Here is a 72,089-nt window from a genome sequence, read left to right on the forward strand (position 1 = left end):
CTAACGTCTCTCCACAGTGCAAAGCCGCGTCTAAGTCGGCAATCCTCAACTCCGTGGCGAAAAATAAACTATGTTTTGTTTGTTATGTTTTGTTGTGCTTTGTTGTGCTTTTTAAGTGCACTGACAACAAAGTTCCATCCCATTCTATTTAATTTTCAGGAGCAAAAAAAAAAAATACATGAAGCGAGAAGCCCAACTTTCTGCCAGAAGAAAACATTTACACAAAGAACCCTTTCCTGTGAAAGAACATGCAAGCCAGATTTTGAATCTACATATTATGCTCAGCGGGATCGTTTCTATTTCTATTATTTACCAATCTGCCCTCTCGTTGCCCGTGTCAACACTGCTGACATACGTCAGGGCTTGAGAACAGAAAAACGCCCACGCTTTTCAATCAAAAACAAGTAGAAAAGGTAGAGAAAATGGAAAAGACTCATTAGGTTTATAACGGCAGCGCGTTCCAGCTAAAACTCATGAATAACTTAAAACATGGTAACAGTGCACTCTTCTTCCTCTTTTTGGGGTCATCAATTACGCCAGTGTGACTTCATTAGCCTGATAATGGAACCTGTACTGCATGTCAACCAATGAGTGTTAGTGTGAAACTAAGGCCCTGTCTACATTAAGCCGGATAACTCCTTAAACAAATAATTATTTAGCCTAAGCCCCGTTTCAGCCACACTAAACCATCGTTTAAGGTCTCCCTCCTTGGATAATTTTTTACACGGGTAAGTGTGCCGTGTATTTCTTCAATCTCCGGCTCTTATCTTTGTATGGACTCATCAATCGTTTACAAACTGAGTTCGGAGAGGAAGTGACGTCGGAAACAACGCGCCACAGCCAGCTTCATAACAACCTGTTTCCACTCGGAGGTAAAAACTAGAAAGATGGAGGCGAGTCATCCAGACGTGCCCGTGTCTCTCCTTCCTCTACATGTACTGACGCTTGTGGAAATCACACATGAATACCTTAAGAGAAAGCGATTGCAGCTATTTCTCAGACGACAAGAGAACTTTCGAATGTCCAGGTCAGCTGTGATTCTACATACCAAAAAACTTTGTCCATTTGTCGAAGGAGAGACAACGAGAATGCGGGCTCCCATGGATGTGATAAAAAAGGTAGCGTGTGCTTTGTGCTACCTGGCCGTCGAGGGAAGACTGCTGTCAGATTCAAAGACTGATGACTATCTATTAAACAAGACAAGAAGGAAGGAATTAAACAGAAACAGAATTCAATTTAGCTCAATTGAGGAGAAACGCGTAGACATTGTACCCTTGTACAGTGTCGTCCCACGCTCTGACGAAAGATTGTACGCCTCCTCTTTTATTTGGACTTTCCCTGATTACATGGCAACAGCTGTTTCTAAGTGAGGGGGGTTGTAAACAGCCATCACTTTTGGTTACAAAACAGTTCAAAGAAAAGTTCGTAAAAAACAGTTCAAAGAAAAGGTGCCTGGAGGAAGGTCAGGCCCTGCCTCCTCTCCACTTTGTAGATCTCGGGTACAGACAAAATCTTCCTGTGGATTACAATACATCAAAGAAACCGACACCCTCATGTCGCTCCCCATCCTACACAGTGGAGTTTTGCAAGCCTTTTGCTTGGTAGGATCAAAGACAGCTTTTGTCCTCTCGCAGGGCGAGCTGAACTCAATGTAACACAAAGTTTTGTGATAACTTAGATAAAATTATTCTGACAACTACGGAAAACATTGAATGTTTTTGGACTGGCAAAGCAGACTGTATCAGTTATTGTCCGTCATGTATGTCATGGACTCAACGTCTAGGTCAAGAGTATATAAAGTCACCAACAATGAAAGGCAAAAGAGTGAGGAGTGTCCTAACCAGATATCTAGATCCCTAGATTGATTGATGTAAAATGTTCTTTATCACATTGTTCACTTTCACGTGTCCATTAAAGATTTGATTAATTTATGATGGCTCAGGTGTGATTCACTACAATAGCACACTGGATTCCAGTTAATTGAAATACCACAACACTGGATATTGTTCAGATAAGATACATTTAATTTAAGAACTTGCACACAAAGCAACACTGGAGGTGACTATGACGTGCGCATTTTCCGCCCATGCGTACTATGTCGCGTTGCGCCGGCGGCCGAAGGGGGGGGGGGGGGGGGGGGCATTCTTAAACAACCGCTGTGTGGACAAGGATAAGGTTAGGTGGGATTTACCCTGGATAACCTTAGTGTAGAAGGGGCCTAAGCTGAAGTAACTTGCAGTGAAGCCAATTTCACTGTACTGTTGTGCAACGCTCTACTATCGCTGAAGTATGCCTTTAAGATCTTTGAATTGATTTGGCCAAAAGGACAACGGTCAGTCAAAATAAAAAAGTTAAATTACCAATGATTGTCACACACACACTAGGTGTGGCGAAATTATTCTCTGCATTTGACCCATCACCCTTGATCACCCCCTGGGAGGTGAGGGGAGCAGTGAGCAGCAGCGGTGGCCATGCCCAGGAATAATTTTTGGTGATTCAAACCCCCAATTCCAACCCTTGATGCTGAGTGTCAAGCAGGGTGGTAATGGGTCCCATTTTTATAGTCTTTGGTATGAGTTGGCCGGGGTTTGAACTCACAACCTACCGATCTCAGGGCGGACACTAGGCCACTGAACAGGTAAAATCTGCGGGGTAGTAGTGGGGATTAGACAAAATTGCAACATTACGCTTAATTCTTAGGGATTGGTTAAATTCGCATAAAGTGGTGCGATTGCAACTTCAAAATCCTGAGTGGTCTTATTAGGTCTAATTTGCAAATTAGAGCTGGATTGCAATATGACATCAAAAGTAAATGCTTTATAGATGTGTGTCTCACGGGGTATTCTGATATGGTATTGCAGCACACATATGGTTAATCATGTTCATGAAAGCATTTGTTTTTCCTATTATGATGTCCCAGTGTGCACGATCAGCCTCGCTCATGTTATTAATCAGTCCCCCAGGATATTTTTTTGTGCTTTTTGGGGGCGGGATTGTCGCAGCCTGAATTTGCGGCAGCTTTTTCAGAAAGTTGCTGCAAAAGTTGAGGTTTATTGTCTCAATAACATTGAATCAACTCGTGATTTTACGAGTTTGTTATCAAAGTTTTAAATGTCCCTTGTAGCATTCACCTGAAAAAGCACAGGATTTAAAGAAAAAATTGGAACTCAATTACGGTGTTGTTTTACTCCTTATATACCACAGACTTAAAAGTAGACAGTCGATGACCGTAGAAGCATATGCTCAGAGCTCATTTTTAAATTAATGTACTGTTTTAAATAATTATAATTAATAATAGTCATAATTAATTATAATTACAGAAAGAAACACCCCCAAAAGGTAGAGATGGGTATTGTCATCCCATTCGTTTGAGTTTTTTCGTGCCCTGATGTGAGATCTGAGCCGAGGATGTCGTTGTGGCTTGTGCAGCCCTTTGAGACACTTGTGATTTAGGGCTATATAAGTAAACTTTGACTGATTGATTGATATGAATTTTCCGGTTCTGATTCCACTTTCGATTCTGCCCAACGACTCAGTTCTTTATCGGTTCATTTATCGATTCTCATTTGGATAAAAAGTGTTAGGATTTGTCATTCTGTGTTGTTGTGCAGGAAACGCCATGTGCTTTATTTGACACGGATGACCACCATATGTTGTGATGTTTGTTAGCATCAAGAAAATATCCTTAATAGTATTAATAAACAAGATGAATACATCTCTTGTAGGCTCAACAGTGTATACCAGGGGTCCCCAAACTACGGCCCGCGGGCCGGATACGGCCCCCCAGCGTCCAAAATCCGGCCCGCGGGAAACCGCAAGTTAAAAAAAAAAAAGTTTTTTTTTTTATTTTTAAATTTTGTATTATTATTTTTTTTTACATTTTAGAACCTTTATTTAACCAGATAAGAAAACCCATTGAGATCAAGATCTCTTTCACAAGGGTGACCTGGCCAAGATGTCAACAGCACATGTCACAGAGCAGTTTCAAAAATAATACATTAAGACATACATTTTAAAATACATAAGAGAACTGTAAAACAACAGAGATTTACATCTTTAAAAACACAGGCACTGTGCAAACGTCTCTCGCTGTTTGTCCCTCAGGACAGAACGGAAGGCTCCAAATGGAAGTGGTTCTGTAAGTTTAAGTTTCGTCTGCAATGCATTCCATGCCATAGGGGCAGCAATGCCAAAAGCTCTTTTGCCAAATTCAGTCCGTACATGAGGAACAGTTAAAGCATACAAATTGTTAGAACGTAATGCGTAAGAGCTGCTTTTTCTTTGCAACAGAGTACACAAGTATGGAGGTATTAAACCTAAAAGAGCCTTATAAATGATAGTCAGCCAATGTGTGTATCTGCGTGCACTCAATGAAGATAAGTCTGACTTCATATACAGTTGACAATGGTGGGTGAGACTACGACAGCCAGTAACAAATCTTAGTGCTGAATGAAAAACAGTGTCCAAGGACTGGAGGCATTTAGATGAAGCACTAAAATAAAGCACGTCTCCATAATCAATTACAGGCAAGATAGTCGCTGTCACCAATTTCTTTCTGACTTTAAGAGAGAAGCAGTTTTTATTTCTAAAAAAGAAAGCAAGCTTTACCCTAAGCTTAGAGACCAAGTTGTTAATATGGGCTTTAAATGAAAGCTCCTGATCAAGAGTAAAACCCAAGTACTTGTAATTTAAGACCTGCTCTATAGGGTTTCCATTTGATGTTACAATATTTGGAATATTTTCCAGTAGCACCCTTGAATGAGAGAAAACCATTACCTTGCTTTTATCTGTATTTAAAACCAATTTAAGATCAAATAAGCGAGCCTGGATGACATCAAAAGCAGCTTGTAAAAACTCAAAAGCCTGAGTATATTATTTGTGCTTACTAGTCCTTTTTCTACCGTCTCCTAGCCACTCAGGCAAATCATATGGTCTAAAAATGCATTTTACCATCGATAACGTGACATGCAGCAAGTGCGCTCTTTAAGTCAATTAGTGCGCGAGGAATATATGTATGAATACATTTTATATAAATATATATATATATATATATATATATATATATATATATATATATACACACACACATATAGACACATATATATATATATATATATATATATATATATATATATATATATATATATATATATATATATATATATATATACACACATATAGACACATACATATATATATATATATATATATATGTCCATATGTGTGTGTATATATATATATATATATATATATATATATGTCCATATGTGTGTGTATATATATATATATATATATATATATATATATATATATATATATATATATATATATATATATATATATATATATATATATATATATATATATATATATATATATATATATATGTCTATATGTGTGTGTGTATATATATATATATATATATATGTCTATATGTGTGTGTATATATATATATATATATATATATATATATATATATATATATATATATATATATATATATATATATATACACACACATATAGACATATATATATATATATATATACACACACACATATAGACATATATATATATATATATATATATATATATATATATATATATATATATATATATATATATATATATATACACACACATATAGACATATATATATATATATATATATATACACACACACATATAGACATATATATATATATATATATATATATATATATATATATATATATATATATATATATATATATATATATATATATATATATATATATATATATATATATATATATATATATATATATATATATATATATATATATGTATATATATATATATACACACACATATGGACATATATATATATATATATGTATGTGTCTATATGTGTGTATATATATATATATATATATATATATATATATATATATATATATATATATATATATATATATGTGTCTATATGTGTGTGTGTATATATATATATATATATATATATATATATATTTATATAAAATATATATATATATATATATATATATATATATATATATATATATATATATATATATATATATATATATATATATATATATATATATATACATATATACACATATACATACATGGACATATACATATACATAGACTTATACACATATACACACACACACCAGAGGTGGGACCAAGTCATTGCTTTGCAAGTCACAAGTAAGTCTCAAGTCTTTGCCCTCAAGTCTCGAGTCAAGTCCCGAGTCAAGACAGGCAAGTCCCGAGTCAAGTCCAAAGTCAAGACTGGAAAGTCTCAAGTCAAGTCACAAGTCCTGCATTTTGAGTTTCGAGTCCTTTCAAGTCCTTTTAACCACAGACTAATATTTTTACACAGATTGTGTATGCTTTTAAAACGTTGTATTTATTTATTAAAACAAGTGCATTTGAAATTGCAGGAAAAAAAAATAGTACTGACATTGCAATTCATAATAGCACTATTAACCAGTCATTTTAATAGTGTAAACAATTTTAAACATTTAACTCATTCCTTTACAGAATAAACACATTTGCAAAAACAAGTGCAACTGTACTTATTTGTACAAAAGTGTTAACATTGTATTTCCGTGGCATATTGCATTGTAACTAGTTCCACAGCAGTTTCTATTCTGTTCTTACCTTATCTCATTGATCTCATCTCGTACTGTATGTGTGTTGATGTGTGCGTACACATGAAAAACATAACAAATACATGAACATAACAATGAACAGAGTTGTACTTTTTAGATGTCAGGGCCCTATGCAATATGTACACATATTTTTAATATAGTATACATTTTAACTGACCTTTATTTGACTATGTTTGTCTTTTTGTAGGTGGCTAAAATACGCGGTGCTGCTGACCGCCGTCTAACGTTACGTTACTGTGGTTGATACATTGACTAACGTAATGTTATGTGTAGGTACCTCATGCAACCCTGCTTAAAAAAAATCACTTGACAAAAAGTATGAATAAGGTAGCGAACTGCAGTGGACGCAACAGATTGCCGTGTTTGCAATGACGTTATAACCATAGACATCTTATAAGTAGACGCAGCATTGGTTGCTGTGACGCGAGCAATTTGCATCTTGAAGTGGTGATGAGGAGCCGGCGAGCAGCCTAAACTGACAGTTGACAGGTAGAAAACAAAGATGCCGGGCTGGTGTTCAGCGTTTTCCTGCTCAAATGAGCGGACTGTTGAAAATAGGAATCGGGGGATTACTTTTCACAAGTAAGATTTAACATTAATGTACTACTGGTTGTATTTTATGAAAATAACATTACCACAGAGTTGAGAAGGAGCAAAGATCTTCAATATTTGTATGTGAAAATCACAAAGAAATCTTCTGGGGGAGGATGACGCCCCTACAGGGGTTTGGTTTACAAACTTTCAGCCCCACCTAAAACAAAATTCACCAGCCGCCACCGATTATGATGCATTCTCATTTTAGGCAAAATATAAGACAATACTTTCTTAACAGTATAATTGTAACCAGGAATAAGTCTTCAAGTAACAATATTCAAATACTAACATTGTTGGGTAAGGCAGCATTTGGTTTTATTCTGAATCCAGTGAAACAGATTGGTGGTTTTAGCTGGTATAAAGACTTTCTGGTGTTTATATATGTTTAAGTATTTGGCAGACGCTTTTAACCAAAGCGACATACATAAAAAATACATATATAACAATCACTGTAAACATGATCATTTAAGGGAAGAATGTAATACAAAATATCAATACAAAGTGTCAAGACAGAATAAACTCTCTGTTGCTGCAGCAACAGAGATACAGTCTATAAGATATATAGATATCTAATGTATTCATACATTGTTTATGTAGGATATACGCATGTATATATAACCTAATCATATTGTTTCTTCAACTTAAAAATAGCTGACCCTTTTTCTCCCTCTTCTCTGGGTTTATATTCCCAGTTTTGATCTCGGACGTCTGGTCACTTATAGCATATAAGAATATTTTATTACTGTTAAGCAAACCATGAATAATAAAACATGTTTCCGTTATCATAGCTACACGTATGACAAAAAAGCGCGTGAAAATGAGTGGTATTCAGTGAGGTAAAATGAATTAAATGCGCTGACAGTTCATTGCTCCTGCCAAATGAATTGCACTGAGTGGAGCGGATCACCACTCCAAGATGGCGGCCCCGCGTCTCGTCTGCGCCTGTAGGCAGTAGCGCTTCATGCTGCGTCTACTTATAAGATGTCTATGGTTATAACGTTAGCAGTGAGTTTGCAGCCTCACTGATTTAACTACACAGCAAATAAAAGTCATGTTACTTAGCCAATAAACGTTAGCTTACATTCAAAACTTACCCTTCTTTGTGCAACTTCAAATGTCGAACAAAGTTGGAAGTTGTTGCGTCTCCGTCTGTAATATTCGAACTGCGTGATTTGCATACGGCAATTCGTTTTTTGTTGACCAAGTCGTAGTTTTTATACCCGAGCAAAACCAACTTTGGTATAAATCTTTCTCACTGGCGCGTTGTTTGACAACTCTTGTTCATTGGTTGTCCTGCAATTTGATTGGATGAATGCTGTGGGATGAAAACAATGTAGATCTAATTTGATTGGCTGTTGTACTGAGAGCACACACGCTGACAGGCAACACACACGCTGATAGATAGACAGACACGTACAAAATGAAAGCTACGGAGCGCTCCCAAATAACTTTTTAAGCTTTAGGTTTTGGGGAAAGTAGCAAGTCATGTCAAGTCAAAAGGCTCAAGTCCAAGTGAAGTCACAAGTCATTGATGTTAAAGTCTAAGTCGAATTGCAAGTCTCTTTACATTTTGTCAAGTCGAGTCTAAAGTCATCAAATTCATGACTCGAGTCTGACTCGAGTCCAAGTCATGTGACTCGAGTCCACACCTCTGACACACACACATATATACACATTTACATATACATATACATATATACACATTTACATATACATATACACGCACACACACGCACGCACACATTTACATATAATATATATATATATATATATATATATATATATATATATACACATATGTATATATATATATATATATACATATATATATATATATATATATATATATATATATATATATATATATATATACACATATATATATATATATATATACTGTATATATATATATATATATATATATATATATATATATATATATATATATATATATATATATATATATATATATATATATAGTGCGGCCCCCAGCCAAATTGTTTTACCCAAATGCGGCCCCGGAGTCAAAAAGTTTGGGGACCCCTGGTCTATACTGAATCTTGGTATCGCTAGCAAACATTGCTGAACAACAGGGACATCCATAGCCAAATAATGAGACAAAATATGAACTTCACACCATAAAAACAACTGCAGACATGAAATGTAGATGAGACTAATATTTGTAGCAGGAAATCAACTGCAAACAAACTTATATTTTTTCTCTTCAGCGTCACGTTCACAGCTGCACGGTTCTCGTTATGTCAATCAAATACGTTACTTAACGATGCACGAATAAATGTTTTTCGATTTGTAAAGACGTGATGTACCTCCAATCTTTTCTTCTCTAAATACGTGTGAGTGTCAAATGAAGCGCAATCGTAGCGAGCAATAACATATTGGTGATGATGAATGGTTGAAATCTTTGAAAAACTATTTTCATTAAGAGTGTATAAATCAACTCCATCCCATTTTAAAAATGTTTTTCATGCTCATTTTAATACTTGGCAAACTCATCACGCGGGCCGGATTAAACCTGTTCAAAACAGGCCCGCGGGCCGTAGGTTCGACACCCCTCGCTTACATATTTGCATCTAAACCTTTCAAGTGTGCCCAAATCTTCACTGATGCAGGTAAATAAACAGTGGCTTAATGGGACAGTAGACCGGAAGTGCCTCTTGGTCAAATAATGGCAACCCAGCTATCGTTTGCTAAAAAATGTAGAAACGAAAGCTCTCAAAAAAACTTTAAAAAAGCCTCCGAGACAGTTTTTTGTGGCTGGTCTCATTAAGTTACACATTACATGTTCATTGGCCACACAAAGTATAGCTACAAGCGGCTAACCTCCTTTCCACTGCACAAATTTACATTTTATTGCTCTTAAATTAGATGCCTGGTTGGGGTAGAAAATGAATGTGCATATTTTAAAAGACAGCCCGCTATCACACACGCAGAAGTTCTAATTACGTTTTTCATTCATGCTGCAGTCCTCAGATGTCCCCAAGTGAGACCATAATGTGATATGAGCTCATTAGCTATTAGGCAAAGGGGGAAAGTTGAAGTGCGGATACTGAAGATGATGTCCATAAACTGTTGGGGCACAAAAACTGAAGTGGGATTGAGATATGCATGGACACATTTCCATTATACCTGTACTCGTGACTAGGGGTGTCTTGAATAGTCCACTTTTTGACAATTCGATACTCGGGAGGTCGATTGGACTATCAACCTCGCTGTCGAATCGTGTGTAGGGAAGATGTTCTGAGATGGGGAACCCGACGAAGCCCCCTGTCATCCCTAGCGACTGTGCACTTGGGATGTGTTACGTACGGCGGGGGAAGGACATGACACCACGGCAGGAACTTGATGATTAGGTGGGATGTGTATGCTACTCTAAGTGACAGGTGCTAGACGATGTGTAGAATTAACCATGTGAATGTTACCAGAGTTTGTTGTATGTGCGTGTTGGATGAATCCTTCGTCAGACCAAAGGGGCGAGGCGAGAAGGCAGTCCGTGGGCAGGCAAGCGGTCGGGGGCTGGAGAGAAGCAACGAGATCCGTGTCCAAGCAGGGGTCGAGGATTGAGGGAGGCAATCCGGAATCCAGTGGGAAGCCGAGGCCCATAGCTCGATCACAGGAGACAGATGAAGCACTGCGGGAAACACAAAGGACATAAGACACAGGAACAGGGAAGCCAGAGACGGGATGCTTACTACGAGAGTGAACTACGTTCCGGCACTGGATCTTCGGGTCCGCTTGTCTTTATGCTGCCCGCCCTCATCAGACCCAGGTGCGCAGATTGAAGATTGCCTGCAGCCTTGCTGGCGCGTGGTCGCGATGCGCGCAGAACGAGCAGGGGCGTTTCCCGGCGCGCTTCTAGCGGAGGTGCCGACAGAGCTTGCCGCAGATGACATGCGGGATTGCGCATGCGCCATGACAGGATGGGCCCAAGCACACCATCCAGTGCTGCCAACCATGCAACTTTCTGGCTAAATCCGACAACTTTCCAACTCTTCTTAACACCTTTGTTTCTGAAAAGCAACTAGCGACATATATAGCGACTTCTTCTGATATTTTGGAGACATAAAAGCATGTCAATCAATATCCTTTATTTCACCAAGTAAAAAATCATTGAGATTAAAATCTATTTTACAAGAGTGACCTGGCCAAGAGGGAAGCAAAAGTTTTCATAAATACATATAACAACAACACAAACGTTTAGTGTTTCCCTTTTAAGTATCATTTTGATATTATTTGTATTTCTTAAGCACATAATGTTGGATATAGAGAACATACAAACCATTTATTTATTAAATCACAACTATTGAAATTCAACGATTTGGTGCATTTGCAAACAGCTAAAATTATGTACAAAGCAAACTATAACCTGCTACCCAAGAATGTACAACAATTATTCTCAACAAAAGAGGAGAAATATAACTTTAAATTAAAATCTAATTTAAAACATTTGTATGCTCGTACAACACTTAAAACCTTTAGCATATCTGTATGTGGAATTCAATTATGGAATGGATTAACCAAAGAAATCAAACAAAGCACCAATATGATTCAGTTTAAGAGACTGTTTGAACTACAAGTGTTCACAAAGTACACAGAACAAGAATTATGATTAACCTTTTTTTTTTATTAAGACAAATATTATTTATGTATATAATATTTGTTTGCTTACTATGGTACATTATTTATTTATTATTTATTTGGTCACTGTTCTGTTACAGAGAACAAGGAAATTGGATACAATTGCTATGGTATGAAAAGGGGTAGGATTAAATAAGCTCTGCTTCTTCCTACTCCTTTTCGGACGTGCTGTAATGAAACAACTGGAAATGTGTGATGCATTACATTGTATCGTATGCATGTTCCAAATAAACTGAAACTGAACGGAACTGAAGTTTTGCTACGAGTGTTTCAAAAAGCACCAACTCGGCAAGTCTAAGTAAAAGACAGCAAAATGTAAGCAAAACATAAAAGAGTTAAGCTTTTACCAAAGACCGCAATCATAAATGAAGTTTTCAGCACATACACAATGTTGCTCTATAGTTATGTTTAGATAAAGACGGGAAAAACATGCGTACTGTTGTACAACGCGTGCAACAACAACAACAACAACAACAACAACAACAACAAACAAGGCAGTAGACACAAAAATAAATCATGAAATGCAGTCTTACCCGAGTAAAAACGATGCATATTTATCCGGGAAAGTCTTGATACCAATTTCCTTGACCCAGTCACATACAAAAAAGTTGTAAACCTCCATACTTTTCCAAGTTTTCATCTGTTTTTTGTGTCAAATGATTTCTGGAGCACCAGACAGTATCATAGTTCGATATATCTGGGAAGGCAACCGACGAATAATCCTTGATATCACTCGACAAGTTTTTTTTTTTTTTAACTATATGGATCTATTCCATTACAGTTTGATTTTTTACTTGTATCTGCTTTTTGCAGAAAGATCTAGGCCCTTTGCATACTCAGATAGCACTGCTTGCTGTACAACAGCCATCTTGGCTTGGTTGACCACCACTGTCTTTCACTTCCGGGATGAAGTCACTTCACAGAATACAAGCAATTGGTGGGAACCAGATCATGAAGTGATTTATATATATATAAAAAAATATATATGCGGACTGACAAGGATGGACAGTTTGTTGTTGCAAACAAAGTGTGATGGTGGACAAGGTTTCCACAACCAGTAAGAAAACATAAGGCACAGTGATAAACAGTATCCAGTTTTTTCAGATAAGTGTCAAGTGCATTCATAAAAAGCAAGTCTCTATAATGTAGCAATGGCATGAAAGTGGTCAGGATCAAAAGTTTCCTAACTTGTAAGGAAAAACAAGACATGTCTAAAGAAAAAAACAATTTAATGTTAAGTTTAGACACAAGTTTTTCTATGTGTGATTTAAAGGACAAGTTCTCATCAATAACAATGCCCTAAGTACTTATGTTGTGACCATTTCAAGTTCAACCATATGAGCAGTTGATATTTTTGAAAAATCGTTTATTTTTTTTTCGTCCCTGGGAATAATCTTTGGTGATTTAACCCCCAATTCCAACCCTTGATGCTGAGTGCCAAGCAGGGAAGAATGCTGGTATGAGCTTTTAAACATAACCCGTTAACTGCTGCCAATCAAATGGTGAATAAGATACTCTTTAGGGTTCATATGTTTGTAAATCTGACTGTGATGAAGTCAGTGCCTCACCAGCCATGAACCTCACTGCACGCCACTGCTAGTAACCTAACAAAGGCAACAATACTGATTTGTAATCATAGTTTGCTTAAAACCAGAAAAAAGTGAGAGATTTTGAGGTCAGTTAAGGTTTTTTTTTATTGCACTAAAATATAATTTACTGTCAAAGATGAAATAGGAATGGTACATTTTAATCAAAAACACAACCTCTTACAAATAAAAACATCAGATAAGTCAACACCCGTGAAAGTCATGACAAAGCGCACCGATGGTAAACATTTTATGTGATTCTATATAAATCTTTACAAGTCAAATGAAATGTGGATTCTCGCTAGCTGGTGCAGCAACATGCAGTACTAGTCGAAAAAACTAGACAGAGTCACGTTGTGTTGATTTAATTTGACCAAAACTTGGCTGGTACTGCACATGGATTCTTTCTAATCGGGGGTCGGATTTTGATGGGCAGATTTTGTGTAGCCCAGAAAATGGGCCTATGGCAATCATGCCTGATGCCATAGGTGTCCAAAGTGCAGCCCGATACGGCTTGTTTTTCATTGGTCTTCGTCATATTGTACAAATAAAAGTAATTCATATCTTAGCATACATTGACCAATTGCTTTTAGCATCTTTAATGTACAAAATGTATCTAAGTGGCTGCCGAATCCTTTAATATTTTGTATGTGAACATGGCTGGAAAACTGCTCTATGCTGTTTGCTTAGCAACTTGAGAACTTCACTGCCAAACACAGCAGAGAAAGGTCGATGTAAATGGGTATCTTTGACATTTGAACCAATCTGGTACCAATTCTCGGTACTTGGGAATCAATACCAGTACTCCATGGTACCAATGTTCGGTATGTTTGTGTGTGTTCATGTGGTAATAAATATTATTTTATTTAATAAATAAATCTATTTAATTAGATTTTCAATTACCAGTGCACTGATAATGATAATTGTCCAGTTGTTATAGCTTGTTTTCTCAAATGTTTTAGTTTGTCCTCAGTGTGTTGCCATAGTCAGGAAGTATTCCATTGCCATGAAGTTGAATGTTTATACTGTAAGTGTCATTACTTATTACACACTAGTTAATTGTAACGTGCGTCTTAGTTGTAGTTTTACCAAATTTGCAAAATCGCTAATGCTAATCAGTTGCATGTATATTGCATAGCCAACATTGAACATAAGCATCGAACTAGCACATTTTAAAAAGTGGAGCCTTACTTTTGAATGCTTTCTATCAGGCGTACTTTAATTGCTTTGTTGGTATGGAAAATTATAGTATTATCTAGCAGCAGTCTGCTACAAATACGGCTGTTTGCCTGCAAAGTGCTTAGGCCGGTGCCGAGTCTGCAACCGAACGTGACTTCACGTGCAACAAAGGTATCAAAACATGGTACTGTTCGATTTGATGTAGATTCGACGGAATTAAGTCGGTAACTGTAAAAGTATTGAACTTGGTACCCGTCCTTAGAGAGATACCAGGACACAGTTACACACAGACACACTGAATACACAACCTGCTCAGTGGCCTTGTGGTTAGAGTGTCCGCCCTGAGATCGGTAGGTCGTGAGTTCCATCCCCGGCTGAGTCATACCAAAGACTATAAAAATGGGACCCATTACCTCCCTGCTTGGCACTCAGCATCAATGGTTGGAATTGGGGTTTAAATCACTAAAATGATTCCCGACCGCGGCCACCGCTGCTGCTCACTGCTCCCCTCACCTCCGAGGGTGTGGAACAAGGGGATGGGTCGAATGCAGATGATAATTTCACCACACTTAGTGTGTGTGTGACTATCATCGGTACTTTAACTTTAACTGTAACTGAAGAATGTACTCTAAAAAAGCACTATCGGTTTTATATACTGCATGAAACAGTCCTTTTTGTAATTTCTGCAAATAAAACGACAAAATATGGCATTCTATTTGCAAATAAAGTGACAAAATATGGCATTCTATTTGCAGCAAACAAATATGGCAAGTATGGCACATAGGGATGGGAATCAAAAAACGATTTGTTTTAAGAACCGGTTCCTAGTGTATCACTTCCTTGGAATTGCTTGCCATTTTTTCAAATGATTCCCTAAACTTCATTCATCAACAGGAGGACATACGAGCAATATGCTGAACATTTGACCACACAGCATGCAATAATTATAAATAAATGTTGCATTTTTTAACCACTCCGATCTCTAATCTAACTAATACGATATTACGTCATGTAAATACTACAGGTACTAACACTGCCTATCATGTCAAATAATTTGTTAAATTGAAATTAATGCCTTCTCATTTAGATGAGAATGACGAGATTCTTACTAGTTCAAAGGCGAGCAGTAAGTACTCGCTCCAGTTCATGTCTGCCGCTAGATGAGCAGTGACAAAGTTTGTGGTCAAAAGCTTGCAACCTTTTGCCACAGTACACACTCCTTATTTTCGGTAGGTGAATGTTCAATTGTAGTTAGAGAAAAACTGCATGTTTTCCTCCAACCAGATTTTCTCTGTCATTTCTATTATACAGGTCAAACTCCAAAAAAATCACTATTTCGTGCAAAAGTTCATTCATGTCAGTAGTTCAACTTAAAATATGAAACTAATATGTGGTATGAACTCATTACATACAAAGTGAGATATGTCAAGCCTTTATTTATGATGTTGATGATCATGCCTTACAGTTTTTCAAACCCCACATTTTCTGAGATTTTCAATTCAAGGATTTCATAAGCTGTAAGCCATAATTATCAAAATAATAATAAAGGCTCGACATATCTCACTGCATGTAATGAGTTAATATCACATGTTACTAAATGTTATATTCTTGTTTAATTTCCACATGTTTTATTTTGTTCTGCAGAATAATATTTATTTCTTCTATTTATTTTTTAACAAAAAATATTTTTTATGCTAGAAATGTGCCTTTTAAAGGGGAACTGCACTTTTGTTGCCTATCGTTCACAATCATGATGAAAGACATGACGACGGATGGATTTTTTTAATGATGCATTCTAACTCGTAAATAAACGTAACTAAGACTTTGCATACAGCAGAGCCAATGGGAGCTTGTCTATTCCGCCCATAAAAACGGCAACAATACTCCACGTACATTTCGTGATTTTAATATTAACCAAGTATTGGTGATATTGTTATTATAAGCGCTAACGCAGACAAACTATTTATAGCGGCGCCACGATCACTACCGTGTTTCCCTATGCTTACATTATTGAGTGGTCAGCTGTTTCCTTGCTTCCCTGCTTCTTTGAAGCTTATTGTAGATCATAAATCATGCCTCTCACCAGGACAGAAGAAGACTGACGCTAATTCACCGTTTTGTTGTCTTTTTTTCCAAATAGGAATCGATAAGAAAACTGATGAAGAGCAAAATCAAAAATTTTCCGGACCATAGGGTGCACCGGATTATAAGGCGCACTGCCGATGAGCGGGTCTAGTCAGGTCTATTTTCATACAAAAGGCACACCGGATTATAAGGCGCATTAAAGAGGTCATATTATTTTTTCTAAATTGAAAACCATTCCTTGTGGTCTACATAACATGTAATTGTGGTTCTCTGGTCAAAATGTTGCATAGATTATGTTTTACAGATAATCTTCAAATCGCTTTCCGACAGTCGCTTCAGGATGCACCGTTTTGTGGGCGGTCTTATTTACGTGGCTCACCTTCGGCAGCGTCTTTTCTCTGTCACCTTTGTTGTAGCGGTGTAGCGTGCAAGGACGGGAGTTGAAGAAGTGTCAAAAGATGGCGATAACTGTTTTAATGACATTCAGACTTTACTTAAATCAATAACGGAGCAGCATCTCCTCATCTGTGGCTCACTAGTGCAATTACAACGCCGGAAATGTGTCCGTGAAAAACCGTCCGACCGAAACTCTTAATAACTAAAGTTTCTTGGGTGAATAATGTAAACTCACTATACCGGTATGTTTTAGCGTTTTCATAGCAAGTTTACTGACAGATATAAGTAAGAACTTTACACTACTTTATATTAGAAATGGCAACAGCGGAGGATGAATGTCCCATAACAAGAAGATAGAAAAAAAGAAGAAACTTATCGACTACGGAGCAGACTACAAAGGCGGAGGCGCGCTAATTTTCAGGACTTATGCAGATCCCAAATACAGATCAGCAGGTACCAGAAGGTAAGAAAAGTTGCTTTTGCATTATATTGCGAAACAAAATGACAGATAATATGTCTTACCTTATACTATAATAATAATACTCGTATGTTGAAGCACAGAACAATCCATCAAGCGGTTCGGCTTCATAGCTTACCAAAGTCGTACTAAAACATTTTGATAGATCGTTGAGCGCTCTGTGTAATGTTCTATATTTTCAATGGAACATTTTGGTGTTGTTTACTTGAGTCATATTGCAGTCTACACGTATCTCTTATGTGTGACTGCCACACTTATTTCACCATGTACCAAATAAAATAGCTTTGAGGTCGGTAAACACACCCAAAATTATTCTGTACATTAGGCGCACCGGGTTATAAAGTGCACTGTCGAGTTTTAAGAAAATGAAAGGTTTTTAAGTTTGCCCTATGGTCCGAAAAATGTGATACTTTGATATACAAATCTCACCATTCCAATGAAAGGACATTTATCCCATTTCTTACAATAAATTGCGTCACTATACCATGTAAATATGCAGTTTATCCTAAAACCAAGTATATTAAGTTAAGTTAAAGTACCAAAGGTTACGAAATGTAAGTATTTAACCTGTTTACAATACCAGTCTTTTGCGTTCTATCATTTTCATACAATAATAAACTAATGTAAGTCAAATAAAAACCCAAATGTAAATAAATCCACACTGAAGCTTGTTCATTTGGTGGGATGGCTGCAGTGTTCCACATCAGTGTTCTTAAAATAGTTTGTCTATTTTGATGCAACTTGTGAAGTCACTTTGAAGCCAAATTAAGACGCAGCCCTGTGATGTCTTTTGGACTGAATGTTGATCTTACAGCGAGGAACTAGCAAAGGGATGCAAATGTCCCTTTGTAGAGAATTTAACACTTGTACCTGTATATATACTGTACATATTATTTTGTTATGAATTGATCAAGGGTGTGACCCCGGGATGCAGAGACGGGAGGCAAGGTTGAATACAAAAAAGGAAAAATTTAATTAGTCCAAAAAGGGGTAACAAAAGGCGATGGGGCAGAAGTGCACACATGAATACTAACAAAACATGTTCTTCAGTGGTCGGCGGGGGAAAAGCCAGGGCACACTAAGCACAGCATAAGTCCTTTTTAAATCAAGGAGGCTAGGAAACAAACACAACGAGGTTAAGATTAACAGGACTAAGAAAAGGCAATATACCAAGACTGACGAGGCGAAGCAGGCACATGCACGTGCGGGGTTCAGGAAACATTAACCGGCAAGGTCAAGCTTTGGGTGACGAGCCTAAATACTGGCGAGCTAATTGCGAGCAGGTGTGCCATAAGGTCCGCCCCTCGCCGAGGACGAATCACTAAAAAACACAGGTGCAGGCAAGGAGAAGGCAGGAACACACTAAAAACACAACATTATTTACTTGATCAGGCCATGATCATTCTGTTACGAGTCTCAGAATATGGTACCATAGTCACAAAGTACAGAATCTGTAGATAAAGATATGAGAGCAGCAAGTAAGACACAGAGAACTCATTTCTTTGTCCAGATCCATTTTTTTATCACAATGTCAATCCGACAATATTAAATAATATTTAAAGTGTTTCCCTATTGCCTTTTATTTTATATATATATATATATATATATATATATATATATATATATATATATATATATATATATATATATATATATATATATATATATATATATATATATATATATATATATATATATATATATTAGTATTAGCCATCATCATATGGGGAGCAGGAGGATCTCCGTGGACAGGAGCGACATTGAAGCCTGTCACACCCTGCCTACGAGAACCAAAGGAGCGACACCAGCGATCATCATTCGCTTCACCAACAGAAAGAACAAGATCGCGATCCTAAAACAGGGTCGCAAATTAAAAGGAACGGAGGTGTACATTAACGAACATCTCACCAAAAGGAATGGTGAGATCGCCAGGCGCGCACGAATCCTGAGGAAGCAAAGCAAAATTCAGTCTACATGGACTGCCAGCTGTAAAGTGTTTATCAAGCTGAATGGTACCACCCCAGAAGAGGAGAAAGTCATGGTCATCAACGACATCAGTGATTTGGACAAATTCGATATCTGAGGAACTATCTGCGGCGAGGTAGGACCCCACATGTGTCTACTCATGGACACTTTTCACACACATAATGACTGCCACTCATTGTTTCCCATTTTATTCGTTAGTTTTTTGCTGCAGTTGCAGATGTCATGCCTATGTACTAGTTGGGCGGTGTTATATATGTCTACCTGTACAGCTTTTTATGCCTCAAAGCAGGCCTACACTACTGTGTTTCAGGGTCAATTGTAAAAAGCAATATAAGTCATCAATCGCTCTCTCTCTTCAACATGGTTTCATACAACCTTAAACTACCCGGCAAAGGCCTACTGATAGCTCACTTGAATATCTGTAGCTTAAGAAATAGAATCCCTGATTTATGTATGATAATGAAGTCTAATGATATACACATTATGGCAATATCTGAAACCCATCTTGACTCCTCTTTTGAGGATGTTGAATTAGCTGTAGACGGATACACAATTTTTAGGAATGATAGAACAAGATATGGTGGAGGTGTAGCTGTGTATGTGCAGAGTCACATTCCTGTGAAAGTAAGACATGATTTAATGTTGGCTGATATTGAGGCCCTGTGGATCCAGGTTCACCTGCCACAGACCAAACCCATACTGGTTGGGTGCTGCTATAGACCACCTAGTGCCGATATAAAATACCTGGATTTAATATGCAAGATGTTGGATAAATCTAGTGATGAGAACAGAGAGATATATTTTACTGGGGACACAAACATTGATTGGTCCGCTATGTGCCCGCTGAAAAAGAAACTTATTGCTGTAACTAATGCCTGTAACCTCACACAGACCATTACACTACCAACCAGATCAACTATAAATAGAAATGGGCTAAAGTCATCCAAATGCATTGACCACCTATTCACTAATGTTCCTGATAAATGCACTAAAACAGTATCAATAGCTCTTGGCTTTACGGACCACAACTTAATTGCAATAAGGAGGAAGACCAAGCTCTCCAAAGCTCCTAGTGTAACAATACATAAAAGGTCTTATAAATATTTTAATGAAGTAAAATTTATAGATGATGTGAAACATGTTAACTGGGAAACTGTGTGTCTGGAGGAGGATCCTGAAGCTGCTTTGAGCACATTCATGAAGTTATTTTTGCAGATTGCAGATAAGCATGCTCCTGTCAGGAAAACAACTGTCAAGGCAAATGGCGCCCCCTGGTTAGGGAATGAGCTCAAAGCACTTATGAAGCAACGTAACCAGGCTAAAAAGTTGGCGGACTCTTCTGGTCTACTTTCTGATGCGATGATCTATCGTAAATTAAGAAATCGTGTAACTAAAATAAATAGAGGTAATAAAAAGGTATATTATCAGACAAAGATCTATGACTTTAGACATGATGGTAAACAATTGTGGAAAATTTTAAATCAAATAATGGGAAGATCAGCATCATGTAAAACAAATTCGTATATAGAAGTTGATGGAGCTTACCTGACTAAGCCAATGGAAATTGCTACATATTTTAATAATTACTTCACAAACAAGGTGGAAAATCTGAGAGTGAATATGACGCCTTCTGATGGCTCCTCCTCATGCACATTAATTGAAAATCACATAATGAAGGGTAAAAACTGCTGGTTCGATTTTGTACCAGTTGGTAGTTCTGATATTGAGAAATTGTTGTTATCACTGCCATCTGATAAACCTGCCGGGACAGACATGTTAGATGGCAAATTGTTAAGAATTGCGGCATGCCATGTATCAACTCCGATTTGTCATATATTTAATAAATCATTAAGATATGGAGTCTGTCCTGGGGTTTGGAAGGAGGCCAAGGTCATCCCTCTACCCAAGGACAAAAATAAAGATTTTACTGGTAAAAACAGTAGACCAATAAGCATACTTCCTGTTCTTAGTAAATTGATGGAAAAAGTTGTTTTCAAACAAATTCAAGATTACTTTACCTACAACAAACTGATGTCGTGTTCCCAGCATGCTTATAGGCAAGGTCACTCAACATCTACTGCTTTAGCTCAGCTGACTGATGACTGGCTGTCACAAATGGATGTCAAGAAGATGGTTGGTACTGTCCTGATTGACTTTAGTGCAGCATTCGATGTCATAGATCACAACATAATGATCTCCAAACTGAGAAAATATGGTTTTAATAGTATGTCACTTTCTTGGATGTTGAGCTATCTATCAGGAAGATCACAGAGAGTGTGTTTTAATGGTAGCCTATCTGAACGCAAGTACAATTACTGCGGCGTGCCTCAAGGAAGCTGCTTAGGTCCTTTACTTTTTATTATTTTTACTAATGATCTTCCCTGTGTTACAACAAACACCAATATGGTTATGTATGCAGATGACACAACTCTATACAGTACTGCCTCTACCTTAAATGACCTACAAAATAACTTAAATCAGGACCTGGAGAGAGTGTCACTCTGGGTAAATGATAGTAAACTTGTTGTGAATATTGACAAAACAAAAAGCATTCTTTTTGGATCCAGGCATATGCTTGTTGATGACCCACAGCTTCATATTTCAATGTCAGACATACCTATTAAGCAGGTCAAAAAAGCAAAACTGCTTGGTGTGCTATTAGACAGTCAACTGTCATGGTCCGATCATATTGATGGTATTTCAATGAAAATGGGAAGAGGTCTAGCCATGGTCAGGAAGTGCTCCACCTTCTTGACATCCTCAACAATGGCTCAAGTGATACAGTCCTTGGTTTTCTGTCATCTTCATTACTGTCCTATAGTATGGTCCGCTACGACTAAGTCTGACCTGAACAAACTGCAATTTGTACAGAACAGAGCGGCTAGACTGGTACTTAAATGTTCTTTGCGCACTAATATTTCATATATGCATTCACGCCTGTCCTGGTTGTCTGTTGAACAAAAGATGCATTGTAGTCTCCTAATGTTGTTTCGAACTATCATTTTAGATCAATCACCAGATTACTTTTACAAACAGTTTTTAAAATCAACTAACACACATATTCATGACACTAGGAATGCCAGCAATGGCTATTTGACACTTCCTGCTCCCAGGACCAATTCCCTCAAACATAGAGTCATGTATAGATGTACATCATTCTGGAATGGGTTGCCACCTCACATTAATCTCTCACAAAGTAAATTGTCATTCAAGACAGCTTTAAAGATACACCTTTTGCAGCTGCCCACATGACGTGAATTTTAATACTGGTTTTAACTAGCTTTTTATCTTATGTTGTATTTTTCCATTGTATAATGTCTGGTAATGCATGTATTCTTTGTATTTAAATTTTGTATGCTCCTATATGGACCCCAGGAAGACTAGCAGTCGCCTTGGCGTCAGCTAATGGGGATCCATTCAATAAACAATAAACAATAAACAATTATTCATTAGTATTAGCCATCATTATTCATACTTAAAATTTGTAAGATCATTAAATGATACATTTTTTTATCACAATTTCAATCCGACAATATTAAATAATATTTAAAGTATTTCCCTATTGACTTTTATTTTATAAATATATATATATATGTATATATATATATATATATATATATATATATATATATATATATATATATATATATATATATATATATATATATATATATATATATATATATATATCTTTATATATATATATATATATATATATATATATATATATATATTTACAGTATATATATATACACAGTATATATATATATATATATATATATATATATATATATATATATATATATATATATATATATATATATATATATATATATATATATATATATATATATATACATACAGTATATATATACTAATGCTGCCACTGAAACTACTTGGTATTGGATCGATATCCAAATACGTACAATCAAACAACAGAATAGTGTTGAGTAAGAAGTGTTTATTACATTTACCAGATGTAGACAGAACAATGTTAGAACTTATAATTTACAAAAGATTCATAATAGTTTTGAGAAAATAATACAACTGGAAGTGACACAATATTACTGCATACAACAGCAGCTAAATTAGGAGCCTTTGTAACTCGTTATAATTATTTATATGCCGTATAATATATCGCTATTGCAAGAGTTTGCTATCGTGATATAGCTTTTTGATACATCTTTGTCATTGCTTGCTGTCTGCTAATGTGACCACAATATCGTAAAGTTGTATGGTACAGCTCCCCAATATTATAGTCTTTCAACTAATTGTGTCCCATGTTGTCATAATCTCAGACTTTTATATACTTTTTTAGGCCAGAATATAGTCTTAGACTTAGACTTTATTGTCATTCAAATTTGAACTTTACAGTACAGATAAGAACAACATGTTGTTGCATTAGCTCGTTGTAGTGCAGGATAAAAGAGCAATAAGGTGCAGATATAAATAAATAGATTACTGTACAGATAAATATATTGCACTTTAGCATATGCATCCACATTTACGGAAGTATGTTATATTGTCTTTATATTCCAGCGAGTTAATCCGTTTTGGGGGGGAACTGAGGGGATTATTATGATGCGTTCAAGAGTTTTATGGCCTGAGGGAAGAAGCTGTTACAGAAACTGGAGGTTCTGCTACGGAAGCTGCGGAACCTCTTTCGAGAGTCCAGCAGTGAGAACAGTCCTTGGTGGGGGAGGGAGGAGTCTCTACAGATTTTCTGATATATATTTTCAGATATATCTGCCATGAGTATATATAGAGTAATTACAATGTGTTGTAATTGATGATGCACTATTTCTTGAGGCATTAGTCTATTTTTAAAGCATCTTGCCCCAACAGTGAAAACTCGCTCATCATAATTAAGGTTGTAAGAAATGTTATCCTTCAACCCGCCATACTCCTTCATCAGTCTTCTACTCCTCCACCTCTGCTTACTCAGTTCCCCTGAATTACCCATAATGTCGCAGTAATTTCCTCTTTCACCCTTCACCCATCCGTGCAACCATCCATCGAAGCATTCATTGCCTTCCCCCTTCACTTATTCGCTCTGCCTGCCTGCTTCTGTCCCTGCAATACTATATTTGGAGAACAGTGTTCAAAAGTATGATGACTAAATAGCCATAAATGGATTTCCAAGTTATATCAGAAAACCACTGCGAGGGAAGTCAAGATCCCATTAGAGCATCTTTCAGTTCTACCACCAATGCGTGCCATCAGCGAGGTAACTTAATCACGTCGGAGCATGGAGGTTGAAAGCTAATTAACGGGGGTCATGCTTAATAAGTGCTCTGTGATGTTTCTCATGTCAGGACTGGGATGGCAGAATGTAGACAAAAATGTACTCCAGCCATTAGCTTTCCTACTACACTTTCTTATCCCCCCTTTCACTACTACGTCTCACCTTTTATTATCCTGCCAGTGCTCATGTCTCCTTAGTTCTCATTCAAATCTATTCACTTGTAGAAACAGAATATTTTTCCTCTATCCTTAAAGGCCTACTGAAACCCACTACTACTGACCACGCAGTCTGATAGTTTATATATCAATGATGAAATCTTAACATTAGAACACATGCCAATACGGCCAGGTTAGATTAGTAAAGTGCAATTTTAAATTTCCTGCGAAATAATCTGCTGAAAACGTCTCGGTATGATGACGTTTGCGCGTGACGTCACGGATTGTGCGGACATATTGGGACAGCATGGTGGCCAGCTATTAAGTCGTCTGTTTTCATTGCAAAATTCCACAGTATTCTGGACATCTGTGTTGGTGAATCTTTTGCAATTTGCTTAATGAACAATGAAGACAGCAAAGAAGAAAGCTGTAGGTGGGAAGCGGTGTATTAGCGGCCGGCTGCAGCAACACAACCAGGAGGACTTTGAGTTGGATAGCAGACGCGCTATCGTGAGTACGCAGCTTTGGCTTCCAAACATTTGATCGCTTGCTCGTACGTGCGTGCCGCTATGTGCATGTCACGTACGTAACTTTGGGGAAATATATGTACTGTATGAACTTTACGGAGGTGAACGGTACTTTGGGCTTTGGGATTGAGTGTGTTGTGCTGGTGTTTGATTTGTATTGGTGGGTTATATGGACGGAAGGGGGGAGGTATTTGTTATGCAGATTCATTTGTGGCATATTAAATATAAGCCTGGTTGTGTTGTGGCTAATAGAGTATATATATGTCTTGTGTTTATTTACTGTTTTAGTCATTCCCAGCTGAATATCAAGTCCCACCCGCTTCTCACAGCATCTTCCCTATCTGAATCGCTTCCACTGCCCTCTAATCCTTCACTCTCACTTTCCTCCTCCACGAATCTTTCATCCTCGCTCAAATTAATGGGGTAATCGCTGCTTTCTCGGTCCGAATCGCTCTCGCTGCTGGTGGCCATGATTGTAAACAATGTGCAGATGTGAGGCGCTCCACAACCTGTGACGTCACGCTACTTCCGGTACAGGCTAGGCTTTTTTATTAGCGACCAAATGTTGTAAACTTTATCGTCGATGTTCTCTACTAAATCCTTTCAGCAAAAATATGGCAATATCGCGAAATGATCACATAGAATGGACCTGCTATCCCCGTTTAAATAAGAAAATTTAATTTCAGTAGGCTTTTAATCCTCTACATCAAACTAGTTCTCAAATGAGAATGCTTAAAAGCACTACCACTTAAATGGGAACAATAACTTTTTTGGGGAATTTTGCCTGTCGTTCACAATCATTATGAAAGACATGACGATGGATGTGTGGGAAGCAGATCAGAATCATATCCATATTTAAGTGTTACTTCTTTCTAAACTCCTATAGTCATATAAAGAATAGCTAGTATTCTTCCTTCTTTTGAGTCTCATAGTAAGGTGTCGGCCTTCTAGATTGGAATGTGTCAGAGTAGAGATAACTCGGAGTAGTCTAAACAAAGGGAGTGGGGGCGAGGGACAGAGGGAAGATCACGGGACTTCCGGGGGTTTGAGGGGACCGGGCTGGGAAACGCTGGTGTGCTAGATTGGTCTCACGTTTGTCCTCTAAGCTTGGAGAATAAACCACAAAATACCAATTTCTGCCTGGTGATTAAATATAAACATCAGCTTATGTGCCATAAGAGAATCTGGGAGAGACTAGCAATTTAAATTCCCCATTGGAGGAATGCTGGTCAACGCAACAATGATTGTATGTCTTTATGAAAAAAATATATATATATATACATTAACCCCCCCCCCCCCCCCCCCTTTCCGTGGGACAAATTTTCAAGCGTTGACCGGTCCCCAGCTACAAAAAGGTTGGGGACCACTGTAATAAAGCACATTTCCCCATCAGAAGTAATGTAAATATGAATAATGGGTTTCAGCCTCAACAACAGTCCTTATTTTAGTAAAAGTTTGTACACATTGAACACATAAAGTACTTTACAGTACTATATTTCAAACAAACATAACAAAAAGGCGCTGGATTAACTTTCTATTTAATAACAATTTAAAACAAAATAACTAGCTGACACGCACACCCTGTCACTAGCCCCATGGTGCTCTCACAGTTTGTAATTACACAACTCCTTAATTTAAACACTTAGTTTGCTACAATGATTAAGAATAAAAAATACAATCCACTTTACCTTGTCGGTTAATCTGCTGTGTGTGCAGCTGAAGAGAAGGGGAGGTTTGGAAGGCAGTATTGACAACTTTGTGGATACTTCCTAAATGTTTCAAACCAAGCATTGGTTGTCCATTGCTTTCTTTAGACTCATATTGAGCTAGCACAACTAGAAAAGTGTTTGTAAAAGGCTTAAAAAACACTAAAAACCCACAAAAAGTAGTACAGGACATAAGAGCAGCACTGTGGTCCAGTGACTGAATGAGTACCAGAGTTCTATTAGCCCACTCACAATGACTGTGCTGCCGGGCACTAAATGGCTGCGCTGTGAGACACACAATGGGTAGATGCAATGTTTGTAAACGGAGACAAGGTTCGTAGACCAAAGCATATTTTTATTTAATCCGTGGTTCATAAATTGAAAGGTTTGTAAAATGAAGGGTTCGGAAATTGAGGTTGCTTTGTATAGAATTACCTAATATTTTTGTATTTGCAGGAATTTCTATAGGGGTGGGATGTGATATTTTTCAAACCAGCAAATGCCACCTGTGTTAATACCTCTATGCACCAATACATGACAACATCTAAAAAGAATACACCTTTAGAACAATATTATTTAGACAACTTCGAGTACATGTGTCTTGTTTTCAATAGTTGCTGAGTGGTTCTCATCAGAAGTCCTGAAAAATGGTTTACTCTGTATTCAGCAAAATGTGCTCCATTTCAAAAGAGAAACCATTCTGTCAGAAATCTGTCCCAGTTTTGTGTCAGCCAACAAACAAACACAGCGAGCAATTCCTTTTGGATTGCTCAGTAGCTCCAGCAGACTGTGGAATGACTCTTCAAACCCTCATTTGGTCTCCACCTATCAGCCAATCTGTGCACATGCGTCGGTAAACAAATTCATATGCACAGGCAGCTTTAAAACTAACAGTTAAGGCTAACATGAATGCAAAATGTTATTAAATGTATGCATGTGTAAAATTGTTTTATGCTCATGTGGGGATTAGATCATGTGTTTGTGTATATAATTAGAAATCCCATTTTTCATACCTACTGAACAGGATGGCACAGGCACTTACTAAAGGTGTCAGTTTGATCATTTCTCCCCATTGACTTTCAATTTCATGTGTTTATGAATATTGAATACATACATAAATGTGGCACACTAAGTTGCTGTCACACAGCATAGAGCAAAATGTGTGATTTATTAAATACCATGTGGGATATCTCTAGGTTATGAAAGCATTTTGTGGATAAATATTCTAAAACGTGTGTAGATTGCATGTCAACTTCCCGCTAAACCCTCACAGATGGCATATATGTCTTTTTTCCATTTCTTCTGAAACTGACTCACCTGTCTATCTTCATGCCTTTTCACTCCATCACCCAAAAGGCAAGACATTATTAATGGATGTGTGGCGTATAGCAGTATTCTATATCCCATGACTGCTAACACACTATCAAATCACACACACTTAGTTTTGGGAGAAAAAAAAAAAATTCAACCTGGAAAAATATTTTTCACAACAGTTAAAGTGCCCTTCTGATACTGACAACATTGAAACTTACAGTGTGTCATAGATCTGGACCTAAAAATCATGTCTACAGGTAAAATTACCCCAAAATAGACAAAGTCGTGATTTTAGGCTTGTTTTTTTTTTCGAGTTTCAGCACATTTAGAAACGTCCCTTTTTAGCTCCAAAATGTGGGTGGGCTTGCATTAGCATGCTAACGTCACCTACAGAAGATTAAAGGTGGTTTAATAATGCATGGTAGCGGTAGTTCTGACCCCAAAATGCACAGACAGCATGTAGGTAAACATGTATTTATATCCGAAACCAGTAGATACTGAAGCAGGGAAGTGCACCCGAAGCACAGGGAAAGTTGTGCACGTCTAAGCAAAACAATGAAATAAAGCAATTTTAAAGCCAGCCCTGTCTGAAGGGCAGGGCTGGCTTTAAAATAGCCTAATTGGCAACCAGTAACAGATGTGCCCAGATTGCCAATCAAAGACAGGTGAGGAAGGCAGTGTTCAGGAACTTTATACAAAAATAACCGGAAATATAAAACAAAGAAAAGTCAGACCTGTGATGACAGGTCCTGACAGTGGCAGGTTGTACCATACCATTTATAAAAAGTTATAAAACTAAAGAAGGGGTCAGCCTGCATACATTACCAATCAATGGGAATATGACAAAAGTATGGACCTCTCCTATCAAATTGACTCGTGCAAATTGGATGGATGGATGCATGAGTGTATATATGCATGTGTTTGTATATGTACAGCATGTGTATATGTATGTTTGTACAGGGAATGTGTGTGTGGATGTATGTAGCGTGAGTGTGTATGTACAATATGTACTGTATTTGTGTATGTATTTGGGAGCGTATGTACATATGTATGTGGGTAAGTACCAATGTGTGCGCGTATGTATGTATGAATGAATGTACGTATGTGTGTATATATGTATGAAAAATTGTGTGTATGAGTATGTATGTGTATTTCTATGTACAATATATTTGTCTCCCAATGTGTGCAGGAGCCAAAGTACGGCCCCAGCCACCCAGAAAGCCCAACCCAAAGCAGCAGGCGCGGTGCCCAAAGGCCAAACAAAACCAGCGCTCGTCCGTCCCAACCCGACGACTGCACAGCCCCCACGCTCAATGCAAACACGCCATCCAAACTATCCACACAGCAATGTGTTTACACAAGTCCCGACCGAGGAACAACGCCTCTCAACGGGGGAAAAAAGTCAACGCATCCCGCCCACATGTCAGCCAGCAAGCCAACAACAGCCAGTCCCCACATCTCCATCAGCGCACAGCCACCAATCACGGCCCCACGACGAATCCAACCCATCACAGCAATGCCAACCGCCGGTAGCACCAAAGCTAGTACCAACACCCGCGGCCTCCAAAACCAATGCAAGTGTGTCCGGCCACGCAACCACAAAAACGCACATGGAGGCCACCAAACCACCGAGCCCAACACCATCCATAGCCTAGCCAATCGAGCAATGAGACATTCGCCCTGGCCAACCAAACACCCCAACGCGCCGTCGACTACACCCTGCGCTACAGAAGGGCAACCAGCACGCAGCCCCCCCGGGAAAGGGAGGAAATGACCCAGCACACAGCCGGCACCAAGGCCTAACTACCACCAGTCCGACTGCCCCCAAGTATGCCTGTCAGTGACGTGCGGTGAGGTTCATGACTGGTGAGGCACGGACTTCATCACAGTCAGATTTACAAACATATGAACCCTAAAGAGTATCTTATTCACCATTTGATTGGCAGCAGTTAACGGATTATGTTTAAAAGCTCATACCAGCATTCTTCCCTGCTTGGCACTCAGCATCAAGGGTTGGAATTGGGGGTTAAATCACCAAAAATGATTCCCAGGCACGGCGCCGCTGCTGCCCACTGCTCCCCTCACCTCCCAGGGGGTGAACAAGGGGATGGGTCAAATGCAGAGGAGAAATTTCACCACATCTAGTGTGTGTGTGACAATCATTGGTACTTTAACTTAACTTTAACTTTACACATAGAAACTGTAGCACACAAAAAAGCACATTTAATTAAAAAAAAACGTTATTATGGTCTTACCTTTACTTATAAGTGCGGGAACAGTGGTGTTCGTGTTGGAGGAGTTGTAAATGTATGAAATATGAAATCCGTGCTGCAGTCTGCAGGTGTACCTAATGTTGTGTCCCCGCAGTCGTTCGCAGCTCCTCCGGCGCGAGCATTGTTGTTTTTGCACATTTTGGCTTCTTGTTAAGTGACTTTTTTTTGGGTGGATTCGGTCTTGCACGTGGAGGGTTTGGGTGTGGGCTTTAGTTGGTGTGGCGCTCCCGTCGGGCGGGGCATTCTGCGGCAGAGGTGCTTGGCACCGAGAGGCGGGGTTATGAGGCGAGCCTCTCACAGTGCGTCTTCGCAGCAGTTTTATGATCGCTCAGCACAAGAAATACTTTACACCCATACAGTTGTTGACAAAATAAACTGGACATTATATACCTCAGCTAACTAAACTATGGAAATGTATAATATAATTCATATAGCAATACGGTCTCACTGCACAGTAGGCCAGCAGTTAGCCGAATCATTGCGCACAATCCATGTTGAGGCACAACTGAGTGACGTGCCTCAACCGTCTCTTCTCAGTATTTAAACGGCAAATGTGAAAATAAAAATAAAAATAATCTAAAACTGGTAAAGTTAAATGGAAAATAACTTTAGTATAATCACTGGATACATATAACAATGTAATATTTTTGTTTTTGTTTTTACATTTTTTTTCTTTCCATGATGGCAGGTGAGGCCGTCCCTCCCCTGCCTCTAGTGACGGCACGTCACTGATGCCTGTAGATCCTGGCTGATCCCCGACCGACAGCGGCAAGCCCCCCAATCACCCACGAGAGAGACAACCCACAGCCGACCCCAAGGCAAAGGTCATACAAGGATCAAAGTGCCTGACTCAGGTGGCCTGATACTCCTAAAGAACCCCCAACAGTATTCCTCCAGTGACATGGTCCTTTGCCTTCACCAAGACTCCCCCTTAATTCAAGGTTCAACTATCCAGTCAACGCGCCTCTCCAGAGTCCCAAAATAGACATTACCAGGAAGCTTGAGGCGTACGATCCCACAATAGATAAGAAGACACATGCGATCCCCCTTCTTGAAAAACGGAACAACGACCCTGATGCTGCAGATTCGCGTAAAGGATCTCATCCACCTCTGGGGCCCTGCCACCGAGGAGCTTTTTGATCACCTTGGCAACCTCAGCTCGAAAGATAGGAGAGCCCACAAGTCTCCAGGCACTGTTCCTTATTGAAGGACATGTTCGTGGGTTTGAGGAAGCCTTCTGTGGTGGATGGTCCGAAGCTTAAACAGCAACAAAAGTGAGGTTAGTACAAAAGGTTTATTTACCCATAATCAAAAAGTACAGAGTTGGATTGAATTGTCCATGCAGAGAACTCGAGAATCAAGCAAATCACACACAGCCCTTGTCACTTGGCCATTTTATCTGTTTCCCTCATGCGTCAAGGTCCTGTTGTTTTCGACCTGTTTGTTCTGCAACATCCTTGAATCCCTTAGTCATAATATACAATCAAAACATTTTGTAGAATGGTCAGAGCGACTATATATTCAACTTTCACCCATATATGATCCTTCAATGGTTCAGAATAGAAAGAAAGAAACGAACAGACATTCTTGACAGACACAAAATATAGTTCAAAGGTCAGAAATTCCACTACACTTCAAAGTATACCTTCCAGTGGTCCACAACAATTGGAGCATCTCACTATCCCCACCATAAACAGTGTTCTGCTTCCCCCTGCTTTTCCCTTGCCTGGACTGTGTACTACAAATCTGTAAAAATGCAGGATTTAGGATCATTTATTTTCTGCTCTTAAATCACCCTTTGAAAGCCTATGCTACAAAACTATTCCTACTTTTTTCACTATGTTAAGGAATAAAGTTAAATCTGAATTATGGCTAATGGAAATGTCACTTGTGGCTATCAATTATACATTTAGAGCTATTTTCATTCATATTTAAAAAAAATAAAAATTAGGTCTGGTTGTGTAATTCCAAAGTCAGTGGCATTCCTCACCATCGGGGACACAAGTGCTTCAGAGACAATGCCAACTTCTATTCTCATATTGCTTTCATAGATGAAAACGGGAGAGTAACTTTTCCTGGCACGGTCAGTTTGTCTGCATCGCATCTTTCTGTGTACCCCTAACAACATGGCAGGGGTTGGAGTTAAAGTGACAGATTGGAGCTCTAACGCGTCAGTAACGATCTCTGGTGGGGGTGATTGCGTAAGGACAGTGTTCTGCAGAGATGCATGCTATATTTGTATTTTTTTGTTAGTGGCAATGTAGCGATTGTGGGGTTGGACGCATGGTGCATGCACGTGTACACAGACATGCATACTGTGTGTCTCTTTTGTGGAGGCTTGTATATGTGCACTTGTCAGCATATGTCACCTTGCTGCGGTCACCCAGACATAGTCCAGTAGCAGCAAGCACAACTCCTGGTGAATGTCTGCTGTGGCTTTGTTCTGAGGCATTATATAAGGATACACACAGTGGGCAACACAGGGGCCCCATGTGTTGAGGCACATTTTACAATTGTCAAATGGTTCTATTTTTTTCTTTTGAATTGTCCTCCAATGGCAATGCACTGAAGAATACAAGCCTACCTTATCGGCACAGACACAGAGAAACATACAGAAGGTCCCCAGCCTGTGAGTTCTGTTTTTACGACTGCAGTGTAAATTGAGTTTTGGTGCAAGTCAGACTTTCGCTCTAAATTTTACACAAATTAACACTTAAAGGACCCATATCGTCCAAATTAATTTCACTGATAAGTACAAACCCTGTTTCCATATGAGTTGGGAAATTGTGTTAGATGTAAATATAAACGGAATACAATGATTTGCAAATCATTTTCAACCCATATTCAGTTGAATATGCTACAAAGACAACATATTTGATGTTCAAACTGATAAAAAAAATTTTTTTTTGCAAATAATCATTAACTTTAGAATTTGATGCCAGCAACACGTGACAAAGAAGTTGGGAAAGGTGGCAAAAAATACTGATAAAGTTGAGGAATGCTCATCAAACACTTATTTGGAACATCCCACAGGTGAACAGGCAAATTGGGAACAGGTGGGTGCCATGATTGGGTATAAAAGTAGATTCCATGAAATGCTCAGTCATTCACAAACAAGGATGGGGTGAGGGTCACCACTTTGTCAACAAATGCGTGAGCAAATTGTTGAACAGTTTAAGAAAAACCTTTCTCAACCAGCTATTGCAAGGAATTTAGGGATTTCACCATCTACGGTCCGTAATATCATCAAAGGGTTCAGAGAATCTGGAGAAATCACTGCACGTAAGCAGATAAGCCCGTGACCTTCGATCCCTCAGGCTGTACTGCATCAACAAGCGACATCAGTGTGTAAAGGATATCACCACATGGGCTCAGGAACACTTCAGAAACCCACTGTCAGTAACTACAGTTGGTCGCTACATCTGTAAGTGCAAGTTAAAACTCTCCTATGCAAGGCGAAAACCGTTTATCAACAACACCCAGAAACGCCGTCGGCTTCGCTGGGCCTGAGCTCATCTAAGATGGACTGATACAAAGTGAAAAAGTGTTCTGTTGTCTGAAGAGTCCACATTTCAAATTGTTTTTGGAAACTGTGGACGTCGTGTCCTCCGGACCAAAGACGAAAATAACTATCCGGATTGTTATAGGCGCAAAGTTGAAAAGCCAGCATCTGTGATGGTATGGGGGTGTATTAGTGCCCAAGACATGGGTAACTTACACATCTGTGAAGGCGCCATTAATGCTGAAAGGTACATACAGGTTTTGGAGCAACATATGTTGCCATCCAAGCAACGTTACCATGGACGCCCCTGCTTATTTCAGCAAGACAATGCCAAGCCACGTGTTACATCAACGTGGCTTCATAGTAAAAGAGTGCGGGTACTAGACTGGCCTGCCTGTAGTCCAGACCTGTCTCCCATTGAAAATGTGTGGCGCATTATGAAGCCTAAAATACCACAACGGAGACCCCCGGACTGTTGAACCACTTAAGCTGTACATCAAGCAAGAATGGGAAAGAATTCCACCTGAGAAGCTTAAAAAATGTGTCTCCTCAGTTTCCAAACGTTTACTGAGTGTTGTTAAAAGGAAAGGCCATGTAACACAGTGGTGAACATGCCCTTTCCCAACTACTTTGGCACGTGTTGCAGCCATGAAATTCTAAGTTAATTATTATTTGCAAAAAAAAAAAAAAAGTTTATGAGTTTGAACATCAAATATCTTGTCTTTGTAGTGCATTCAATTGAATTTGGGTTGAAAAGGATTTGCAAATCATTGTATTCCGTTTATATTTACATCTAACACAATTTCTCAACTCATATGGAAACGGCGTTTGTACATTTTTTATGTATTTTTTGCTCCTGAAAATAATCTGCCAGTCATTCCCCATTATATCAATTCGTTTTTGAGTAATGGGTAGAAAACTAACTACATAGAACACCCTCTTTCTATCGCCAGACTCGAAATGCCACCTCCTCTTGTTGTGACGTCATCTACAGAACTGTAGACCAATTCCCCGCATAGACTTTTTTGGGAATTTTGCCTATCGTTCACAATCATTATGAAAGACATGACGATGGGTGTTTTTATTTAAATGCATTCTAAATATTGAATAAACGTATACAAAGGTCCACTTAAAGCGGCGCCAATGGGAGCTCCACTGTTCCGCCCAATATATTTCCAATAGATAACCATTCAAAAAGCGCCAACAATGCTCCAGTTACATTTTGTGACATGAATACTAACCAAGTATTTGTGATATTGTTATTATAAGCGCTAACGTAGATTAACTATTTATAGTGGCGACGTGATCACTTTTCCCCGTTTCTTTGCGAGAATTATGAAACCTTTCTCATCTAAATGGGAATATATGAACATCCTAGCAGTCGGCATCCTAATGACAGCAGACCTTGTACAGTGAGTGGTGTTTTATTATGTTTGTTGGCTCTCAAAGTCTGCAGTGAGTAATAATCAGTGATGAAGAAAAAAAATTGGCAAACGATGTGATGTTTTTCAAGTTAATGCACCGCGTATGTTTAATATGATCAAAATACGTAAATATTAAATGTTATCATAAATGTGCTCGTTACTACATTACATATATACTTACAACATGTACATAAAACCCTAATGGAGGTGCTTGGATTTTTTTCAGGGTTCTATAGGCAGAATTGATCGGCTCCATTGTAAGCAGACTTTAGATCAAATGTATTTATTGTTTAAAGTGCATTAAAAATAATAATCCATCCGTTGTCATGTCTTTCCTAATGATTCATAATGATTTCTTCCAAAAAAGTGCAGTTCCCCTTTAACTATACGGTTTTGAGCCTGCATCCACGGAGTGGTGGCCAAACCGCAAGCGATGCAGCTTCAGATCACCGTACTCTTTAAGCATTTTCTCAAGCATTTTGAGGAAAACATCAGTAGAAAAGGACGTGATATAGAATACTAGCAGTTTGTCTTCATTTTGTATCATTTCTAAAACCGGTCTTCCCTTCTTTCTCCTTTTTTCCACAGGTGTTTCTGTTTTTTTCCCCTCGAGGGTGCTCCTGATTTTTGACATTACGTTTGAGTCTTTTAAATGTTTGTGTCACGGCCAGGGCGCATGCCAATGCGCACTCATCTGTGCGCTCTGATGATTGCGCCTTCAAGAGCGCACCTGCTGCAGCAGGCAGCTGCAATTAATTTGCAATCTGCACACCTGTCGCTGATGAGCTCCCTGGGCTTTTTAAGCCAGTGCAGACCTGCGTTCCGGGCCAGAACGTAGTCATCTGTTCCTGTACCGTAAGCGATCATTTAGCTCTATGCAATCTTGCTCTCTCTGTGTGTTCTCCAACGTCGTTTGACTGGTCTGGTGTCATCCTTGTCGTCCTTCCTGCAGTCTGCCTTCGTTCCACGTTACAAGCTGTGTGTCTCGTGTTTCCGCGTTCCTTCTGCTTCCCTGACTGCCTCTTGGATCTCGACCTCCCGCCTAGACACGGATCTTCTGTAACCCCCGACTTCCTGCTTGTCTCACGGATCTATGAGCCTGCCTGGGCGTGGGGCGTGGTTGGGGGCGTGGTTAAGAGGGGAGGAGTATATCTACAGCTAGAATTCACCAACTCGAATATTTTGTATATATTTCATATATATATATATATATATATATATATATATATATATATATATATATATATATATATATATATATATATATATATATATATATATATATATATATATATATATATATATATATATACGTATATATATATATATATATATGTGTGTAGGAAATACTTGACTTTCAGTGAATTCTAGCTATATATATATTTATTTTATTATACATATAAATAAAAGAAATACTTGAATTTCAGTGTTCCGGAGGCTATCCGGTAGATGGCAGTATTGTCCTGTTTAAGAGTGTCACAACATTGCTGTTTACGGCAGACGAACTGCTTTACAGTAGACGAAAATGTGACTGCTGTTGTTGTGTGTTGTTACAGTGCTGGGAGGACGTTAATGAAACTGCCTAACAATAAACCCACATAAGAAACCAAGAACTCGCCCTCGATCATTCTACAGTTATAACGTGATTGGGCAGGCACGCTGTTTATATTGTGGGAAAAGCGGACGTGAAAACAGACTGTCGCCGCTGTCCCCACTCAGGTCCGCATGGAACTGGAAGGGGGCGTGGCCTCCAGCTCCGGCTGATTTCCGGGAGATTTTCGGGAGAAAATTTCTTCCGTGAGGTTTTCGGGAGAGGCGCTGAATTCCGGGAGTCTCCCGGAAAATCCGGGAGGGTTGGCAAGTATGGCTCAACCAAACGTATTCCTTACATTAGGCGCACCGGGTTATAAGGCGCACTGTCGAGTTTTGAGAAAAAAAAAACATTTTAAGTGCGCCTTATAGTCCGGAAAATACAGTGCGAATGATTATTTTTAATTACAGAAAGAAACACAAGCAAAGACTTCATTATTATCTCCTCCGACATGTATGTTTTAAAATTAAAACGTGTTTTCCCATCTTAAACATTAATTATTGTTTCAACATATTTACCCCCAAACTTTAAAAGCATTTGTGAACTGTTGAGAGCGATACATACATTTTACAATTTTTCTGTTGGTAAATGAGAGAGAAAATGACAGATATACTGTAAATGCTGCCTTTTTACCAGGTCAGCATTTTAAATTAAAATATGTTCTTAATTGTCTTACCCTGGAGAAATACAGATTTAATAAAGATATAAACACATGTAATTTATAGGAATTGAGGATGGCGGTGTGTTGGTAAATGTTTATTTATAGACGGGAACCAAAAGTAGGTCTAAGCTACACGGAAGGATGACTTTTGTGCCGTTTGAAGAATGTATTTTTACACCTCCGTGGCAGTGTGCGTGTTTCAGTGCCGCTTAGAGACAAATTTGATTGGCAAAAATGATGCCGATTGGCCAAAATGTGTGGGGTATTGGACAAAGTTGTGAGGCCGGGTGTTACATGTACAGGGGAAGAAGACGGCACAGACAGCAGAGACGTCGTTTAGCTCTTTATTTATTATTAAACAATATTAATAAACAAGGGAATGGAGTGTGACTAATCCAAAAATGTGTATGTGTGTGACTATGTGCAGCGATTATCTGATGAGTGTTACTGGAAGTGTTGAGCGAGGTGCGGAAGTCCAAGGGGGCAAGACAAGCTCGGAGGTTCGTGAACAGGAGTGAGGTCAAGGGCAGGAGAGAGGCGTCAAAAGTTTGTGTCAAGGACCTCGTGGCGCAACGGTAGCGCGTCTGACTCCAGATCAGAAGGGTGCGTGTTCAAATCACGTCGGGGTCAAACATTTTTACCATGAATTGATTAACGTGTAACCCAACTTGAAAAACGTATTCGGTTGTTACCATTTAGTGGTCAATTGTACGGAATATGTACTGTACTGTGCAATCTACAAAGCCCGTTTCCATGTGAGTTGGGAAATTGTGTTAGATGTAAATATAAGCGGAATACAATGATTTGCAAATCATTGTATATATATATATATATATATATATATATATATATATATATATATATATATATATATGTACATGTATGTATATATATAGTATATATATAATAAAACATAGAGCTATACTACGCCCTTGTTGTCTGTGCAGTCTACTCCCCCCTGTACGTAACAGTTTTCCCTTAAAACTCCAACCAAAAACCCTTCTTCTTTGAAGTACGATTCAATAAACCGATCAATGCTAATTACACTCCTCTCGCTTGGTCCCTGCCATTTTGCCTGAGTCAATCTGACCTGCGTGGTACACACTGTGCTTTCCTCATATTGCCATTATTTTGAAATATGTTTGCAGGCTGACCTCTTCTTTAGTTGTATTACTACAAAGTGCAACAATGCACCTGGAAGCTAAATTTGATAACTCCTTCAAATTCCACACAAATAATAATGTGATTTTGGAAGAAGATGCTACCAAAACACATAATATGCAGGCTGATGCATAATATTGTGAAACAAAACGCCATATAATGTCTTACCTTATACACACACCATAATAATACTTGTATGGGCGACAATCCTTCTAGCGGTGCGGCTTCATAGCTTACCAAAGTCGTACTAAAAGATTTTGATAGATTTTTGAGCGCTGTGTGTAATGTTCTATATTTTCAATGGAACTTTTAAATTCTTGGTGTTGTTTACTTGAGTCATATTGCCATCATAGTGCAGCCTACACTTATCTCTTATGTTTGACTGTCATCTACTGGTCACACTTATCATTACACCATGTACCAAATAAAATAGCTTTGAGGTGGGTAAAGTCAACCAAACTTATTCCTTACATTAGGCGCACCGGGTTATAAGGCGCACTGTCGAGTTTTGAGAAGAAAAAAAAACATTTTAAGTGCGCCTTATAGTCCGGAAAATACGGTACTAATGTTTTTTTTTAATTACAGAAAGAAACACAAGCAAAGGCTTCGTTATTAATAATAATATAATAATAGATCAATCAATCAATCAATCAATGTTTATTTAAATAGCCCTAAATCACAAGTGTCTCAAAGGGCTGCACAAGCCACAACGACATCCTCGGTACAGAGCCCACATTATCTCCTCCGACATGTGTCGTGTATGTTTTAAAATTAAAAAGTGTTTTCCCATCTTAAACATTAATTAAAGTTTCAACATATTTACCCCCAAACTTTGAAAGCATTTGTGAATTGTTGAGAGCAATACGTAAATTTAAAAATGTTTCTGTTGGTAAATGAGAGAGACAATGACAGATATAAATGCTGCCTTTTTGCCAGGTCAGCATTTTAAATTAAAATATGTTCTTAATTGTCTTACCCTGGAGAAATACAGATTTAATAAAGATACAAACACATGTAATGTATAGGAATTGAGGACGGCAGTGTGTTGGTAAATGTTTATTTATAGACAGGAACCAAAAGTAGGTCTAAGCTACACGGAAGGATGACTTTTCTGCCGTTTGAAGAATGTATTTTTACACCTCCGTGGCAGTGTGCGTGTTTCAGTGCCGCTTAGAGACAAATTTGATTGGCAAAAATGACGCCGATTGGCCAAAATGTGTGGGGTATTGGACAAAGTTGTGAGGCCGGGTGTTACATGTACAGGGGAAGAAGACGGCACAGACAGCAGAGACGTCGTTTAGCTCTTTATTTATTATTAAACAATATTAATAAACAAGTGAATGGAGTGTGACTAATCCAAAAATGTGTATGTGTGTGACTATGTGCAGCGATTATCTGATGAGTGTTACCGGAAGTGTTGAGCGAGGTGCGGAAGTCCAAGGGGGCAAGACAAGCTTGGAGGTCCGTGAACAGGAGTGAGGTCAAGGGCAGGAGAGAGGCGTCAAAGGTTTGTGTCCAGGACCTCGTGGCGCAACGGTAGCGCGTCTGACTCCAGATCAGAAGGTTGCGTGTTCAAGTCACGTCGAGGTCAAACATTTTTACCATGAATTGATTAACGTGTAACCCAACTTGAAAAACGTATTCGGGTGTTACAATTAAGTGGTCAATTGTACGGAATATGTACTGTACTGTGCAATCTACAAAGCCCGTTTCCATGTGAGTTGGGAAATTGTGTTTAAAACTCCGACCAAAAACCCTTCTTCTTTGAAGTACGATTCAATAAACCGATCAATGCTAATTACACTCCTCTCGCTTGGTCCCTGCCATTTTGCCTGAGTCAATCTGACCTGCGTGGTACACACTGTACTTTCCTCATATTGCCATTATTTTGAAATATGTTTGTCGTTTAGCTCTTTATTTATTATTAAACAATATTAATAAACAAGTGAATGGAGTGTGACTAATCCAAAAATGTGTATGTGTGTGACTATGTGCAGCGATTATCTGATGAGTGTTACCAGAAGTGTTGAGCGAGGTGCGGAAGTCCAAGGGGGCACGACAAGCTCGGAGGTCCGTGAGCAGGAGTGAGGTAAAGGGCAGGAAAGAGGCTTCAAAAGTTTGTGTCCAGGACCTCGTGGCGCAACGGTAGCGCGTCTGACTCCAGATCAGAAGGTTGCGTGTTCAAATCACGTCGGGGTCAAACATTTTTACCATGAATTGATTAACGTGGACCCCGACTTAAACAAGTTGAAAAACGTATTCGGGTGTTACCATTTAGTGGTCAATTGTACGGAATATGTACTGTACTGTGCAATATACAAAACCCCGTTTCCATATGAGTTGGGAAATTGTGTTAGATGTAAATATAAACCGAATACAATGATTTGCAAATAATTGTCAACCCATATTCAGTTGAATATGCTACAAAGACAACATATTTGATGTTCAAACTGATAAACTTTTTTTTTTTGCAAATAATCATTAACTTTAGAATTTGATGCCAGCAACACGTGACAAAGAAGTTGGGAAAGGTGGCAATAAATACTGATAAAGTTGAGGAATGCTCATCAAACACTTATTTGGAACATCCCACAGGTGTACAGGCAAATTGGGAACAGGTGGGTGCCATGATTGTGTATAAAAGTAGATTCCATAAAATGCTCAGTCATTCACAAACAAGGATGGGGCGAGGGTCACCACTTTGTCAACAAATGCGTGAGCAAATTGTTGAACAGTTTTAGAAAAACCTTTCTCAACCAGCTATTGCAAGGAATTTAGGGATTTCACCATCTACGGTCCGTAATATCATCAAAGGGTTCAGAGAATCTGGAGAAATCACTGCACGTAAGCAGCTAAGCCCATGACCTTCGATCCCTCAGGCTGTACTGCATCAACAAGCGACATCAGTGTGTAAAGGATATCACCACATGGGCTCAGGAACACTTCAGAAACCCACTGTCAGTAACTACAGTTGGTCGCTACATCTGTAAGTGCAAGTTAAAACTCTCCTATGCAAGGCGAAAACCGTTTATCAACAACACCCAGAAATGCCGTCGGCTTCGCTGGGCCTGAGCTCATCTAAGATGGACTGATACAAAGTGGAAAAGTGTTCTGTGGTCTGACGAGTCCACATTTCAAATTGTTTTTGGAAACTGTGGACGTCGTGTCCTCCGGAACAAAGAGGAAAAGAACCATCCGGATTGTCATAGGCGCAAAGTTGAAAAGCTAGCATCTGTGATGGTATGGGGGTGTATTAGTGCCCAAGACATGGGTAACTTACACATCTGTGAAGGCGCCATTAATGCTGAAAGGTACATACAGGTTTTGGAGCAACATATGTTGCCATCCAAGCAACGTTACCATGGACGCCCCTGCTTATTTCAGTAAGACAATGCCAAGCCACGTGTTACATCAACGTGGCTTCATAGTAAAAGAGTGCGGGTACTAGACTGGCCTGCCTGTAGTCCAGACCTGTCTCCCATTGAAAATGTGTGGCGCATTATGAAGCCTAAAATACCACAACGGAGACCCCCGAACTGTTGAACAACTTAAGCTGTACATCAAGCAAGAATGGGAAAGAATTCCACCTGAGAAGCTTAAAAAATGTGTCTCCTCAGTTCCCAAACGTTTACTGAGTGTTGTTAAAAGAAAAGGTGATGTAACGCAGTGGTGAACATGCCCTTTCCCAACTACTTTGGCATGTGTTGCAGCCATGAAATTCTAAGATAATTATTATTTGCAAAAAAAAAAAAAAGTTTATGAGTTTGAACATCAAATAGCTTGTCTTTGTAGTGCATTCAATTGAATATGGGTTGAAAAGGATTTGCAAATCATTGTATTCCGTTTATATTTACATCTAACACAATTTCCCAACTCATATGGAAACGGGGTTTGTACTAATAAAAGTCTCAATCAATCAAAAAGCTCTGTGGTCGGCCCTAAACTCTGGAACACTCTGCCCCTCCATGTTCGAACTGCTCCCACAGTAGAGTGTTATAAGTCTCGTCTTAAGACCCACTTTTATTCTTTGTTTTTTAACACTACGTGAGTTGTGTGGTCCTCTGTGTTTTTAAAATTTTGATTTCTATTTATTGTTTTAATTGGTTTTAGCCTTTAAAATCATATTTAATCATATTTATTTTTTATATTGTTTTTATGTTGGTTTTATATTTATTTTATATTTATTTATTTTTTGTTTTTATTCAGTCATTGGTGGAGCTGAGGATAATATGTGAATATTGTTTTTAATATTGTTGTGCAGCACTTTGGAAACATTTCTGTTGTTTAAATGTGCTATACAAATAAAGTGGATTGGATTGGATTGGATTGAAAACGGGGAGACGAGACACACAGCTCGCAATCAGGGGACGGAGAAATGCTGCTGGAACGACACGACACACGACAACGCACAATGAACACGGAGGAGGAGAAAACACAGAGAGAGAGAGCATAGAGCTTGATACGAGTCAGATTACTGTATGGAACATGAAACTACGTTCTGTCCCGGAACGCAGGTTTGCACTGGCTTAAGAAGCCCATGAAGCTCATCAGTGACAGGTGTGCTGATTGCATATGGAAAGCAGCTGCCTGCTGTAGCCGCAGTGGCACGCGCATGAGCGCTCTTGGAGATGTGCCCAGCGCAGCGCACAGATGAATGCGCACTGGGGTGCGCCCGGGCCGTGACACCGTATTTAATTTACAGGGATTTTTGTTAGAATTTGCTTCGGTCGGTGCGATCGCGATATTGCACAATCCTGTAGGAACTGACTTGTACACACTTCTGCCTTTCAAGGCAGAGGACATGGTTTGATTCCCTGCCAGAGTTCTGCCCGTGCAAAAACCAAGACAGAATCATTCATGTAATTGACTCACCATGGCGACCCCTGACAAGGAAAAGCCTGAGTGGAAAAAAAATAAAAACAACATTTTATTACATAGTATTCTAAGATCACTATTGTAAAGTATTCAACTGTTTTTTTTTGTTTATTGTCTTCACTTATTTTCTGTGTGATGGATTCCAAAAGACAACACAAAGTTACCAAGCTATCCATCCATCCATCCATCCATTTTCTACCGCTTATTCCCTTCGGGGTCGCGGGGGGCGCTGAGCCTATTTCAGCTACAATCGGGCGGAAGGCGGGGTACACCCTGGACAAGTCGCCACCTCATCACAGGGCCAACACAGATAGACAGACAACATTCACACTCACATTCACACACTAGGGCTATATTATAGGAAATATCATCTCAGTAAAACTAACTAAGTAAAAAAAAACAAAAAAATAACATATATAAAAAAATAACTCTCAAATGCAGGGGTTCTTAATCTTTTAGACCTCGGGGCCCAATTTTTCCACTACAGAGGGGCCTGGGGCCCACTCAAATATTAACACTCAATTAGTAATTTTACTCTTAAATTTTAATTATATGTAACTACTGACAGTTTACAACCTTGTCAAATGATATAAAAACAATGTGTTAATCACAAAGAGTATTTAAACTTTAGGATTAGGCCAGGCTGATTAGAAAAATATGTACTAAATAAATATACTGCATAAATAGGGACGCATAAATAACTGATGAAAAATAAATTAACATACAATTATTTAGTGCAAAGATAAAATTATTAAATTACTATTAAATAATAAATAAACAGGTTTTTTTTAACTAAACTGTCAATAAAATTATATTGCAAATGAAAATACAGCTTCACCACTTTAGTCATTATTTTTGCGCTTAAGAAAATTGTCTATGTTTTTAGCGCTGGACTTCTTCTCTTTTTTTTATATTGTCGTTACTGCCAAAAGTGGTAGAAAAGTGTATTACAACTGAGTACTGCTACTGCCCATACGGTCCACAGCTGAGAAACATATTTTTGGCGGCCCTGTAGAGCAGTGGTACCCAACCGCGGACCAATCGCACAAGAAATTTTAAAAAAAATTAAATCAACATAAAAAACAAAATATATACATTAATTATCAATATAGATCAATACAGTATGCAGGGATTGTATTTCTTTATGAAAAAATAAATAAATAAATAAAATACCCTCCCCCGGTCAAATTGGGACAAATTTTCAAGCTACAAAAAGGTTGGGGACCACTGCTGTAGGGCGCTTTCTGCCCGATAACAGGCCACTGCCCCATGGTTAGTAAACGTTGCTGTAATGCACAGGGGCGGATTAAGAAATTTTGGCCCCCTGGGCCTGACATGGTCTTGGCCCCTCAACCCCCCGCGCGTGTGGGCGCACACACACGCACGCACTATGCAAGAAATACTGTATACTGTGAACAGACATGCACACTGTACTGTACAGAAGAGTGCACATACTGCACACACACTATTAGGTATACCACACAGACACTGACAAGCACAGGTTTCACACAGACACAGGGGGAGGGGATAAATGGCCTAAAAATAAACATTTTTGAAAATGATTACGCCCACTTCAGTGATGGTGCATTGGGTCATTTGAGAGATATTATGTATTGGAAGTTGGTAGCTATCATGAAATAAACCCCCCAACCCACCCAAAAAACTAAATCGGACATGATTTTTGCCCCCTTTTCCTCCCTTCTATCATTAAAAATAAAATAATATCTTAGGAAAACACATTGGCATAACGGCAGCTGTGCAGCAAATTGAGGCTCAAAGTCTGTATCTATTTGTGGTTAAGCTTAAGGAGAAGGAGAAAGGTAAAATGATAACATGCATCGGAGAGCACCACAAAGAAAGGTGTAGGCCAGTTCATGGTACAAGGGCTGCATGCAGGTCAAGATAGCCCATTTCCAAGAATGCTATAGTGGCTGGACAGGCACTGGACATGTCCTGAACTCAGTGTCAGACGTGGCTGCCGAATACTTGGATGAAGTGAAGCAGCTGACAGATCTCATGCTGCCCCATCTGAAGACTGTCCTGGCCAGGCAGAGGATGGATGAGGAGACCTTCCCAATGGACCCTGTCAGTGAACAGGCTAGTAACATTGATGGCACCCCTGTGCACAACATTGGGATGGAGAGACAATGTGGCAAGGTGGACTACAAACTGAAGAAGTTGGGCACACTGAACGCAGTCAATAGGTCAATAATTTTACAGAAGAGCCAGGAGCTTCAGAGGTTTCAAGGCAGCAGCACAAGCAAAAAGGGAGGTTGAACTCAACTGGAGTAAATTCATGAAGGCAAAATTCGAGAGTAGGGCAGATGAGAAACAAGAGATGGCTCAAAGAAAGGAGAGTAAGAGACTAGACATGCTGGACACACTGAAATCTTTTGATGGCCCCTTCACGATAGTGGGGAAGTTGAAAAGTTCCTTGTGGATGAAAGTCTGCACAAGAATGCAAAGCTGCAGAGAATGAAGCTTGAGGTTCAGTTTGCCAGAGAAAGCACCAAGCTTCTGCCTAAAGTCAATCCTATCTTCACAATCCAGGTGACACTTCCCAGAAATGGCAAAAGTGCAATTCTCCAAGTCATAATGGATACTTAGAATTTTATGGTGGTGGTAAGTATTCATGAAAACAGGTAGCCTAACATTAGTGAATGGGTGAATTCTGGAAATAACCTAAAAATCTTACACAGTGCACCTTTAAGCAAGGGGTTTCTTTCGTGCTTTCAATTTTGCAAAATCATCCACCACATCATTGAAGTCCAACTCTCTTGTCAGCTCACTCTCAATTGCCATTAGAGATAACGCATTTAATCTTTTCTGAGTCATTCTTGTGCGCAGCTCATTTTTTACTCTTGACAAAAGAGAGAATGAGCGTTCTCCCTCACAGTTACTGACCGGTAGAGTGAGAAAAATCTGTAGCGCAATGTATGTATTAGGAAACGTAGGCTGTAGTCCAAAATGTATTATTGTTTTGAGCAGTCCTGAAGGGGTCCTCTCCTCATCAGTGTTGTTGAGCTGTATAAAAGATTTGAACTGTATAAGCTCCTGTCCAAGACTTTCATTGAGGTCAGATGGGTATGATTCAGTGAGAATCTTGGCCTTGTGAAGGACTGAAGCATTGGACTCTGTATCCAAAGAGAAAAGGACACTGAACAAATTGTTCAGATGTTTGTAGGCCTCCAGACGGTGATTAAGGCTTGAACTCAGTTGATCAATAGAGGCAATAAATGTCTCTATTTGAAACAGTTGCCTTCCCTCAAGCACAACATCTGGGGATGCTGATTCATCAGCAAACTTTTTACGTTTCCTCGTCCGTTCAGCCCTGTAAGATGGGGTGCCACCCAACATGTTTAAGGCTTTCTGCTCAAAATGATCAAATAGATCTCTTTGGGAGAGAACAAAGGTGCGCAGAGATTCCAGCAATCTAACTGCTGTACCAAGGTCCATGTCTGCTTTTTGAAGTTGCAGACTTGTGGCCTGAAATCTGGACAGAACAGTGTCCCAAAAGCCTGCCATGAAGGCCATCTCAAGTGAATCCAGCTTCCGCACTAGACTGTCAGCTTCAGTTCGTGTGTCTCGTTTCTCTGTGTCATCAGTGGAAATAACCTGTAGTGCTGCTTTTATTTTACTGTAGTTCTGCCACAGTGCTTTGGTAGATTCTGCACGGCAACTCCAACGCGTGTTGGATAAAGCTTTAAGTGTGAGATCTATGTTGGAATTGCCAAATACCCTGTCCCATCGGTGTGTGGATGCAGTTGTGAAGTTGTAAATAGACTGAATCAAGTCAAAATACTTAGAGACTTCATTTCCACATCTGTCAATGCTGTTGACTCCCACCAAATTCAAAGAGTGAGCTGCACATGGAATATAGTGTATTAATGGGTTGCTTTTCTTTAAGTGAGCCTGCAACCCATTATACCTCCCTGACATGTTGCTGGCATTATCATAAGCCTGCCCCCTGCAATTTGACAGCTCTAACCCTAGATTTTCCAACACAGACATGACACAGTTAGCCAAACTTTCACCTGTATGGCTAGTAATGGGCTCAAAACCCACAAAGCGTTCAACAACACTGCCCTCTTTGCTAACAAAACGGAATATGAATGTCAACTGGTCCACATGAGATAAATCTGGGGTTGAATCCACAATGATAGAGTAGTATTTGCTTGCTTGCAGTTCATCTGCTATAGCCTGTTTGGTTTTTGCACCCATCAATTCAATGAATTCCTCACAAATGGTGGAGGACAGATATGAGGTATTACCTCGACCCATCTGCCCAAACTTTCTGATGTGATCCTTTAGAAAGGGATCAAATTCAGCCAGGACCTCCAGAATACCAAGGTAGTTCCCATTGAGAGGAGACCCTAACGATTCATTTTTACCCCTAAATGCAAGGCCCCTTTCTGCAAGGAATTTAATGACTGCAACAACTCTTTGTAACACCTGCCTCCAATAGCTGCTCTCTGCCTGAAACTGTTTGAACAGGTCTGCATCAACTGTGGCACCTTTGGCGCGGTTCAAGACTGCTTGCATGCAGGTTATGTGCTCAGCACTTCGCTCATGTTCACCAAATCTTTCTGAGTGTTTCCAATCACAATAGCCTGTCACAAAAGAATGCGTTTTGGGGGAAAACAGTTTGCATGCAAAGCAGTAAACATTACCAGTAGAGGGAGAGTACATCAGCCACTCTCTTTGTACTCGTTGTCCATTGGGCAAGTGTGAAGTAAAATGTTCATTGTTTAGGCATCGGGTTTTGCCTCCTAGCCCACTGTTCCTCACAGAAGCTGGATAATGGCTGTGACGGTTGTGAAATGATTTTGCACCTCTTTGAATAAGAACTTCCTTCATTGACTCAGTGAGGGTCTCAGCCCATTTAGCGGGATCACTAGGTAGAGTTGTCACTGTAGATGGTGTTGAAGAAAGATTCAGCTCATTTTCTATGCTGTCCAGAGGTGCAGTGACCTCACATTCATCCGAGCAACTGGCTACTGCTGAATTGGTTGAATCATAAGCATCAGAAGCATTTGGTTCAGTGTCTACACTTGTAGTGGTCTCAGGATCTTGGGAGCTACATGCTAGCTCAGGTGCATTGCTAACCTTAGCTGAATTTGCAGTAGCATTTATAGAATTGCTTTCAGCAGATGTCTTTGTACTGAAGAAGCTGGAGATATTTGGAACACTCTCAAGTAAAACTGATTCCTTTTTTTTCTTTTCTTGCTGAATTTTTTTTCTAGCTCCTCCACTTAAACGTTTATGATCCATATTTCCCTTCTTTCTTTGCACATTGGCTCTTTGCCTATCACAACAGATAAACCAACTATGTGTGTGTGTGTGTGTGTGTGTGTGTGTGTGTGTGTGAGTTTGTTTGTGTGTTTATGATCGGTGCTGCTTCCTTCAAGTGTGTGAGGTGATTTAGAAAACTAGCAACCCAGCATCAACACTCCAAAGCAGAGAATAACAGCTTACTAGCATAGACAATTGAGAGCAGAGAATCAACTGATTCGTCTGATAGACAGCAGGAGAGCAGAGTGGTCAGTGATGATCGAATCAAGAAAATGTCTAAATGGCAAGGGAACAGACTGATTTGTACTGAGGAGAAAGAGAGAGAGAGCCAATTACAGTGAAATATATTCCAAAAGAGCCAAGTGACTAGCTGAAGGCAGGGACAAATGCCTTGGAGTGACCAACAAGAGTGCAAAGTACCAAATGGCAAAATGTGGAAAGACCAACAGGCAGATCTGCTTTTACCTCTTATCTTCACAACCAAAAAGTTGCTAAATGATGTTTTCAGTCGCTAGCCAGGTATGGCCAAAAGACGCGAAATCTAGCGGCAAAGTCGGTCAATCACACTGACAGTGAAACAAATATTTTGAAAAGATAATAATTGTACACCTTTGTGCACTTTAGTCTTCTATCTAAATATTTTCACAAAGGACACCAAGGCAGCTTGCTAGCTATGATGGGAGCAACAATGTCTGATAGACAGCAGGAGAACAGAGTGGTCAGTGATGATCCAATCAAGAAAATGTCTAAATGGCAAGGGAACAGACTGATTTGTACTGAGGAGAAAGAGAGAGCCAAGTACAGTTAAATATATTCCAGAGCCAAGTGACTAACTGAAGGCAAAGACAACAGCCAGATACCTTAGCAGAGACCAACAAGAATTCAAAGTACCTAATAGCAAGATGGCGAGACCAACACAATAAATTGTATTAGGATTTAATTTATTAACGTTAATCTTAACAGCCAAAAAGTTGCTGAATAATGTTTGTAGTCGCTAGCCAGGTATGCCCAAAACAAGAGTCGCTAAACCTAGCAGCAAAGTTGCTTAATTGCAACACACTCTAGGATTCAGGGGAATTAAGGATAATAAAGATATTAATTGTACAACTTTTTGTACTTTTTTTCTAGTTTTTTGAGTCGCCAGCCATGTATGGCCAAAAGTCGCTAATTGAATGCCAACGTTGCTTAATCGCCAACACACTGGGACTCACTGAAGGACTGACTGAATAAAAAAGATAATTAAGATAATTGTGTACTTTTCTCTTCTGATATTTTCTCTAAGGACCCCAAGCTATCTGCAAGCAGCAATAATGTCTGACAGACAGGAGAGCAGAGTGGTCAGTGATGAATGGCAAGGGAACAGGCTGATTTGTACTGAGGAGAAAGAGAGAGAGAGAGCCAATTACAGTGAAATATATTCCAAAAGAGCCAAGTGACTAGCTGAAGGCAGGGACAAATGCCTTGGAGTGACCAAGAAGAGTGCAAAGTACCAAATGGCAAAATGTGGGAAGACCAACAGGAAGATCTGCTTTTACCACTTATCTTCACAACCAAAAAGTCGCTAAATGATGTTTTTAGTCGCTAGCCAGGTATGGCCAAAAGACGCGAAATCTAGCGGCAAAGTCGGTCAATCACACAGTGAAACAAATAATTTTAAAAAGATAGTAATCGTACAATGTCTTGTACTTTTGTCTTCTTTCTTAATATTTCTCAAAGGACACCAAAATGTCGCTATCTGCAGGCAGCTTGCTAGCTATGATGGCAGCAACAATGTACCTTAGAGTGACTGACCAACAAGAGCTCAAAGTACCTAATGGCAAAATGTGGAGAGACAGACACAATAAATTGCATTAAGATGAAGAGAACTGTTGCTATTATTAATCTTAACATCAACCAGAAAGTCGCTAAATGTCACCAGCCAGGTATGGCCAAAAGTCGCTTAATTGGCCACACACAGTAACAGAGAAACTAACAAAAAAAAGATCATAAAGATAATAGTTGTACAACTGTGTGTACTTTTGTCTTCTTTCTAAATATTTTCCCAAAGGACACCAAAATGTTGCTATCTGCAGGCGGGAGCGTGCCTATGTTCCCCGGGTCCTATGTTCCCCGGGTCCTATGTTCCCCGGTTGTTCCTGGGTCTTTGTATGCGACCGGGGAACTTAGGACCCTTTTTCTAAAAAAGGGTCCTATGTTCCCTGCATTGTATCTGGCGAAATTGCGAAATTGTGCCCTGACCAAAACCATCCCTAAACCTAACCTGTCACAGGGCGTTGTGGAGCACTTTTTTTTGGCGAAATTGTGCCCTGACCAAAACTATCCCTAAACCTAACCTGTCACAGGGCGTTGTGGAGCACTTTTTTGGCGAAATTGTGCCCTGACCAAAACCATCCCTAAACCTAACCTGTCACAGGGCGTGCGGCAGCAGATAGAGCAACTCAAACGCGAACTTCCTTCCTTCGACAACTTAAACGCGTCTCTGTCATGCGTGTCTGCGTGCGTCTTACTTAGTCGCGCATTGGAAGCAGCGGGGAACATAGAACCCTTTTCTGGAAAAAGTGTTGTACGTTCCCCGCAGCGGGGAACATAGAACCCTTTTTTTTAAAAAGGGTCCTTAGTTCCCCGGTAGAGGGGAACATAGGACCCGGGTAACATAGGGACGGGGAACATAGGGATGACCCGCTGCAGGCAGCTTGCTAGCTATGATGGCAGCAACGATGTCTGCCAGACAGGAGAGAGTGGTCAGTGACGATCGAATCGAGAAAATGACAAAATGGGTCAAAGACCAAAAAGTTATTAACTGACAGCAGTGACAAATGTCAGACTGTAAACTTTCTCGAAAGAAAAGGACAAAATGGGAAGATGCTGATAATAACAGCAAAATGGAAAATATAAGAATTTCCAAGTAATGCTCAACTCAAGTGTGTGTGTGTGTGTGCGCGCGTTAAACTTCTTGTTGAATGATTTCAAATTATCTCTGAGTCTGAACTGAGGGAAAGGAAACCAAATTTTGAGCAGTCTCTCACGAGTTCAAAATACCAAATGAGGAGATTCTAAAAGAACAGACCGGTTTATGAAAGACTTGATGGGGGAGGGGCACAGCTAAGAATACTTGAGTGAGATTCTGTGATCCAAATTCGAGATAGAGCTTTTTGATAATGATAATTTGTCAGAGTAAGGTTGTGTAATCAAAATTTGAGAATGAGCTTTGTCAATCAATCAAGAATATTTGCATTAAGTTCTGTGATCAAAATTCAGAAACAACCTTTAATAATTGATAAAGAATATGTGAGTGAGGTTGTGTGATCCATCCAATTTGAGAATTAGCTTTGATAATAATGATTGAGAGCCTCTGGCCCTCTGTGGATCATGGCCGCGGGGCCAATTTTGCCTGGCCCCTTGGGGCCTCTGTGGGTCGTGGCCGCGGGGCCAAGTTGGCCTGGCCCCTTGGGGCCTCTGACCCTCTATGGATCGGGGCCAAGTTGGCCTGACCCCTCGGGGCCTCTGGCCCTCTATGGATCATGGCCGCGGGGCCAAGTTGGCCTGACCCCTTAGGACCTCAGGCCCTCTGTGGGTCGCGGCCGCGGGGCCAAGTTGACCTGGCCCCTTGGGGCCTCTTACCCTCTATGGATCGTGGCCGCGGGGCCAAGTTGACCTGGCCCCTTGGGGCCTCTGGCCTTCTGTGGCTCGCGGCCGCGGGGCCAAGTTGGCCTGGCCCTTTGGGGCCTCTGGCCTTCTGTGGGTCGTGGCCGCGGGGCCAAGTTGGCCTGGCCCCTTGGGGCCTCTGACCGTCTATGGATCGTGGCCGCGGGGCCAAGTTGACCTGGCCCCCTGGGGCCTCTGACCCTCTATGGATCGTGGCCGCGGGGCCAAGTTGGCCTGGCCCCTTGGGGCCTCTGACCGTCTATGGATCATGGCCGCGGGGCCATGTTGGCCTGGCCCCTTGGGGCCTCTGGCCCTCTGTGGGTCGCGGCCGCGGGGCCAAGTTGACCTGGCCCCTTGGGGCCTCTTACCCTCTATGGATCATGGCCGCGGGGCCAAGTTGGCCTGGCCCCTTGGGGCTTAAGATTATTATTTTTGCAAAAGTAGTGTTGCTTGGGTCGCGGCCGCGGGGCCAAGTTGGCCTGGCCCCTTGGGGCCTCTGGCCCCCTGGGCCTGGGCCCGGTAGGCCCGGTCATTAATCCACCTATGGTAATGCATTACGTTGCCATGAAAACATTTTAAACTTGAATTACTAACTGGGAGGAGTATGGCTCTATTCATGACTCCACTGTCCACCGAGGAGAAAATGTTCAATGGAATCGAGGTGACTTTACAGCCAAAACAAAGAACAGCCTCTGACAGACGAGCTCTATAATTAATCGAGACACTTTTTTAAAATTGAGTGGTTTGAGGACAGAGCTGGAAGTGCAAAGAGGACCCTCTTTTCCCTCCATCACAATAATAGCTAATATCAATTGTTTAAAAGCATGATTGTGTCAGTACATTAGAGCAGAAAGAAGCTTCCAGTGTGCTCGTGTTCATGATGTACTTTACTAGTCTGTTGGAGACATTTACAATGAGGCGACTTTAAAGGGCATGTCAGGTTGAATATGCCATATTTATGCAACACATCACGACCTGCTATATGACGCCTGTTTTGCAACATTGAGGTCATACTGGTGGATTAAATAAGATAAGCGGGAGTAATTCCTTCCTGTATATGGAATATATGCATGCATTAGTTGTGAATCTATGTATAGCGCATCTGGAATAAGTGATGGGCAAGATACTTGGATAAAGTAGTAGTAGTTTGCTACCTCGAAGCTACATATAGACACACATAAATATATATATATATATATATATATATATATATATATATATATATATATATATATATATATATATATATATATATATATATATATATATATATATGATTTCCAGCGTGGAACTGTCATTGGATGCCGCCTGTGCAACAAAGCCAGTCGTAAAATTGTCTTGCTCCTTAATATTCCAAAGTCAACTTTATTATAAGAAAAGTGGAGAGTTTGGGAACAACAGCAAGTCAGCCACCAAGTGGTAGGCCACGTAAACTGACAGAGAGGGGTCCGCGCATGCTGAAGCGCATAGTGCAAAGACTTTCTGCACAGTCAGTTGCTACAGAGCTGCAAACTTCATGTGACCTTCCAATTAGCCCACGTACAGTACGTAGAGAGCTTCATGGAATGGGTTTCCATGGCCGAGCAGCTGCATCTAAGGCACACATCACCAAGTCCAATGCAAAGCGTCGGATGCAGTGATGTAAAGCACGTCGCCACTGGACTCTAGAGCAATGGAGACGCCTTCTCTTGACTGATGAATCATGTTTTTCCATCTGGCAATCTGATGGATGAGTCTGGGTTTGGAGGTTGCCAGAAGAACGCTACATTTTGGACTGCATTGTGCCGACTGTGAAATTTGGTGGAGGAGGAATTATGGTGTGGGGTTGTTTTTTAGGAGTTGGGCTTGGCCCCTTAGTTCCAGTGAAGGAACTTTGAATGCTCCAGGATACCAAAACATTTTGGAAAATTCCATACTTCATATGTGAGTAAAGGCAAGTGGCCAAATACTTTTGGCAATATAGTATATACATATATATATATATATATATATATATATATATATATATATATATATATATATATATATATATATATATATATATATATATATATATATATATATATATATATATATATATATATATATATATATATATATATATATATATATATATACATATATATATATATATATATATATATATATATATATATATATATATATATATATATATATATATATATATATATATATATATATATATATATATATATATATATATATATGTATGTGTATGTATGTATACATGCATATATATGTATATATTTATACATATACAATATGTTGTCTAGCAAGGAAACAAGCTAACTATCTTACCGTCGCATCCTCTGGGTGTCCAACGATCCTCCACTTTAAATGCTCCCGTATCACATATGTAGTGTCATAAAAAACAAGACCTGCTTTGCAAAATGAGCAAGGTATTGATGTCTCTAACAAGACTAAGAAAAACATATTCCCACACTTTCCATGTTTTCACCCATGATGTTGCAGAAAAACTTTAGTGATGACGTCACGACTATTGTCGACAAATGAATTTGTTTGCGACAAATTTTATTGTCGGTGTTTGTCGACAATGTCGGCGAATCGTTGTACCCTTAGTTTATATAGGTTTGGACTGGGGTATGTCGTTTCTTAATGGGAAAAGACGCTAAAGTAGCTTGTTTTCACGTTGGCACTTAAGCTAGTGCGCTGGTGCCAGTCAGTCCGTGGGAAAAGATGCATTTTATAGAGGTGTAACGATTCGATATTTGTTGTTGCCGTTACGAATCAGGAACAATCTATTTTTTTTTAAACTATACGATCCAAAATGATTCACTGAGTTAATATCGATTCAGTAACTTTTTAGCAAAAAATATCAACCAATGTGACTGTGAAATATAAACTGGATACTGGACTCTGCAAGTGAATGTCCCTATATTCCTGTTAGTTCTTGTAAGGGAATAAGTTATAAATGAATTATGGATACAAACAAGCAAGTAAACATTATTAATGGCTAATGCATTCACATTTTATTGGAATGAAGTACAACCAACACTATAAGTTGAGTTAACAGGAGGAAACCTTTTCTTCCCTCATGTTTAACATTTAAGACATTTTCAATTAAATTACAGTAACCAACATTTTAACAATATCGACCATACAGTATCTCCGCTCCGCCCTGGAGCCGCCAATAACGGACAGCGTACCAGGTGTGCGGAAGCATGTATGCCCCCTCATCCCTGTTGATGGTGTTGGCCCCTCACCTAATTTCCATAGCCTCCTTCATCCATCTCTTCAATTTGTTTATTTCTCATCAAATGATTTTTCCTTGTGTTCTGGAAGTCAGTGCGTCTTTTGTGGCTTAAAGTTGTGTTGCGGCTTTATATTATTGTATTGTGTCGTTTGTCTTTGTTGTGGCTTTTGCAATCGTGCTGTAACCGAAAGTTTTTGTGTTGTAATTTATGATATTGTCTTGTGGTGTTTCAATTTAAGACCTTTCTCCACCTCCAAAGGTATCTGCCATTTTTGTTTTGATAATGTCACAGACAGGTAAAATAGACTAAATGTTTAACATCCTTATCATTAAAAATGCTAAACTTCATATAAAGTCTGCCGTTCTTAAATCCAATGTTTGACCAAAATCAATCGATTTCCTTTTAAAACGATGTTGGATCGATACCTATCATCCGAAAGGCAAACTTGCCAAGCACAGATCGATCTATCAATATATCGATCATGTCATGATCCGCTGCCCGGATCATTTTTGTTTAGTTTTCGATTCCCTCACTTCCTGTTTTGAGCACCCCTGGGTTTGTTTTTTAGTTGCCATGACTGTAGATTGTTTTCATCTGCCTCTGATTAGTCTTCGGGATACTCACCTGCTACTTATTCCCACTGTTCACCACACTCAGTCTGGGTTCCTTGTTTGCTTCCATGCAAAAGTTACGTTGGTATACCTTGCTTCTAGTTCCTATGTTTGTTACATTTTTTATTCCTGTGCTAAGTTTTGCCTTAGTTTCCTGTGCAATCAATCAATCAATCAAAGTTTATTTATATAGCCCTAAATCACGAGTGTCTCAAAGGGCTGCACAAGCTACAACGACATCCTCAGCTCAGATCCCACATCAGGGCAAGAAAAAACTCAACCCAATGGGATAGAATGAGAAACCTTGGAGGGGACCGCAGATGTGGGGAGCAGCTAACGTCCATCCGCCGTCGGCAGTGTTTTAGCGATTTCTAAATCACTAATCCTCGTCTCCATGGCGACAAATAAAGTAAGTTTCTTATAAGTATCATCCCTGCAGGACGAGGAATAGCTAAACATGCTTCACTACACACCGTAGCTCACCAGCGTCAAAATATAAACAAACGCCATGGGTGGATCGACACCTAACATCCACTGTAATGATATCAAGTACAGGCACGTATCTAGTCGATACTACTATGATTACGTCGATATTTTTTGGCATCACAACATTTTCTTTCGTTTTATTAAAATGTATATTATGTTTATAAACTCAGGAAATACCTCCCTGGACACATGAGGACTTTGAATATGACCAATGTATGATCCTGTAACTACTTGGTATCGGATTGATACCCAAATTTGTGGTATCATCCAAAACTATCAAACAACAGAAGAATAAGTGATTATTACATTTTAACAGAAGTGTAGACGGAACATGTTAAAATAGAAAGTAAGCATTTAACATTAAATGAACAAGTAGATTAATAATTAATTTTCTACCACTTGTCCCTAATAATGTTGACAAACTAATAGAATGATAAATGACACAATATGTCACTGCATATGTCAGCAGACTATTTTGGAGCCTTTGTTTGTTTATTTACTAATAAAAGACAAGTCGTCTAGTATGTTCACTATTTTATTCAAGGACAAACTTGCAATAAGAAAAACACTTTGTGACAGTCTCCTTCGTGGTGGGTTCCCCTGGGACCGACAGAATCTTTGTAAGCCCGAAGTACAGGGTTGAAACAAGTCTTTATTTTTGTATTTTGCAATGTTCAGGGCTGTCTCGCCAGCGGCCTCCTTCTCGCTCATGTGGGGGTTTTTCTCTGCTCTCATCAGCGCTCCCCCTCATGGCCTCGGACGCTGCTGATAAAGGAGACAGGGGATTAGATAACCTGTCCCAGCTGGGCAATCTACTCACCTGCCAGCTGGGCTACGAAGCCGGGCCATACACACTCCCTTCACACAGGAGGCGCGCCGACCACGCCCCCCTCCACACATATGTTTAAAGGCCTACTGAAACCCACTACTACCGACCACGCAGTCTGATAGTTTATATATCAATGAAATCTTAACATTGCAACACATGCCAATACGGCCGGGTTAACTTATAAAGTGCAATTTTAAATTTCCCGCTAAACTTCCGGTTGAAAACGTCTATATATGATGACGTATGCGCGTGACGTCAATCGTTGAAACGGAAGTATTGGTACCCCATTGAATCCAATACAAAAAAGCTCTGTTTTCATCTCAAAATTCCACAGTATTCTGGACATCTGTGTTGGTGAATCTTTTGCAATTTGTTTAATGAACAATGAAGACTGCAAAGAAGAAAGTTGTAGGTGGGATCGGTGTATTAGCGGCTGGCTGTAGCAACACAACCAGGAGGACTTTGACTTGGATAGCAGACGCGCTATCCGACGCTAGCCGCTGACCGCACGGATAATCGGGTGAAGTCCTTCGTCCTTTCGTCGATCGCTGGAACGCAGGTGAGCACGGGTGTTGATGAGCAGATGAGGGCTGGCTGGCGTAGGTGGAGCGCTAATGTTTTTATCATAGCTCTGTGAGGTCCCGTTGCTAAGTTAGCTTCAATGGCGTCGTTAGCAACAGCATTGTTAAGCTTCGCCAAGCTGGAAAGCATTAACCGTGTATTTACAGGTCCATGGTTTAATAGTATTGTTGATTTTCTGTGTATCCTTCCAGTCAGGGGTTTATTTCTTTTGTTTCCATCTGCTTTTAAGCATGATGCTATCACGTTAGCTCCGTAGCTAAAGAGCTTCGCCGATGTATTGTCGTGGAGATAAAAGTCACTGTGAATGTCCATTTCGCGTTCTCAACTCTCATTTTCAAGAGGATATAGTATCCGAGGTGGTTTAAAATACAAATCCGTGATCCACAATAGAAAAAGTAGAAAGTGTGGAATCCAATGAACCCTTGTTCCTAAGTTACGGTCAGAGCGAAAAAAGATACGTCCTGCACTGCACTCTAGTCCTTCCCTCTCATGTTCCCCATCCACAAATCTTTCATCCTCGCTCAAAGTAATGGGGAAATCGTCACTTTCTCGGTCCGAATCGCCCTCGCTGCATTGTAAACAATGGGGAAATGTGAGGAGCCCTTCAGCCTGTGAAGTCACGCTACTTCCGGTACAGGCAAGGCTTTTTTTAATCAGCGATCAAAAGTTGCGAATTTTATCATCGATGTTCTCTACTAAATCCTTTCAGCAAAAATATGGCAATATCGCGAAATGATCAAGTATGACACATAGAATGGATCTGCTATCCCCGTTTAAATAAAAACAATTCATTTCAGTTGGCCTTTAATGTACCCTAAGATTTTTTGTTAAAATAAAGCCAATAATGCAAAAAGTACTGAAAAGTATTGAAATAATTTTAGTACCAGTACCGGTACCAAAATATTGGTATCGTTACAACACTCCTGTGTATGTATGGTGTTTGTAGTAATCACTGTCTAGGGCTTTGGTGCGTGATGCAAAGGTCACATGAAACTTCCTGATGAGCGTCTCACTTCAACTTATATGTTGTGTAGTGCGTGTGAGTCTCCAGTGACAGCGGCTGTGTTTCCGTGGCACTCCCAGACGAGAGCAGACATGGACTCAATGTCATGCCACTGAAAGCCTGCCAAGTGACCTGCGTGTGTGTGTGTGTGTGCGTGTGTGTGTGTGTGTGCGTCCTCTATGTTGTGTGTATTGGAGGTTCCCCTCGATTGCTTCATAATGTGCATGCTGGTAAGGCCAGTGTGTTTGTGCTGGCGGTCAACGAGAGGAAGGCTGGTGTTTGATTGGCGCGTGCCGCCGCGATCTGCTCCTTCCTCTCAGTGTACGCATCACTTCCTCTCACCCCGCCCAGAGCTACTGCCTCGCCATCTCACAGTCACTCTCGCACGATCCCCTTCTTTTCCTCTTTTCTCGCTCTTTCCCCGCTCCCCTCCTGAAATCTTCTCTGTCGTACAATGCCTCTTATCTCATTGCCTTTGAAAAATCCTTTGCCTCCTTATTTCTCTGTCTCTCCCTTTAAGCTCCACTTTGCTGATGCTCTCCCACTGCCTCCGTCCATTTGTTTCTCTTCACTCTGTGCCTCCCAACTCTCAGAAGGCCACTTTGGGTTTAACAGCTTGCCAACCACTTCATCATTCTCAATGAAGAACCTTGTCATCGTCCACTACTTATTTCACTCCCCAAATTCCCTTAACTCCCATTCCATCCTTGTTCACCCCCTCCTCCTTGTCCTTTCCTTCTCCCCTTCTTCTCAGCTGTTCTCCCTGAAGACAGTGGAGACGCATCCAGGCAGAACGGCCAGCATGCTTCCCCTTGTTGTCTATGTGCTGTTAGTACAGCAGCCTCCTAAACCGCTCCTTTTCTTATTTATATGTCTACTCTTTCGCACTGAGGTAGTACTTTTCCAGAAAGGTACTTTGAATGTATCATTAATTGGTGTGTCAGCACTTTATAAAGATTTAATACAAAGCCAAAGGTCTGCACATGACCTCACATTAAGCTCCGCTGTACTGCTTGGCCCCATTTTCCCCAAAATAGTAAGTACCGTATTTTTCGGACTGTAAGTCCCAGTTTTTTCCATAGTTTGGCAGGGGGTGCGACTTATACTCAGGAGCGACTTATGTGTGAAATTATTAACACATTACCGTAAAATATCATATAATATGATTTAGCTCATTCACGTAAGAGACTAGACGTATAAGATTTCATGGGATTTAGCGATTAGGAGTGACAGATTGTTTGGTAAACGTATAGCATGTTCTATATGTTACAGTTATTTGAATGACTCTTACCATAATATGTTACGTTAACATACCAGGCACGTTCTCAGTTGGTTATTTATGCGTCATATAACGTACACTTATTCAGCCTGTTGTTCACTATTCTTTATTTATTTTAAATTGCCTTTCAAATGTCTGTTCTTGGTGTTGGGTTTTATCAAATAAATTTCCCAAAAAATGCGACTTATACTCCAGTGCGACTTATATACATTACTGTTAAAAAGTTTGGGGTCAAATTGAAATGTCCTTATTTTTGAAGGAAAAGCACTGTACTTTTCAATGAAGAGAACTTTAAACTAGACTTAACTTTAAAGAAATACACTCTATACATTGCTAATGTGGTAAATGACTATTCTAGCTGCAAATGTCTGGTTTTTGGTGCAATATCTACATAGGTGTATAGAGGCCCATTTCCAGCAACTATCACTCCAGTGTTCTAATGGTACAATGTGTTTGCTCATTGGCTCAGAAGGCTAATTGATGATTAGAAAACCCTTGTGCAATCATGTTCACACATCTGAAAACAGTTTAGCTCGTTACAGAAGCTACAAAAATGACCTTCCTTTGAGCAGATTGAGTTTCTGGAGCATCACATTTGTGGGGTCAATTAAACGCTCAAAATGGCCAGAAAAAGAGAACTTTCATGTGAAACTCGACAGTCTATTCTTGTTCTTAGAAATGAAGGCTATTCCACAAAATTGTTTGGGTGACCCCAAACTTTTGAACGGTAGTGTATGTTTTTTCCCTTCTTTATTATAAATGTTCGGCAGGTGCGACTTATACTCCGGTGCGACTTATACTCCGAAAAATACGGTATGTAAGTAAAAAAAAATTATAAAGCGCTTTTCACAGATAAAATCACAAAGCGCTGTACAAAACACAGGTGAAGTAAAACAACTATTCAATTTAAAACAACAGGGGCAACATCATAAAAAGGATACAAAGTGGATTAAAAATGAGAGTTTAAAGGTGCATTAACTTAACCTGACTCTCGCCAGATCCTTGTAGTTCACTGAGCTCCACACAAGGATCTGGGCTCGAGGGCAATGCAAACTCTTTCAAGATAGCAAAAAAATAATGAACCAATCGGGATCGCCGGGCGGGGTTTCATAGATGTGACAAACAACAGTGGCGGCACGCAGTAAGGAGTCGTGTGCTGACTTTGATTCTGTTATTGCAACTGTTTTGTCCAATATATCGAATATTAATTCAGTAGTTTAGGAGCTGGGGGAGCAGTAGGTGTCGGGGGATGGGAACACAATTTCGATGTAGTCGGCACCCTGTCCCGTTTATGTGCGACAGACACCTTTGCACTCTCTGATGTCGCTGTCGCCGAAGGAGATGACTGTTCAGAACTCGGTTACTCTTCAGTTTTTTGCCATCTTTTAAAAGAGTGTCTTCGAGTTTCCCTATCAAGCGAAAGCACCGTAAGCATATTCGACACGGTCTCTCCCGAACGTTCAACAATTTCAAACCAAGTTCTTTTAGACGTTCGTCTGTGCTTTTTTCGTTGGCAACTTTGTGAAATATTTTGTTGCTGTTCCCAATGAAGCCTTTTATTCACCTATTTTCTTTGCACAAACGACATCGATCGTCTAATGCAGGGGTCACCAACGCGGTGCCCGCGGGCACCAGGTCGCCCGTAAGGACCAGATGAGTCGCCAAAACAAAAACAAAAAAAAAACTTTTTTTTTTTTTTTTTTTTTTTTTAAATTAAATCTACATAGAAAAAACACAAGATACACTTTCAATCAGTGCATCAACCCAAACAACCTCCCCCATGCACACTCATCCACACCCACTCACACAAAAGGGGTTATTTCTTTCTGCTACCAATATTCTGGTTCCCACAACATAGACAACACATCTGCAAGGGACAAGAGTCCCTGAAGCACACATGATTGTATAGGCTGCTGGTCCACTAACATTTTCATTAATTACTATTTTTTATGTAATTCTTTTTATATTGTTTTACTTTCTTTTTTATCCAAGAAAATGTTTTTTATTTATTTATCTTATTTTATTTTATTTTTTAAAAAAGGGCCTTATCTTCAACAGACCAGGTTGTCAATGAAATTAGATTTGTTTAAAGGATTTTTAAAACCAGGCCCAGTGCAGATAATGTCCAAGTCGGACTCAGCAACACACACCTTCATTCATGTACACAGAAAAAAATTAGGGAACACAACAGATTGCATATAATTTATAAACAAAATTACATTTTCAAAATAAGCATTTATGTACAGTCCAGATTATGTCCAGGTCACTCAAATTAGGGAACACAACAACAGATATCATATAATCTATAAACATAATTATACTTTCAAACTAAGGCTTTGAGGACTTCTCATCTTTTTTTTAATGTTTTTTGGCATCATTATCGTTTTCAACCATGTAACTTTCTAAAGTTAGAAAATACTGAATAAATGTTTTAAAGAAAGTAATACTAAGTGAATATCTGTTTTTGGCCTTAAAAATAAACCTTTTACCGAGTACTATAATTAAATTGACTGAATCATGATTGTCAATGAACTCTCCTAAAATAACAGAAACCACATTAAGCTTCATAAACAAACCAATCCTTAAACACATTTTTTCAACTTCCACCCAAAACAAAGACACAATATGACAATACCAAAACAAATGCAGGGTGGATTCAGGCTCCTGACAACAAAATCAGCAATCATCTGACTCTGTCATATTCCATAATTTTAACATTTTCCCTGTGGGTAAGAAGTTATAAATAATTTTAATTTGAAAATAACGATTTTGCACATCGATAGTAGTTTTATAGATTAGTTTGAATATGGCATCCCATGGCAACGGGCAGTCAAAAAAGTCCTACCATTTTCCATATGTGTTGTATGGGGCAGTTTTTAAAGATTTCTTTATTAAATAAAAATTATATATTTTTCTATTTATTTTAGTTCCTTTTTGCCAACTAGAATTTCTTATTAGAGGTTTACAAACCAATAATTTAGTAGTTCCATAATTAATTATTTGTTTCCATCTTTTCCCAATTACTCCAGTTAGTTGATAAAATGAAAAGCTTGAGCAAGCACCACCATACATAGTTCTAAATTCATCATACTTCATAATTTTACCATTCTCATTGATAATATCATTGACAAAAATGATTCCTCTTTCAAACATATTTTTCCAACAGAAAGGCTTTCCATCTATTACAATATTAGAGTTCATCCATATTATCTGCTGCAAAATATCGTCTCTTTTTTCTGGCACATAAAATTGAAAACACCACTATGAGTGGATTGTTTCCTTTATGAACCCCGCCATGTTTCCCAGCAGACTCTCTACATAAGAAAAATGGGAGGGGATCACTTGTAAAAAAGGATACAATTTCTTTTGATACAGTACATGTTTTTTGTCCAACAGGACATTTGTGTACCACTCAATGTTTAAATACATCTTTGGAACAATTAATGCTTTTAAAGACAGACACATAGCTTCAAGGTTGAGAAGTTTCAGGCCCCCATATTCATACTCATTGTACAAAACCTTTCTTTTAATCTTTTCTGGTTTGCCGTTCCAGACAAAATCGAAGACCCTCCGCTCATAAATCTTAAAAAAGTTTTGTGATGGAGCTGGTAATGACAAAAACAAATAAATAAATTAAGGAATAATTAACAAGTTGGCAATAGACATTTTACCATACAAGGTTAGGGTTTTCCCTTTCCATAATTGCATAATTTTGTCCAGCTTTCTTAGTCGATTATCATAATTTACTGAGCCTAGATCTTCCAGATTTTCTGGGACAACAACACCAAGTATGTTAACTGGTCCATCTGTCCACAAAACAGGCACTTTGCATTCCATTCGAAAGGACGTTCCCTTTAGATTTCCGATCCTTAAAATTTTACATTTACCATAATTAAGCTTAAGGCCAGATTGCTGTGAAAATATGTCCAAAAGATTAAGAAGGTTCCGCAAACAATGAGGAAAAAGCTTATATTTCTGAATCAGCCTTTTCTGACATGAACTTCATCAAGAACAAACACAGAACACGCCTCACTGATGCACATCTGCAAGACTCACTCAGAGTTGCAGTGTCAAGTTACACACCAGAGTACAACACACTAGTTAACAGCATGCAATGCCAGGCTTCCCACTAACTGACAAAGAAACAGATAACAGATTTGGTGTCCAGTTCAAAGTGTGACATGATTTAAAAATTTGAGAGTTTACTTTTGTATTTTACATGAGTTATTATTTGTACAAACATGGTGCAAAGTAATTCATGATTTGTTAAAAAATGTTAGTGGCTAGCTAGTTAAAATGGGATATTGTGATTTCACAAGACTGTCTTAGAAGTGATCATTTGAAAATGTTCAATTTGAAAAATGTGCACTTGGAGAAAATATAAAAATAAAGTGTTGCATATTGATATTTATCTGTTTCTATATATATTTATTGTGAGAAATCATTAAGATGATCAGTGTTTCCACAAAGATAAATATCATTAATTATTAATAATAACAGAGTTAAAGGTAAATTGAGCAAATTGGCTATTTCTGGCAATTTATTTAAGTGTGTATCAAACTGGTAGCCCTTCGCATTAATCAGTACCCAAGAAGTAGCTCTTGGTTTCAAAAAGGTTGGTGACCCCTGGTCTAATGACATTGCTGCGTTGTTTCAGTAAAATGTATCTAACTTTTCGCCCTGTCGTTATCCAATATGTCGGCTGTTCTGTTTTGGATTTCTCATTAGCATCACAGGTTGATTTCGATGTGAGTGGTTGAAGTAGCACGTCATTCAAGATAACGGACAAGTGGTTTATCCAATCACATAGAATTTTTTTTTTTACAAGGCCCTGCCTTCTGAAATACATCTCCTATTGAGAACTCCCAGATCCTTGTGTGGAGCTCAGCGAACTACAAGGATCTTGCGAGAGTCAGGTTAGCATTAACTAAAAGCTTTACTAAAAAGTAGGGATATTATCGGCCGATAAATTCTTTAAAATGTAATATCGGAAATTATCGGTATTGGTTTCGTTATTATCGGTTTTTAAAAGTAAAATGTATGACGTTTTTAAACGCCGCTGTGTACACGGACGTAGGGAGAGGTACAGAGAGACAATTAACCTTTAAGGCACTTCCTTTACGTGCATGCCATCCCAGTCACATAACATCTACCGGAATTACTCATTACGAATTGATGCAAGGCATACTTGGTCAACAGCCATACAGGTCACACTGAGGGTAGCCGTATAAACAACTTTAACACTGTTACAAATATGCGCCACACTGTGAACCCACACCAAACAAGAATGACAAACACATTTCAGGTAAACATCCGCACCGTAACACAACATAAACACAACAGAACAAATACCCAGAATCCCTTGTAGTACTAACTCTTCCGGGACGCTACAATATAAAGCCCCCCCGCTAACCCCTATAACCCCACCTCAACCCTGCCCACCTCATCCTCTCATAGTCTCTCTCAGGGAGAGCATGTCCCAAATTCCAAGCTGCTGTTTGGATGGATGGATAGATAGCACTTTATTGATTCCTTCAGGAGAGTTCCCTCAGGAAAATTAAAATTCCAGCAGCAGTGTACAGAATTGAGATCGAATTTAAAAAGTAAAAAGTAAATACTGGGGGTATAAATGGAAACAGAATAGAAAAATATTACAATAACAATAAAAATAAAAAGCAACAATGAGAATAAAATATAACAGTAAAATAAGAATATAACAAAAGAAACTAGACAGTTGTGACCATGTTATGAAAAAGTAATGCACTGTTATTGTTTTGAGGCATGTTAAAAAAAAAATAATGCACTTTGTGACTTCAATAATAAATATGGCAGTGCCATGTTGGCATTTTTTTCCATAACTTGAGTTGATTTATTTTGGAAAACCTTGTTACATTGTTTAATGCATCCAGCGGGGCATCACAACAAAATTAGGCATAATAATGTGTTAATTCCACGACTGTATATATCGGTATCGGTTGGTATCGGTATCGGTAATTAAGAGTTGGACAATATCGGAATATCGGATATCGGTAAAAAAGAGAAGTTTTCAAATGTTTCGTAAAAGTTTCAACACAGTCAAGATCACGGAGGGACTGGTGCAAATTGTTCCAGAGTCTGGGAGCTATAGCCTGGAATGCCAGGTCTCCACGGGTTTTAATACAAGTTTTCGGGATCTTTAGAAGACACTGGCCTGAAGACTGGAGTCTGCACCCTGAAGAGTAGGGGCATAGCAAGTCAGTGATGTACTGAGGGGCCCCACCATGCAACGCACGGAATGTCAGGACTAAAATCTTAAACTCAATGCGGAATTGAACTGAAAGCCATTGAAGACTGGATAAAACGGGAGTGATATGGGCTGTTCTGGGTGCACCGGTCAAAAGTCTGGCAGCCACATTACAGTCTGAAGTCTCTTTAGCGTTTACTTATTGAAAAGAGGGAAACGAGAATTGCAATAGTCAATGCGAGTCGGAATGAATGCGTGAATGATCATTTCTAGATCCAATTTTGACAACAAATTTCTCACTTTATATTTCGGAGATGATAAAAACAGTTTTTTGTCAGTTGACGACAGTGACCTTCCAATGACATTGACTGATCAAACACAACCCCAAGGTTTCTGAGGCTGCTTTAAACAGATGCACCCAGATGCACCCAAATATAAATGTATCATCAATCAAAATAGTTACAATGGATTAACGTCCACCCTCCTCGGACAGGCTGATTGAAGTCGAAATGAGCGTCAGCCTCTCGATTCACTTTGTCGCTGCATCGAACTGATAAGTCGGATCAATTTTTTATTTCCTTCAGTTAAACTCAGACAAAACAGAAATTGTGGTATTTGGCCCACAGAAGCAAATATAAACTATTATTAGTCACCTTGAGACCCTCTCCCTGAAACCTAATATTCAGGTTAAAAATCTAGGGGTAGTAATAGCCTTAGACTTGAACTTTAACAGCCACTTTAACATCAGCAGCTTTTTACCGCCTGAAAAACACTCCAAAATAAGGGGAATAATGTGTGAATCAGACTTAGAATGACTAATTCATGTCTTTGTCTCCAGCAGGCTGGACTACTGTAATGGCCTTCTCATTGGGCTCTCGAAAAGAGCCGCAGTAAATCCAATATGCTGCTGCTCAAGTCTTGAATAGAACCAGGAACAATTACTTTATTTGTCCAGTGCTCTGGTCACTGCACTGGCTTCCTGTTGCTCAGACAATTTACTTTAAAACCATTTTAATTGAGTAAGTCTTTGCATGATCTTGTGCCAAAGTACATCTTTGACATGTTAGAAGCATATGAACCATCTCGGGCACCTCATGGAGTGGTTTTCTGCTGGTGACAAAAGTGAGGTCGAAACATAGTGAAGGCTGCGTTTCAGTTTTATGTCCCTAAAATCTGGAATAGTCTTCCTGAAGATGTGAGACAGGCCTCCACGTTGGTAAGAGTCAAATCCAGCCTGAAAACACTATTTTTTAATTGTGCATATGACAACTAAAAGTATTTTATCTCCACACTTGGATTTTAATTTTAATTATAACAGATTTATAATGATTTTATTTTGAATTAAGATTACGTTTATCATTATTTTATTTTTAGTTTTGTCTTCTTGTAATTTTCTGTAAAGCACCTTGTGAATGGATTGTGTTCTATTAATAAACCTGCCTTGCTTTAACCAACAGGAAGCAATACTTACAGCTAGCCAAACATGTGCACAGCTCCAAATATATCTTGCGACATACTCTAGGGATCAATACTGGGACCAAAGTTATTAAATCTTTATAAAAATGACATTTGTAGAGTTACAAACGATCTGATCTACCAATGGTTTGCTTGTATTAAAACTAGAGCTGTGAAAATATAGAGTTAACTTGTGTAATTAATCACAAAATATTATTGCATTAATCCTAAACACACACTTAGATTTTTAAATACAATTTATTGTGACCGTACAAGCTGTTTTACCTTAACCGCTATATGGTCAGTGATCAGATCAATGCATATGTTAACAATGAGTAAGGAGACGCCGACTGGTGCGCTTGCTGGCACATTTCACTCCAAAATACAACCTAAAACTGTTACTACATTTTGTGCAAATAAAAGACATGCACTTAAGTAATATGTTTAAAAACGTTCCTGGATGACATTATGACAAATTTTTATTATGCAAGCAAGTAATCACCTGTGATTAATTATGATTATTCCAAAATGGGACTCATCAGAATAAAAAAATATATATATTTGACAGCCCTAATTCAAACACATGCACTTTTGATAGATTATGCAAAATTGATCTACTAAGCTTATAAATAGGGAGTGTAATCCATTTAACGTGTCTGTCTTCATGAATATGCAGAATATATGCGGATCATTAAAACGCCTACAATACTTGGAAAAGAAAATGCAAATATAGTAATTTACCACATGCGGTGTGATTTCCCAAGACATAAACTTAACTGCGGGAGCTGTTTTGCGTCTTTATTTAGTATGTGTAGAAAGGATGTGCAGACTGTTAGTTGCGCAGAAAGAGTTGTGAGGAAGAAGGTGATCGTGCTCAGGGCCGCGTCAACTTAAGGGGGGAGCGCCAAAACCCCCTCAGTCCCTCAGCACAGTTTGAAAAAAAAAATGTTTAAAATAATTTCGTTCATGAATACATCTCTTTTTGTCATGATCTGTGGCCCGGATCATGTTTAGTTTAGGTTTTATTCTGTTAGTTTGTCTCCCTCAGTTCCTGTTTTGTGCACCCCTGTGTTTGTTTTGGTCACCATGGGTACTGATTGGTTTCACCTGCCTCTGGTTAGTGTTCGGCACGCTCACCTGCTGCCGATCACTAATCAGAGAGCTATTTATTCACCTTTCTCGCTGTTAGAATAATTGTATCTAAGTTATCACAAAACTTTGTGTTTCAATGAGTTCCCGGCGAGAGGACAAAAGCTGTCTTTAATCCTACTAAGCAGAAGGCTTGTAAAACTCCACTGTGTAGGATGGGAAGCAACATGAAGGTGTTCTGTTTCTTTCTTCTATTTTAATCCACAGAAAAATATTGTCTTGACCCGAGAACTACAAAGCGAAGAGGAAGCAGGACCCGACTCCCCTCCAGAGACCTCTTCTTTGAACTGTTTTATGACCTTTTCTTTTAACTGTTTTAATCAAAGGCGATGGCTGTTTACGACCCCCGACCCTTAGAAACAGCTGTTGCCATGTAATCAGGGAAATATCAAATAAAAGAGGGGTGTACAATCTTTCGCCAGAGCATGCTGGGAGACTGTAAAAGAGTACAGCCCAGACGTCTCTCCTCAATTGAGCCAAATTTAATTCTGTCTCTGTTTAATTCTTTGCTTCTTGTCTTGTTTAATAGATGTCATCAGTGTTTGAACCTGACACTCGCCACGCTCAGTCTAGCTTCATTGTTCGCTGTATGCAACTGTTACGTTTAGTTATTCCTGTTTCCTAGTTTATGATTACTGTGCTAAGTGGTTACCTTAGCTTCCCGTGCGATCGGCACGTTTTCCTTTTGCCTGTTTCCTGTTCTTGGTTTGTGCTATGATTTATGAGAAATAAATCATCTCCTACCTCACACTTTCGTCCGGAGTTGTCCGTCTGCATCTTGGAAGAACGACCCCACATTAAGATGCGATCCCCACGTGACCCTTTTGCGAAGGCCGCATGCACGTCTGTCTGTGCGAGTGTAAAAGAGGCCAGTCAATTTCAAGAATAGTGCCGGCCATCTTGGAGATTGCCTGTACTTTTAGCTCAGTAGTCAGCATGCTCGCCTCTCACACCGGCAACCTGGGTTTGCAACCTGCTCAGAGCAGTAGGGAAAAAAACAACGCAGCCGAGAGAGAGAGTACACAATTGCTACATGAAGCTAAACTGTCTGTGATTGACAGCCATTAACATCAATCATTGCGTTGCGTCGTCAAAATCGGGGGCCCGAGATTGGGTGGGGGCACCGTGCATTGATCGTGCTGCAGCTCTGTCTTAACCACGCTTGTCAACATATAAGGACTGTCAAAAATACAAATATTAGACATATTGTCTATTCAGCAATATGATTTTGTAATTTTGTAGCTGCTGGATGACTTAATAAAAAAATATTCAATTGATGCGTGCATTTTGATTGAAATAACATAAATTTTTTTCACGCATATATGCATTTTCTTGCATCTGGACATTCCAGTGCATGCTCGCGGTTAGTGCCATTGTCTCCCAAGGCGCAGATTCAGTGTATTTAAAAAAGTGGGTTACGTTGTAGATTGCACTACAGGACTGCTTCTAAAATGCCCAGACAAAGTATTACATGTTATATACAGTATGTGTACTGCATGTCACAAAACCTAGCAAAATGGCACAAGTAGGTAGATGAAATCATGAATGTTCAGTAAATTAGCTGCGGACCGGTCAACGCTTGAAAATTTGTCCCCCGGACCGGGGGGGTATGGTATTTTTTATTTTTTTTGTCATAAAGAAATACAATCGTGTGCTTACGCACTGTATCCCTGCAGACTTTATTGATCTATATTGATATATAATGTATATATTGTGTTTTTTATGTTGATTTAATAAAATAATAAAAATACATTTTTATTTATATATTTTTTAAATTTCTTGTGCCTGGTGGTTGGGGACCACTGACGTAGTGCACACAAAAACCTAATTTAAATAAAGCGGTCTGCCACTTTTGGACCTGACACCAATTATTATCAATATCAACAAGCAGTCTTAGTAGATCACACGCAACACGCCCACTAATAGTACACACACTTTTTTGCTCACCATTTTTAGCATGTGGTATTTGGTTCTTAGTAGATCAGGCCCAGAGTCAGTAAGCATGTATAAATACGGGATCGTAAAGCGTAAAATGAACATCAAAATAAAACCGGTGTTGCCAGATTTTGTGAGAGAAACAAGCAACCAGCGCTATGAAAAAAAGCCCAAAAGACGCCCAACAGGCAACCCACCACTTTGTGAAAAATAAGGATACATTTATTATTATTGCACTATCGATAGGCAACAGTTCAACTACAGAGTTAACATCATGTATTTGAAAAGCT

General features: G+C 39.2%; 3 non-coding genes across 3 annotated transcripts; all 3 read left to right on the top strand.

Moving 5' to 3' along the window:
• Positions 1-38,596: 38,596 nt before the first annotated feature.
• Positions 38,597-38,668, top strand: trnaw-cca (transfer RNA tryptophan (anticodon CCA)). The gene has a single exon. It is a non-coding gene; the product is annotated as a tRNA-Trp (tRNA).
• A 2,050-nt stretch (positions 38,669-40,718) lies between these two features.
• trnaw-cca (transfer RNA tryptophan (anticodon CCA)) lies at positions 40,719-40,790 on the top strand. Its single transcript has one exon. It is a non-coding gene; the product is annotated as a tRNA-Trp (tRNA).
• A 537-nt stretch (positions 40,791-41,327) lies between these two features.
• trnaw-cca (transfer RNA tryptophan (anticodon CCA)) lies at positions 41,328-41,399 on the top strand. Its single transcript has one exon. It is a non-coding gene; the product is annotated as a tRNA-Trp (tRNA).
• Positions 41,400-72,089: the final 30,690 nt, after the last annotated feature.

The sequence above is a fragment of the Entelurus aequoreus genome, linkage group LG13, assembly GCF_033978785.1.
Source record: "Entelurus aequoreus isolate RoL-2023_Sb linkage group LG13, RoL_Eaeq_v1.1, whole genome shotgun sequence".
Lineage (NCBI taxonomy): Eukaryota > Metazoa > Chordata > Actinopteri > Syngnathiformes > Syngnathidae > Entelurus > Entelurus aequoreus.